Source organism: Silene latifolia, chromosome 11 (genome assembly GCF_048544455.1).
Source record: "Silene latifolia isolate original U9 population chromosome 11, ASM4854445v1, whole genome shotgun sequence".
In the NCBI taxonomy this organism is placed as follows: Eukaryota; Viridiplantae; Streptophyta; class Magnoliopsida; order Caryophyllales; family Caryophyllaceae; genus Silene; species Silene latifolia.
In genome coordinates this window covers 123,866,448-123,938,536 of record NC_133536.1, presented here as the reverse complement: position 1 = coordinate 123,938,536, position 72,089 = coordinate 123,866,448, and the positions used below count along the sequence as shown (strand labels likewise).

The 72,089-nt window shown below is 36.7% G+C and overlaps 1 protein-coding gene and 1 non-coding gene across 2 annotated transcripts; both read right to left on the bottom strand.

Moving 5' to 3' along the window:
* Positions 1 to 28,297: 28,297 nt before the first annotated feature.
* On the bottom strand, positions 28,298 to 28,404 carry LOC141616582 (small nucleolar RNA R71). Its single transcript, XR_012530919.1, has one exon. It is a non-coding gene; the product is annotated as a small nucleolar RNA R71 (small nucleolar RNA).
* A 23,549-nt stretch (positions 28,405 to 51,953) lies between these two features.
* On the bottom strand, positions 51,954 to 52,505 carry LOC141613935 (uncharacterized). Its single transcript, XM_074432677.1, has one exon. The coding sequence runs from the start codon at positions 52,503 to 52,505 to the stop codon at positions 51,954 to 51,956; it is 552 nt and encodes a 183-aa protein (XP_074288778.1).
* Between the last annotated feature and the right edge of the window lie 19,584 nt (positions 52,506 to 72,089).

Here is a 72,089-nt window from a genome sequence, read left to right as displayed (position 1 = left end):
GTGAGTATAATTTACGTATCTTATTGTAAATATGATTAAATAAGACACGGTCTAAGTAATCGAATTATTTTATTACTTGGATGAAATTATTGTTTACAGAAACAATTGAAACGGAATGAATAAATTATTATAAATACAGAATGTTGTAGTTTATAATTCGGAAACATTTTTGGTACAAGTAATTATGATATTACTAAGTCGATTTTTGTATGTGACATATTTTTAATAATACGTTGATTTTTAATATGATAAAAATACATTACATTGTGACATGTCATGTAACATGTTACATGTGACAAATTTGACAAATGACAAAATAAAATGGATTCTCCATTTTATGCCAAAACCGAAAATGTGGGTGTGTGTACATGGTTTATATTGTGTTGTTTATTTTTAAATAGAAACACAATCATAACACTTGATAGTAGGCTTGCATGCCTAGTCTCTTGTGAAGAGCACAAACAAAAGGCATTGGGCATACTACCCAATGCTCCTCTTTTCGGCCACCCTAATAGAAAGAGAGAAGAGCTTCTCCTTTTCTATTGATCATTATTCATTCTTTTCTCTAACATTTTTCCTAGAGTAAGAAAAATTCACATGCTCTCTAAATATTATGAAATCTAGAGAAATAAACTCACAAAGATTACTATCTCTTGACCGAAATTTTCAAGAGAACAAAAATTATTTTTGTGTCATATTTTAATGCAAAACTAATATTATTGCTAGATCTAAATAATATTGGTTATTAAGATGTATTCCTTGGGTATATGCTTTTGGGAGGGATTCTACATTTGAGTCCTTGTTCTTCCATTTGGAGAGCTCAAGAACAAGTGAGTAGGTGAACTCACTTGTGCCCATAAATCCGATTTTATGGTGAGGAAATTATTTTTTCTTCCTTATTTTGTTTATTAGTTTGCATGCATAAAATCCATATTTAATTTTATGACAAATTAAATTAGACATATATGAATATGTTAGTATGTATATGAATCTACATTTCCTTCAATAACCATATGATAAGTAACATAAATTACACAATCATATGAATAGATTATCCTACCTGATAAGCAAATATTCCGTATACAATGCTCCAAGCAAAGCAACGCAATCCAACACGTTGAAACCCAATTAAATCGTCTCAACAACTCCATCACCTAATAAAATAATGATTTATCCAATATTAATTATTTATACTTTATTTATACTTCAATATCAATTATACATTAATTACTTATTATTAATTATAATATTACAATATTCCAAAACCCGATTAAATTACAAAAACCAGAGTCACCCAATCAACTCGTGTTAACCCCCGTCACAACAAACCCACGTCATATATCAAACACACCCCACAACTCAAGCACGGTTTGAAAACCGTGTTCCACCACCCCACTTAACCCGACCATTCCGACACCCCTAGACCACCACTCACACCACCCAACTCCGTCACCACCAGCCTGCAACACCAGGGCCCCCTATAACCTCCAACCACCATCCCAACCATCCCCTACCAGTTGCAAACTCACGCCCTAGCAACAACAACCACAAGCATACCCATTACCGAAAACCCGACATCGTCAACCACCGCGTATAAAGCTCCTCGCCAACACCACCGCTACAACCTCTAGCCACCAACGTTAACTCCAATGTCCCGGGTGACTCCAGGGGTGGTCCCCATTCCCCGGTATAGCCACCAAACATGGCCACGATTCCCATCTTAAAATCGTGTTCGCATCCTTCCCCTGTTTCCCCTGTTTTGCGTAATCTCATCAACAACCACCCATGCCACCACCTTTATCCACCCATGACCACCTAAGGTGGTCGACTCACCACCCTAGGCAACCCAAACCCAGGTCCGTGTCTCAACAGTTACGACAAAGGGTTTAATTACGTGTCCATCGCACAACAACAACCACCATACAACACCCGACAACCCACACGAATTCCGGCCAAACCACCACCGTCGTCGACCCATTACCCACAACCCAGCCAACCCAAGTCGTGGTTTAGTTGAGTCACGGTGGGAGTATAGGATCCTATCAATACACGGTTTAATCAACCCACAACCACCATATAAAACGCCGCTAAACAACCCCTTCCCACCGGTGAACGGTGGTCCAATGTAGGTCTGATCACTCCCTGGTGGTTCAAGGCCATGGTCACGGTCTTGGTTAGTCATACGGTGGTCTAGTATACGAGTTATAATAATTAAAAAATCAATAAATTATATTATAAGACGGTCTTACCTTTTATCGCTAATTGCGCGTACGTCGTCTAAGTCTCCTTCCTCTACTTTTATGAATTACTTTTCAGATTTATTATGTATTTGTAGTATAAGTTTAGGGAGTATATGATGCCAATTAGAAAACTATTGCCTTTTCTAATTATTATAGGATTTACCATTATTATTATCATTAAATCCCGCTTTAAATCCCGACCAATACTCATACTAGGCCTAATAAAATCGGCCCACTTAATATATCACACAGCCCAAGGCCTTGTTACTAGCTAAGTCCAATTCCCGACTTGCTTACTTACTTTATTATTTAATTGTCTTTCTTGCAACTATTTATAAATGTCATTAATTAATTATTTAAATTCCATAAATTATTCTCATAAATTATTATTAAATTATGGGGTATTATAGTCTTCCCCCCTTAAAATGAACTTTGTCCCAAAGTTCGCCCATAACTACTACAATAACATTTATAAACATCCGCACAAGTGAATCTTATCCCAACTTATGATCAATGCAACATAATTAACTTACTTAATCATTATAAAACCATATCATACTTATCAAAATGTATCACAAAACTAATTCAAAACATGAAAATGTATCACAAAATAAACTTAAAACATGAGGTGTCACATTCTACCTCCTAAAAATAAACTTCGTCCCGAAGTTTAGGAACTACTACTACGTTATTAACTACTAAGAACTTAAATACTTATATAAATGATAAGACTCTAATCCTCTCAATAAAACTAGTTACCCTTCTCCCTATTCCCTTGTACTGTACTAGATGTACCAAAAGTTTTTCCACCATTACTCTGATTACCCAAATTGCCTTGCTTATTGTTGTAGCCTCTCTAGGTACTCCATTGCCTGCATTCCTATTGCTCCCTACACACTGTGCTGGAGTTTGGTAGTTCCTTTGGTTTTCATTCCCATAACCTCCATTTCCATTGCCACCTCCTTCCTTGCCCAAATTTACTTTACAATCTATGATCTTATTTCCCAACTTACCACACCTGAAACAACTACCAACAAAATCTCTACTAGCCACCGACCGACCATCACTTCCACGGCTCACTCCTCCCATCGGTGCACTACTAACAAAGTAAGAGCGATACTGGTTAGAATTTTGTTTCTTACTCCCAACATTCTCACTAGAAGGCTCAACCTTTCTATTCTCACTCTTTTCCTTCTTCTAATCCTTCTCCCTCCTCCCTTCCCTTAACATATCATCAATCCTCTCTGCGTGCCCAGCTCGTTGATAAACATCATCCATGGTACTTGGCTGACCAGCTGCAAGTCTCTTCTTAATAGTGGTTGTTACTCCATTTTCAAATTTGAGTGCCAACATCTCATCACTAAAATTTAAATCAGCTACATATTCTGACAATTCCATAAACCTGTTATAATAAATCTCTACTGTCATCTCCTCAGTCATCTTGAAAGAATCAAATTCAGCTCTCATCTTACTCTCAATATGTACTGGTACAAATACAGCTCTCATATTCTCCTTGAAACCCTTCCAAGTGATAAAAGGTTCATCACTCTCCGTCCAAACTTGTCTTATGACCTCCTTACTACGAATCCATCACAAACCCGCATTTTCCCTCAAATAGTAAGCAGCTTGATCTACTTGCAACTCCGAAGGACAACCCAACAACTCAAAAAGGTCATCAAACTCCCTAAGCCAATCCCTAAGTAAATATGGTTCACCTAATCCGTCATATTTCAACGGGTTGTGCCTTGCGATACTAGCGCTCATCTTTGCTGGATCCTAAACTGGCCCTTTAGCCTTCAGTGCCGCAGTCAAAGCCTCATTCATAGATATCAAATGGTCAATCTCCTCTTGGAACATGGTGGAGGGTGTAGGTGTAGATCTCTTTGGAGGCATGGTTCTATAAAAGTAAAACAAAACAACATAAATTTCTACCCGAGGAAAGATGGCTTAACATTTTTAAATATTCTATACTTACAAAAATAAGGTATGGTCAATTTTTTCCTTTCTTACTCCTTCTTAGGTCTCCTATCATCACTCCTACCTCTCAACTATCACGGGTTAAGAATTGATAAAATATTTATATTGAACTTTTGGTAAAACTGGCGTTTTCGGAAATCAAAGTCAAGCTGTAACTTTCAAAAATCACCATTAAATAATCGTTACATTCTACGTTGAGTTTTTATACTTTTCAGAAAATATACAGAGTTTTCAAAACATGAGGAAAATGATTAAGCCCACATCTCGAATAATCATTTTATAAATATTTTTACAATTCAGTGGGTCGAAACAGAAACTGATCAGAAATTTGTCAAAAACTTAGGTCAACTTGTAAAACTCACTATTAATTGTCAAAACTTTATCTTGCAACATGTCTTATCAATTTGAAAACATATTTGAATCTTTTAAACAGGGGAGTTGGAATTAAGCAAAAATATTAAGTACATATTAAATGAGAAATTACTTCAATTGTTTGTCGAAAACATAACTGTACAGGAATATTCCGACCACTGTCCACTAAAATATTTATTTCTCCCAAACCGTAAAACTTTTAAATATGAGACCATCGACATTAGAAAGCTAAGTCATTGGGTTATCACTCATAAAACATTCCATCCATATATAATATACAGGCAATATATGGCAGCAAAAACAAACAGAGCTAAAATTCTGAGAATTCCAGTTTCCAGCACTAGTACACTCCCGACTAAGTCATATGCCCTCATAAGCAATCTACCCATGCTAAACTATCATAACTTGATATTGCACTCCACAAACCTCTATTGCTAAACACAATAATTAACATGGTTTAGGGATCACATAACCGCATATCACTAGACATGAGATTTGATCAAGTAATAGTCAAATAATCTCAAAACATTCTCATCCTTGTCGAATAATATTTAACAATCATGATTTTTCATCAAATACTCCATCTAATCACTCAACTTGGGTCTTAATCTCCCAACACTTTTAGCAATTATATCACATTCTATCCTCCTTAAAAATCAGGGTTACATCCTCGTAACCTGAGGCAATATTTAAAGATAAGAATTATCGCAAGACAACCACTTTTCCCGAAAAAATACACATTCATGTTAAATTACCCCACTCTTCAACATCACTCAAGGTAACCGGTTCAAAACTGAGAGGGCCAAAGAGTACGAATTAAGGCTAGCTTTTTAACCGCACTAAGAGGAGCTCCTAACAGTTTCTACCTTGGGTTAATTTTATTTAGACACCTCATAAGTTCATTATTATTCATTAGTTAGGCTTGAGGATCGTTTTGCTCTGATGCCACTTTGTAACCCCCACCCCCCCCCCCCCCCCCCCCTTTATTTATTTAGAAGTCTTTAGCAAGACATTTCCAATAAATAGGACTGTTACCATCTCGGGTGCCCGAGGTAAATGATACAAATTTAAAAAAAAAACCAAAGTACTTTAATAACTTTAACTGAAATAACGGTCTTATTACATTGCCAACCGATTAAATTTAAACCTTAACATTACAATTTACTTTGCAGCGGAAATTACATAAATAAAGTTGTATAAGTCAACTAAGTGATCTAGACAGCAACTATGGTCCAAGTCGAGCTCACGTCCCAATGCGCCCAAGTCAGCTAATCTTTACTACCTGTCAAATCTGCTCCCCATTTTGGTTCATCACAAGTGTTCACGAATACACTGTCAACCACGAGGTTGAGTAGGATAAAATACTTCACAATAACAAATCAATAATAATTTCACAACTATCAATATGCCATATCCCAATCTCAACTGTCCACGTTATCCACCAGAGACTAAGCCTGGGGCCTTCCAATCAATTACTCACGTGATCCACCAAAGACTAAGCCTGTCCAATTGTTGGAGCTTGTGTCCTCCACAAATTTGTGTGATAACATTTACAGATCTCTTATAGGTTCACAAGGGTATACTTCGTATTTTATCAGTTGATTAACGATTACTTAATAACGGTTGGCTTGCTAGAAAGTTTGACGTTATTATCATACTGATGGCGGTGATCAACTGGTCCCTAAAAGTCACACCTAAAGGATGTGTTTGAGAGATGTGATTATGCAAATGTAATCACATTGATGCCTTATGTGACTAAAAGGTTAGTCTATGTATTTGACTAAACAATTAGTCAATGTGATGATGAGACGATTATTTAATCTAATTAAATAATATTAGCTGAGACGAATTAACTGTCAATTCGTAAATTGAATATAATATGTTATATTTAATTAATGTATATAATGTTAGCTTAAACGAATTAAGATGTTAATTCGTAATTAAACATAATCGGTTATATTTAATTAGCAAATTATAAATATGCGATATTTATTGTTGAAGTATATTTTATACGAGATTGTTATAATAAATGTTGGCTGGCCGGAATTAATAAATCGACTACAAACGGTTATGTATGGACTTATTAAAACGGGACAACGTATACGACAATTAATAAAATGTACACATTATATATATATTGATAACTACCCAAAAATAAGAAGATATTTTTCTCCCTATTTTTGGGAGTTTGACCGAAAAAAAGAAAAAAAAGATCTCACCTCTTTTTCTCTCCTTTTCACGGTTTAAGAGGGGAGATAGAAGATCATTTTTGCGAATTCTTTTTTACCTAATTTTTCCTCTCATCAAAAATCACACAAAACCCTAAATTAATTAGTGAATTTTGGGATCGATTCTAGCAAGAACAAAAGAGCATTTCTCATATCATCTTGGGTGCAACGATGAGGCGAATATCAATTTTGATATTGTTCTTAGGCCATATTTTCAAGGACCGAAGGTTGATTCTTAATCCCTATTCTATTTTGTTTATGCAATTCATTTATGACTAGTTTTCATAGATTATAATTTCGTTATAATCCTTAATTTTAAGGGAAGTATACCGATATTTCCCACAAGTGGTATCAGAGCCAAGGCAACGAAATTATTTTTATATAATTTTCATAGATGATTTAAACAAAAGAATTTCGAGAAAAGAAAAAAAACATTCGGCTGTTAAAAATGTTTTTGTGCCGTAGGGTTTTTATTTTTTTCCCGATTGGTTTTTGTTTTTTTTGATGATTTGTTCCATTTTGATTTATTCATATTATTGTTTTAATAGGTTAAGATGATAATATAATAATTTTGTAGATGTTTTGATTTAATAAGCATTAAATTAAAATGTAAATGGAAATCATCTTGTTTGATGATATTAAATTTGTTTTTGCTATATAGTTTTTGGCATAAATGGTTTTAAATCGTTGTTTAGAATCATGTTTCATTAATTTATATGTTCATGATAATGCCAATCTCGTTCTAATAGCAACTATAAACGAATTTGTTCATCTTATTTTTTTTTATTAGGGCAATATGCCGAAATAAAAAAAACGGTTTTTTTGTGTTTTTGGCAAAAAGCCGTGAGCAAAAAAAAAAAAAAAAGAGGGCTGTTTTTTTATTTTTGAGATACCGAGACTATAAAAAAAAAAGTTTTCTGTTTTTTTTTTTGGAATTGCCGAGAGCAATCCAAAAAAAAAGGGTTTTGTTTTGTTAGTTTTTGGCCAATGATTATTATTATCTATAATGAATAATAATTATGTTGAAAAGGTTCACAAATTTGAGATACTCATATTATTTTAAAGAGGTTTAAAATATTGGTGGATTAATTCATATTATAGGTCAATATGAATTAAGATTTAAATTAATGTCAGTAATTGAGGAATTGTCACTTAATTAGATCATTTAAATAGGTGGTTTGGATAAATTAATCTACATAATTAAGGAATTATTTCTTGAATGTTTAATTTTATAGTTGAATTATTTTATTTTAGTTGAATGAATCGTTGAATGGTTTTATTTACGTATTTTTGCAATCGGTTGTAATTTGTAATACCTAGTGTGGCCTTAGTTAATTATGTTTTCGTAATGAAGGAAACATAATTTTAATGTAATTATGAGATCTCGAATCTCCTTTTATTTTCTTTAAGTATTATGGTTTTGAAATTAGAATGTAAATAGGTTTATTATGTAATTTTAAAGAAGACTAAAGATGGAGATTGGATTGCTCACTCCCGCTACATGGACCAAGATGGAACATCAAGACAAGCTTCTCGGGTCCAAGGATGGATTCCAAAGTTTTATTTATGTTCATTTTGGTAGATAGGCCACACTAGCACTTTATTATTGTTTTTACGTTTTCATTCTTATTGCTTTACATTCACATGATAGTTAGTGCATCATATTCCGCCTAAACCAAACCACCTACTACTAAAATGCATGAAAATTGACTCATATAGATTGAATGTTATTTTTCATAGACATACAGATGTCACACTTTTTAAGCCATCATCTTAATTTATTCATTCACGCATGCTAGATATTAGTTCACTTAAAATGAATTAAAATAAAGTTGATGGGATCTTCCTCTAAAACTGAAATTGAGATTAGTCTTAATAGGCCAAACATCTATGAATCCCTTCTTCGTCGGTAGGCATATAGGACCTTACTCTCCATATGACCCCTTCTACGTTGGGTAAGTAGTTTGTGTTGACTTAGTTTACCTCAACATTATAATCCGAAGAGTTTCTCGTGATTTTGATGGACTAAAGATATAATTTACAGAAATTTATCGCCCAAGAATTCTAACAGTAGAATTAGCCAAAAGGTTGGCTTATCAATTTACAGATAATTGAGTCCTGGGATCATTTATATAATTCTTGAGGGAGGTCAATTGTATAAATGCTTGAGTCTTCGTGTTATAACAGTATTGCATTAGACATAAATCATAAACGATGAGTATGCTTATTATATTTATTCTTCTTCTCGCAGTGTAGAATACGTCTTATTTTTATAATACTGTTACAACAAATGGCTGGAAATAACGAAATCCCTATGCCAAGTGCCACACTTGGACGCGAGTCCTGGCTAAAAGCTTTCATGGACCACATGAATCAGTTCACACGTCTGAAAAATGACGGGTCCAACTTTGCGGACTGGGAGGCATCATTGCGGAATGCTGCCATTGCTAACGGTAAGCTCAAGTACTTAACTGAGACAATACCGGTAAACCCAGGCCCCAATGCAGGAGTTAACGAGTCACTTGCTTATAGTGACTTCGTCATGGAAGCGGGTGCGATAAAGAACGTACTCATCTTTGCAATGGAAATCAATTTGCAGAGACGCTTCATTGCCCAAGGTGCAAACAAGATTTTCACCACACTCACTAACGAGTTCTCAAAAGCACCGAGAATCGTTACTTATGAACATACCTGTCGCTTCTTTGATGCGAAACTCCAGAAGGGCCAACCGGTTAGCCCACACATTCTTAACATGATTGAGAATGTCGAGAAGCTGGAGGCACTTGATTGCAAAATCAGTGAGAGCATAGTCATTGACCGTATGCTTCATTCACTTCATGATGGTTTTGCCCTTTTCAGGGAAAATTACTATATGAATGACATGAAGAAAAGTCCTCATGAGCTACACTCACTTCTCGTACAGACCGAGAAAGATATGAAATTGAGTGGGAGCATGAAGCAAGATGTTCTCATGATTTCCAACAAGAATAAGGGTAAGGGCAAAGCTCCCGGCGACCTAACTGTAGGTAAGCCAAAGTTTAAAAAGCAAGGAAACGGTAAGAGTGGACCTGGTGAGACTAGTGGCTCACTAGGCAAGGCAAAGAGCAATAACGGTAACGTTGAATGCCACCATTGTCACAAGTCTGGACATTGGAGGAGGAACTGTCCCGTTTACTGTGAGGACATAAAAGCATGCTGCGTCACTCCTGTTGGTATGTCATCTTATATTCATATGATTGACATTAACCCTGCAAGTTTCGGAACTTGGGTACTTGATACTGGTTGTGGTTCTCATCTCTATAATCATTTTCAGGGCCTAATGAACATCACACCTCTCGCAAAGGGTGATGTGGACCTGCGAGTCGGGAATGGAGCACGAGTTGCTGCAATCTCAAAAGGAACATACGTAATCCAGCTCCCTAGTGGGTTTGAGTTATATTTATATAACTGTTACTATGTACCTAGTTTATCTAAGAACATTATTTTTGTTTCCGTACTCGATAAAGACGGATTTGCATTTTCAATAAAGGATAATAGCTGTATTTTCTCTTTCAATGAAATGATTTATGGCAAAGCAGTTTCCATGAATGGAATTTACATCTTAGATCAAACCATAGATATATTACACGTGAATAATAAGAAATTAAAGGTTGGTGACAAAGATCAAACCTATCTATGGCATTGTCGAATGGGACACATAAATGAAAAACGTGTAAAGAAACTCGTCGAGAATGGGACTATTCCCGCATTCGATTTTTCTACATTTGGCACGTGTGAATCATGTCTTATCGGCAAGATGACTCGAATTTCCTTCAAAGGTGTTGGAATGCGCGCTAGTGACCTATTAGAACTCATACATACTTATGTTTGTGGACCTATGTCAATTACCGCTATAGATGGCTATAGATATTTTATCACTTTCACGGACGATTTGAGTAGATACGGATATGTCTACTTAAAGAAGCATAAATGTGAGTCCTTTGAGAAATTCAAGGAATACCAGAATAAGGTTGAAAACAAACTGGGTAGAAAGGTTAAAGCACTCCGTTCAGATCGGGGTGGGGAATATCTTTCAAATGAGTTTGATCAACACCTTAAAGACTGTGGAATCGTTTTACAGTTAACTCCACCTGGAACACCTCAATTAAATGGTGTGTCCGAACGGAGAAATCGAACACTACTTGATATGGTTCGATCCATGATGAGTCACACGGTAGTACCTGATTCATTATGGGGCTTTGCTCTTTTGTCAGCTGCTCTTATACTTAACCGAAGTCCGTCTAAAGCTGTCGAGAAGACTCCATATGAAATGTGGAGGGGAACGGTCCCCAACTTGTCCTTTATTCGGGTTTGGGGCTGTGAGGCTTATGTCAAGTGGAGACACGAGGATAAGCTCGGCCCGCGATCGGTCAAGGCATAATTTATTGGTTATCCAAAAGGAATGTTTGGTCATTACTTCTATTTGTCTACCGAACATCGAGTTTTTGTTGCGGCTAGTGCGACGTTCTTAGAGAAAGAATTTCTCGAGAACAAGACAAGTATTAGAACCTTCGAGCTGTCGGAGATTCCAGAACCAACAACCGAGGAACAGATGGAGGAAGCTGTTCCTCCAACTGATGATACGGTTAATATTCCTCAGGAACCTAGGAGGTCGGGTAGAGTCTCTAATCCTCCGGACAGATACATTGGTATGGTCGAGGAGAGTGACGTTTTGCTCCTAGAGAGTAATGAACCCGCTACCTATAAAGGTGCCATGACCTGTTCCGACTCAAAGCTATGGCTTGAAGCCATGCAATCCGAGATGGACTCCATGTATGAGAATGACGTATGGGATCTTGTTGATTTACCTAATAAGGTAAAACCTCTATAGTGCAAATGGCTTTACAAAATAAAGCATTCTGTAGACGCGCAACCAGATACCTATAAGGCACGACTAGTGGCAAAAGGTTTCACTCAAGTGCACGGATTGCATTATGATGAAATTTTTACACCTGTAGTCATGCTACGTTCCATTCGGATAATCTTAGCGATTGCCGCTTTTCATGATTATGAAATTTGGCAAATGGATGTGAAAACCGCCTTCTTAAACGGTTATTTGGAGGAAGAGTTGTACATGGTGCAACCCGAAGGTTTTATAGATCCTGAAAATCCTAAGAAAGTGTGCAAGCTTAAGCGTTCCATTTATGGACTTAAGCAAGCTTCTCGGAGTTGGAATCATCGTTTCGACCAGGTGATAAAAGAGTATGGTTTTACTCGATCGGTTGAGGACCCATGCTTATATATCAAGTCGAGTGGGAGCAAGATTGTTTTCTTGATATTGTATATCGATGACATACTCTTAATTGGGAATGACATTCCTCTCATATCTTCGGTTAAAGGATGGTTGAAGAACCATTTCCAGATGAAAGATCTGGGTGAGGCACAACGCATATTGGGAATCCGTATCTACCGAGATAGATCACGACGAACGTTATCACTGAGTCAAGAGTCTTATTTGGATAAGATTCTTGAAAGGTTCAGCATGACCAACACCAAGAAGGGGAACCTTCCAATGACGTCTGGGATGCAGTTGAGCAAGTCTCAATCACCCACGAAGCCTGAAGGGATTGAGCGCATGAGTCGTGTTCCTTATGCATCTGCAATAGGATCAATCATGTATGCCATAATATGCACACGAGTCGGTACCAAAAGAATCCAGGTAAAACACACTGGATAGCTGTTAAAAACATCCTTAAGTACCAACGGAGGACTAAGGATAGGGTATTAACTTATGGAGGAGATACTAAGCTATGCGCAATCGGTTACGCAGATGCTAGCTTCCAAACAAATCGAGATGACTCAAAAACTCAGTCCGGGTTCGTCTTTACTCTTAATGTAATACCCCGTATTTTATATAATCAATTAAACGGATATTATTATATATTAATTATTATACATTTTATATTACTAATTAAGTCGGGTTAATTGTTGAGTCGATAATTACGTTAAGTTATTTTACTTGACTCGCGTTGTATCGATCTAAGTTAAATGAGACGGGTTTATAAGGAATACGAAATGTGAGCTAACCCATTTAAGTTGGCCCAATAACATGTTCAGCCCAATTAACCCTAAACCCTAACCCTAATTATAACCTAAACACTACGCAAACCCTTCCTTCAACCCGCCTCCCTCACGCCTCCCTCCTTTCAGCAGCTCCAACTTCAACCCTCACACTTAGAGAGAGAGAGAGTGGTCGTGTGTGTTGGCGGCGCAGCAGGGATGAGCTAGGGGCTATTGTCGACGACCGTGGGTGGCCCTGGTGGCTGTTGTGGTGACGGAAAGGTAAGCATTCAACCCCCTCCTCTGTTTTTCGCATTAATGTCGGGTTTTTGGGTGTTGTTTCGTGTCTTAGGGAGGGGATGCTGGTGGTTGTTGACGGGGTATATGAGTAGTGTGGTGTGTGGCGAGTAACGTGGTGGTTGTTGGGGTGGTTGTCGGTGGTTAGGGTGGCAGAGGCAGGCAATATCGATTAAGGGGGCAAAACGGGTTTGGTTACGGGTTTTCAGGTGGGTTTAGAATGCTAGGTTTTGGGTGGCGCCACCGTGGACTCGGGGGAGGTCGAACCGGCGGCGCCACGAACCCCTGGGTACGTTGTTCGACGGCGAGCAAGGTCGTGGTGGTTTGGCGGGGGGGTAAGGTGAGGGCTGCGGTGGTTGTGAGTCGAGGACGGGGGACGTTTGGTGAGGCTTGGCGGTGAACCAGGCCAAATGGCGATCTGGTTCGACTCGCGCGGCGGCGATCGACCAGGTGGTGGTGGTTGTTGTCTTTGGGTCGAAGTGGGGAGCTGGCCTGGTGGTTGTCGGGGTGGTTCAGGCGGCGCGTGAGGGGTGTGGGCGAGAGTGAAGGCGTGGGTTGTAAGAGTCGGGTTATTCGAATTGTTTTAGTTTTGAAACGGGTTCTCATAGTTTAATCGTTATAATTCGTTAATTGGTCGTATTCTTAATTAATTAATTTAATTCCCGAGTTATTTAAATAATTAAAGACGGGTTTTGAGTCGGGTTGTTGAGTTGTTCAAATGTTTGATTCGGGTTTTCTTAATCGTATAATTCGTTAATCCTTTAATTATCATTTTGGTTTTAGTTCTGAGTTATTTAAAATAAAATAATAATTAATTAATTAGAGACGGGTTAAGTAGAAAAGTTACTATATCGGGAAAGTTTCCATTTTTAGGAAGTTTTATCTTTAATAACTCTCTATTTTGGGAACGGGAATAGTTAAGTAATTGTTATCATTTAATTATCTTTCAGAGGGCGAATTGTTGTGGAATATTACTGGACACCCGACCATTTGACTGCAGTACTGAGGTAGGGAAATACACTTGACTTATTATCGTTGTTGTTGAATTGTGTTGACTTGATTTATGGTTGTTGATTTACGTTATGATTCATATACGGGAAGGTGATTGACTGAATTGATCGTATTGAGTATGATGTCAGAACATTTGGTAACCGGCATGAATTTTATGATTTATCAGTTCAAATATATATATATTGTGTTGCATTAATTTCTTTTGAGCATTCATATGCATTGGAGATGGAGGATGTTGTGGTGATGTGGTGTGGTGATGATGATGTTGTGATAAGACCCAGGCGGGTTCTGCAAGACTTGCCCTGGTGTCCTCAGCTGCGAGCTGGCAGATCGGCTACGGTCGATATATATATATAGTCTACCGGGGATCGGTATGGCTGGGCGTTCCGGGTTATGAGTTATGAGAAATGAGATATGAGATATGAGTTGAGGTGGAGATGGAGGTGACGGAGGATCATGCATATCATATTTTGTTGTTTAATTGTTTTCCCTACTCAACCTCGTGGTTGACCCTGTGTATTCGTGAACACCTGTGATGACCCAAATATTGGCGAGCAGACTTGACAGGTTTAAGAGATAGAACGGGAGCTTGGTGGGCGTGAGACACTGGATCAGAAGACTTAGTAGCTAGATCATCATTTAGAAGACTTTCACTTTTATTTATGTTAGTTCTTTGTAATTTGATGTAAAAGAGGTTTTGTAATAATTAAGTTAAAGTAATTATATAATTTTGCCTTGGAGTTTAATTTGTTATTCACTACCTCGGGAAACCGAGATGGTGACAGTCCGGTTTATTAGGGAATGTCTTGCTAAAGGCTCCTTCATAAACCGGGGTGTTACACTTAATGGTGCTGCGGTCAGCTGGAAGAGTTCCAAATAGAGTGTTGTATCAGATTCTACTACTGAATCCGAGTACTATGCCGCTTCGGAAGCAACAAAGGAAGCTATATGGATGCGTCAATTCTTACAAGGACATACGATAGTTCCTAGTTCGAATGACCCGATCACCATCTATTATGACAATAGAGGTGCCATCTTCCAGGCTAAAGAGCCTAAGTCTAGCAACAAGTCTAGACATGTACATCGGAAGGCTCACCTGATCCGTGATTACGTGGAGCAAGAGGAGATAGTGATTGACAAGATAGCTTCGGATGATAACATCGCGGACCCTCTCACTAAACCGTTGAATTATGATAAGCATGAAGGGCACGTTATTTCCATGGGAATTAAACGTGTTCCTGAGTTGTAGTAGTTGATTATGGATTTGATACATTATCTTTTTCATATACTATTTATAACTTCTTCGTTTTATTTCTATTTTGTTTTTCATGTGGATTGTACTGACAACATTGAACGCCACAAAATGAACTGAATTACATTATATTTGTTTTGGTCCGTAATCGCCCACATGAGCTGATAACTCTGGCTATTATATTGTGCAGTCGATTGATGGTGGGTTCAACGAGCCATAAGTCAATCAGTTGGCTGATCGATCACAAATACGGGTTATAACGATACCTCGTAGGACAATTTTTGTGACAACGTAATGGAGTCCTAAATGTTTAAAAACATTCGGTGCGAGGTCGTGGATTGGACGTCCATTGTGTTCCTAGAGTCGATTCTTTTGACTATCGACTGTCTCTTGAGATTAAGGCATTTTTTGGGTGACTTTGGTTTCTTTCTCATGGTCTGCCGTAACAGGAGGCCAAGCAGAGTTTTTTCTGGGTCATTTCATACCGTGCTTAAATCTGCAGGACCACCCAACTCCGTCACCACCAGCCTACAACACCACGACCCCTGACGACCTCCAACCACAAGCCCAACCGTCCCCTACCACTTGAGAACTCACGCCATAACAACAACAACCACAATCATACCAATTACCAAAAACTCGAGATCATCAACCACCGCGTAAAAAGCTCTTCGCCAACACCGCCACAGCCACCACTAACACCTCTGGTGTAATACTCCGTATTTATAAGTCTTGGGGTACTCTATCGAGTAGGCCTTACTCTGTCGAGTAAGGGTAAGTTGCGTTTTAGAAAAGTTTCTGACCTGTAGGGTACTCTATCAAGTAGCCTTAGGTACTCGATAGAGTAAGGGGGTACTCTATCAAGTAGCCTTAGGTACTCGATAGAGTAAGGGGGTACTCGATCGAGTAGCCTTGGGTACTCGATCGAGTAGCCGGTTTTACGGGGAGTTTTCTCGGGTTTTGTTAATTATGCGATTAAGGTATTTAAGCTTTGTCGTCATTATTCTAAATCACTTTTGCAAAACCTAAATTACTGTTTAAGAGAGAAAGCAAGCAAGTTCTTCATCCTAATCGCATTATTAGCAATACCCGGAGTTTGGAAGGTCAGTTTTTAGCGTTGATTATACCGTTGAGTTCCTTGCGTCGAGGGTAAGATCTATGTACCCTTTTTATTGTCTTTCCTTTGATTTGGTTAAACCCTAATTTAGAGAGTTGAGGGTTTTATGTGTAGTATGTGATTTGGTAGCCTTTATGTGTTGTATGATAGGAGGAGGGTTCATAGAGGAAGCTTTTTGATTCAAAGAAGAGAGACCGTCTCGATTGTGTGCTTACCAGGTAGGATTTCCTACTCAGTATTAGTCCCATAATGAGATATTGGTTGATGTATTGTGATTGGTTGTTTGATATAGTAATTGTATTGTGATTGTGGTTGTGATCGTTGTCTGTGGTTCGCGAGGAGTGGCCTCGGCTGAGTGGGGTCACTTGCGGGAGTGGGTTCACGCCCTAGTTTCGCCTTCTGTGGAACCCGCCACAGAAGGGATGTGCACATTAATGGACAGGGTTATCGCTCACTATGTGGAGCGGGGATTTGGTGGGTATGGCTGCGGTCCCCCACTGGTAGGGCTGGTCCAGTGGACAGTCAGTGATTGAGATGATTGGATTTGGCGTGATTGTGTGTGTGACAGTTAAGCTGTCTGTTTATCTTATTGTTGGCATATATTGAATTGTGTGATTAGTACTGACCTCGGTGTTGTTTTGTAAACCTGCGGTGATCCATTCGGGGATGGTGAGCAGATATTGAGCAGGTATTGAGATGAGTACTGGGATAGCTGGGATGGCCACGACATGATGATATGAGTCTTCCGCGTAGCTTATTAGTTATTTACATGTCGATTAGAACGATCGGTTTGAGAACATGTATCGTACTTTTGGTTTGGTTTTGAGAATTGTAACTCTTCGCTAAGCATTTATAATTAAACGTTGTTTCTTCATTGTTATTTGATTATCATTGCCTCGGGTAACCGAGATGGTAATGTCTTCATACCTGAGTGGTCCTGGTAAGGCACTTGGAGTATGGGGGTGTTACAAATGGTATCGAGCGCGATCCCGAAACCTGTAACCAATGAACCTAATGAACATAGGGAGTCAATTAAAATGAACCCGGGGTAAAGGTTGTAGGAGCTAATGCAAAGGCTTGGGAGACGTCCTAAAGTCGCAAACTCGCCCTACAATTTTGAACCGGTCACATGGGGGTAGTATGTCAAGGTCGTATGTGTTGCTTGTTAGCTTGTATGTGAATGTGATGATGTATGTTGTAATTGTTGGATGTTTGGAGTAGAAGATCGAGTTTGTGAATGAAAGGTTGGTGAAGTATATAGAACTGTTGTTGATTGAAAGCATGTTGCATGATAGTTGGTTTACAATGTTGGTTGGAATTATTAGAAAAGTGCATGATGAATGTTGTTGCTTTGTTTTCGAAAATAATAATATGTGATTGGGGCTACTGGTTTCATGAGTATTGGGTTGTTTTCGTTTAACTTGGTTGTTGTTTAAGTTGTTTGGAAGTAAAAATCAAATAGTTATGTCGTCGATTCAAAGACAAAGTTGTCTTTAAACTGTTATAACTTGAGATGCGTAAATGATTTTAATGTGATTCTAATTGGAGGTGATAGCTTGCTCTTTTACGATTCTAACGATAGGTCACACGCCCAAAACGACCAAGAAATGAGTGAGTTATGACTGTTTTACGAAAACTGGACAGTGCTGAGAATGCGTAGGTACTCGATCGAGTATCCTTGGTACTCGATCGAGTAGGGGGTACTCGATCGAGTACGTCATTTACTCGATCGAGTGTCCCTGGTAATTTGTTTTACGTGCTTCTGATCTTCACCTACTCGATCGAGTAAGTCCCTTACTCGATCGAGTGGCCTGAACTCGATCTAGTGACCCCTGTTTTGGGTCATATGCTTATCTTTTGACATTCGTTGCATATTATGTTTAATTCAAAGCTGTTATATTACTTCTTTATGCACTGTTTTACGTTTGTGTTGGTCCTGAAGCGCAAGTTACCTAACCTTATGGTGTAAAGAGTGGCACCTATGATGAGTGTGAGTTCGATGGGGAGGACATGAGTTATACGTGGTTGTGATAGATAGTGGAAAAAAAAAATAAAAAAAAAAAGGAAGATCGTTATGGCTTAATTGAGATATAGAACAGGTTTTGTGAGACGAGATGAGTGATATGATTGTGTGTTGGGTAATGTAAATGCAAGTGAATGTGGGCAAGGCATGATGTAAGTTTAAGGAACGTGAGAATGAAAAGATTGAAAGAAAGGATGTGGATAGTAGCAACCTGAGATGTATAATGAATTATGGAGGGAGATGGTTAGAAATAGTGTTGAGTAAGAATATATGTAATGAAAGGTCGTTTTAGAGGAATTGAGAAGAGTGGTTTATAGCGAACTTAATGGGACATGTCGCGACGTGGATTTGCAGATAGTGACTGAGTTTGGAAATTTGTGTTATCGAGAGACGAAACTAATGTGTGATTTCCTTGGGTAATTAACGGTATAAAAGAATTTTGATTTCTAGAGATGTAAAAAAGGAGATGTAATTGTTTGAACATTAAACGTTGATTTTTATGGATCGAAGGGCAAGGGTGATTAATGGCATAATAAGAGAACATTTTATGGTAAGGAAGAGTGAGATAATATCGATAAGAAATAACGGGATTGGAATTGTGGAGCAATGAGAAAGTGATCGGAGCACTAAAGAGTTAGGAAGAAGTAATAAGGAGTTGAATGGTTAATTGTTTTAGTCGAGTGTAAAAAAAAAAATAAAAAAAATAAAAAAAAAAAAGGGAGTAAAACTAAGAAAATGTTCACCGGAGTTGCGTGATATAAAAGTAAGGAATCGTCAAGATGCATGATACTATCATGAGGAATTGAATTAATGGTTATATAGGAGTTTCGGAATAACATGATTAGTCTTGAGTTTTGAGGAATTAAGGAAAGTAAGAAGTTGGTAGAATATCTGCAGGATATGAGATTTTGGTGGAGAGTTAGATGATGATACAATTAAGAATAGTATTGGGAATTATGTTGAGGTAATTTTGGTTGATGGATTTGATGCTCGTTATTGGGGATGATAACCAAAGATAGGGAAGAAACGAAGATGTTTAGAGATGAGTGTAAGAAGTTGATGTACGAACGGTAGTTGTGTGGAGGAGTTGTCTCTAGTGGTTAAGGTTAATGATAAATAGGAAAGATGGCAATTCTAAAGAGGCTGATTTTGTAGAGATTGAATTGATAGGTATGGTTGTGAGGAAGTATAAGACATAGTCTTAGGAGGCGGTTTCTCCTAGTGAGTGTTAGCTGTATAGTTAAGTGTGGCAGAAGGTGAGGGTTATGCGAATGGAAGAATCTGATGAGGGGCATGCGAGTTAAACTCGGGCGACAGGTAACCTTTGTTGAGTGGTAACTTACGTGATCAGGATTGACTGGTTGGATGTGATTATGGGTCTATGTCATATATAAATGTTTGTGTGAGGTTCTGACCTCACAAAAAAAAAATATGGTATGGTGTGATAATTATAAAGTTGTTATCTGAATTTTTTGTAATACATGTTGGATACGAGAACGTAATGGAATGATGTTTAAAAAGGTAATAATTTGACTGTTTTGGCATGACTAGTTATGCTTGTCTGTATTCATGGTACATGTCAATCTGTGATATGGTAAGGGGATGATATTCACGAGGTAATTATCTATTTAATTCATAAAATATGTTGTGTTATGATTTAGTAAAGCGGATTTGAGTATGTTTTTCTTGTCTGAGAAATTATTCCGAGTCAGTATTTATGGGAGTTGTATGTAGTTGTGATGACTATCGATGTGGTTGTTGTGCCTCGGGTGGTGATCCGGGCACGGTACATAGTGTTGTGATGCGGGTATTTTCGCACTGCAGTGTGGCTGTTGGTGGCGGTGTTGTGATGCCGTCACCGGTTGTGGTGGAGTAGGTGGGATGATTATGATTCGAGTTTCGAAAGTACATACCAGTCATACATAGATTGTTGTTTTGTTTGATGTTGCTTCCTGTGAGTTTCAGTTTGTACAGATAGACAGTTGTTTTGTTATTGATGTTTCTTACCAGGTTAAGTTGGGAATGAGGGTAGAATATGATATGAAATAGAGTGGTATATGTTTTCGCTGTTGTCATGGTATAGTGATATTCTGTTGATGGGACACGGTTGTGAGAGGTTGTTCTGATAATTTTGATCTTGTTCTAGATAAGGCTTTAGTGGACATGGTAATGGCAAGTGATTCGTAAAACATGTGTGGTAATGATCTGATATATGCAGGTGGTTCATAATCCTTTGTTGAGACAGTGAGTGTAGGGCGTTGAGTAATTAATGTCGTGTTAAGTTATGTATGAGGCTTGCGGTAATAAAAGAAAGGAACTTGAGGATCTAGTGTGAGTGTACGTAACAAGTGTGGATCGTGAGTTATGCTTTTGGCGGTAAGAGTTTTATGTAGTTTATATAGAGAGGTGTGTCATGTTGCGGTAATAGGGAACAAGTGAAGTTTTGGGTTAAATTAAGGATTTTGTGGTATAGGTTAGGTGGTGTGACGAGAGAAGTGAAGTATGAGAGTTGTTTAAGTAAGTGAGCCTTGGGTAGGTGCATGGCGAGTGTTTAGATTATAGGTGGTTATCTTTGACATGCGATGGTGATGAGGATTATGAAAAGATATATCTAGGATTTAGTATTAGTGAGTTACGAGGACGTAACATTTATCTTAAGAGGAGTAGGAGGCGATAAAAGAGAGTTTCATGGTGGTGCATGTTGTAATATAATTGAAAGTAGAGTGTTAGCGTAGCGTAAAGGAGGGATTTGTTTTGTGGATAATACTTATAAAAGGCCATGGCCGTGCTTATAGTAGTGTGATGCTTCGGAGTATGAGAATATTTTATATAATGTTGACAGTTGGAGGATGATGTTATGAGTCTGAGTAAACTTCGAGGACGAAGTTCCTTTTAAGGGTGGTAGAATGTAACATTCCGTTTGATGTCTATGATTGTCTTGATTTTGGATTTGATAGTGGATGATATTATGGAGCTAGCAGTGTTAGTGGATGGTGGTTGGTTATGTATGAAGTTGGTGTCGTGAGAGATATATATGTGGTGGATACGATATCGTGAGTCATGTTAAGGAAGTAAACATAGTTGGTGGAGTGGGTGTTAAGAGTTCATGTTTTATGTTTGGTCGAGTTTTTGAGTTCTTAGTTATGTTGTTGTGTCTTGGTCGAGTTAGTATGGTTGTTTTTAGAGTATGGGTTGAACTTCGGGGACGAAGTTCTTTTTAAGGAGGGAAGACCGTAATACTCCGTATTTATAAGTCTTGGGGTACTCTATCGAGTAGGCCTTACTCACGAGTAAGGGTAAGTTGCGTTTTAGAAAAGTTTCGACTGAGGGTACTCTATCAAGTAGCCTTAGGTACTCGATAGAGTAAAGGGGTACTCTATCAAGTAGCCTTAGGTACTCGATAGAGTAAGGGGGTACTCGATCGAGTAGCCTTGGGTACTCGATCGAGTAGCGGTTTCTGAGGGAGTTTTCTCGGGTTTTGTTAATTATGCGATTAAGGTATTTAAGCTTTGTCGTCATTATTCTAAATCACTTTTGCAAAACCTAAATTACTGTTTAAGAGAGAAAGCAAGCAAGTTCTTCATCCTAATCGCATTATTAGCAATACCCGGAGTTTGGAAGGTCAGTTCTTAGCGTTGATTATACCGTTGAGTTCCTTGCGTCGAGGGTAAGATCTATGTACCCTTTTTATTGTCTTTCCTTTGATTTGGTTAAACCCTAATTTAGAGAGTTGGGGTTTTATGTGTAGTATGTGATTTGGTAGCCTTTATGTGTTGTATGATAGGAGGAGGGTTCATAGAGGAAGCTTTTTGATTCAAAGAAGAGAGACCGTCGATTGTGTACTTACCAGGTAGGATTTCCTACTCAGTATTAGTCCCATAATGGGATATTGGTTGATGTATTGTGATTGGTTGTTTGATATAGTAATTGTATTGTGATTGTGGTTGTGATCGTTGTACGGGTTCGCGAGGCGTGGCCTCGGCCGAGTGGGGTCACTTGCGGGAGTGGCTTCACGCCCTAGTTTCGCCTAATGTGGAACCCGCCACCGAAGGGATGTGCACATTAATGGACAGGGTTATCGCTCACTATGTGGAGCGGGGATTTGGTGGGTGCGGCTGCGGTCCCCCACTCGGCGGGGCTGGTCCAAAGGACGATCGGTGATTGAGATGATTGGATTTGGCGTGATTGTGTGTGTGTGATTAAAGTCGTCTGTTTATCTTATTGTTGGCATATATTGAATTGTGTGATTAGTACTCGACCCGGTGTTGTTTTGTAAACTGCGGTGATCCATTCGGGGATGGTGAGCGATATTTGAGCGAGTATTGAGATGAGTTCTGGGATAGCTGGGATGGCCACGGCATGATGATAGGAGTGTTCAACAGTAGCTTATTAGTTATTTACATGTCGATTAGAACGATCGGTTTGAGAACATGTATCGTACTTTTGGTTTGGTTTTGAGAATTGTAACTCTTCGCTAAGCATTTATAATTAAACGTTGTTTCTTCATTGTTATTTGATTATCATTGCCTCGGGTAACCGAGATGGTAATGTCTTCATACCTGAGTGGTCCTGGTAAGGCACTTGGAGTATGGGGGTGTTACATCTGGCCACCACCGTTTACTCCATGTCCCATGGTGACTCCAGGGGTGGTCCCCTTTCCCCAGTATAGCCACCAACATGGCCACGGTTCCAGTCTTAAAACCGTGTTCACATCCTTACCCTGTTGCCCCTGTTTCGCAAAATCCCGTCAATAACCACCCAGGCCATCAACTTTATCCACCCATGACCACCTAAGGTGGTCGACTCACCACCCTAAGCAACCCCAACCCAGCTCTGGGTCTCAACAGTTACGACAAAGGGTTTAATTCCTTGTTCATCGCACAACAACCACCACCATACAACACCCGAAAACCCACACGAATTCCGGCCAAACCACCACCATAACCACCCAAGTACCATCACCGTCGTCGACCTATCACCCACAACCCAGCCAACCCAATTTGGGGTCTAGTCGAGTCACGGTGGGAGTATAGTATGCGAGCAATACACAGTTTAATCAACCCACAATCACCACGTAAGACACAACTAAACAACCCCCTTCTCGCCGGTCAATGGTGGTCCAAGGTGGGTCCGATCACGCCCTCGTGGTTCACGGCCATGGTCAAGGTCTTAGTTAGGGATACGGTGGTCTAGTTTACGAGTTATAATAATTACAAAATCAATACATTATATTATAAGACGATCTTACCTTTTCTCGCTAATTGCTCTTTCGTCTTCTAAATCTCCTTCCTCTACTTTTATGAATTACTTTTCTGATGTATTATGTATTTATAGTCTAGGTTTAGGAAATATATGATGCCAATTAGGAAACTATTGTCTTTTGTTATTATTAGTATTAGTATTGTTCTTAGTATTGTTCTTATTGTTGTTCTTATTATTATTATTATTTTTTTATCGAAGGATGCGCGCAGCTTTCATTAAAAGAAAAATAGAAGTTTACATGAAATTGGTGGGGAGCCGAGACACAATCTGGGCTCCCACACCCTTAGCAATAGCAAAGCTAAGTCTAGTAAAAATGTAAGCGGCCACCCGAGCCCCCGCATCCTGAGATACCGAGAATTTATGGATCCGCTTGAGCAAGGCAACAGCATCCGAACCCAGCTCCTCAAGTGAAGAGAAAGAGAAAGGAAGGAAACCGTAACCCGCCACCGCGCACAAATCCCCATACTTAGCACACTTTTGCTGAGCAGCATCAGCGACAACCCAGCCAGGCACAAAAGCCGCCATCCCAGTCTGAGTCAAAGGAGAAGAACCTGTCAAGTCAACACACACATCACGCCCCCTGTCCCAAGAATAAAGCAACAAATCCGCAGGACGAAGAGAGCCACCATGTCCATCAACCAAACCGATATCAACCTCCTTTCCCGCAGTAATACCAGATCTATAGCAGATGTCGAAAAGAGTGACCCGGACAAGGTTATGTCGATGTTTAACGCCCACAGTACCAGTACGAGAAACAGCGTGGTCCCCAAAAACATCCTCAGCAAAAACCTGAGAGCAAGCCGGACAGGGCCTAGATACCGCGAATAACGGAACACCCAGACGATACCCCAACACACAACGTTAGGTCCTCCCGTTCATATTCTGACCCAACCCCGAGATAGGAACCGCACGCAACCAATCAGAGGAGTGAGAACCCTGCTGAGACTGCCATAAAGCAATCTGGTGTGGCGTCAAAGAGAAAACAGACTCTGAGGTAGGAGATTATTATTATTATTATTATTATTATTATTATTATTATTATTATTATTATTATTATTATTATTATTATTATTATTATTATTATTATTATTATTATTATTATTATTATTATTATTATTATTATTATTATTATTATTATTATTATTATTATTATTATTATTATTATTATTATTATTATTATTATTATTATTATTATTATTATTACTATTATTATTACAGTTATTATTATTACTACTACTATTACTGCTACTATTATTGCTACTATTACTGCTACTATTATTATTACTATTATTATTACTATTGTTATTACTATTATTTTTTTATTATTATGCGCGCAGCTTTCATTATAATAAAAATAAAAGGTTTACATGAAATTGGTGGGGAGCCGAGAGACAATCTGGGCTCCCACACCCTTAGCAATAGTAAAGCTAATACGAGTAAAAATGTAAGCGGCTACCCGAGCCCCAAAGATCCCGAGATACCGAGAATTTCGGATCCGCTTGAGCAAGGCAACAAAGATCCGAACTCAACTCCCCGAGTGAAGAGAAAGAGAAAGGTAGGAAACCATAACCCGCTACCGCGCACAAATCCCCATACTTAGCACACTTTCGCCGAGCAAAGATCGGCGACAACCCGGCCCGCACAAAATCACAACCCGATCGAGTCAAAGGTGAAGAACCTGTCAGGTCGACGCACACATCACGCCCCCTGTCCCAAGAATAAAGCAATAAATCCGCAGGACGAAGAGAGCCACCATGCCCATCAACCAAACCGATATCAACCTCCTTCCCCGCAGAAATACCAGATCTATAGCAGATGTCGAAGAGAGTGTCCCGGACAAGGTTATGCCGATGTTTAACGCCCACAACCGATCTGACAAGAAACAGCGTGGTCCCCAAAAACATCCCCAGCAAAAACCCGAGAGCAAGCAGGACAGGGCCTAGATACCGAGAATAACGGAACACCCAGACGATACCCCAGCACACTACGGTAAGTTCTCCCGTTCATAGTTGATGTGACCATAATTGGCGCATATTTAGCCCCCGAATTACCATCGTTTCCATGCTTTTTAGTGCCTATTTGGGTCATTTCTTATCTTTAGTTCTTTGTTTTGCATATTCTTTAAGATTTTGATCCCTTGGTAGGAAAGGAGTAAGAATCTTGCATTTTCATGGCAAAACGAGGCTAAATTGATTGTATTCAATGACCAAGCATCAAGGAGAGACAAGACTAGAAGGCCTTTGTACATATCATAGTAGAAGAGCAATGTTGAGAAAAGGATCCTTGAGTCCCCGAGGAAATCCCCAAGGAATTTATGAAGAAAAGGGAAGAAAAGAAGAAGAATTGACGCTGACCAACAATCCGAACGGATTGTACCAAATCCGCCCGTCCGTCCAGCCCAATCCGAGCGTCCCACATTGGAATCCGCTCGGATTCCCCCTCACAAATCCGAGCGTCTTGCCCAAGGATCCGCTCGGATTCCTCAGTCCAGATCTGGGCGTCCCGACTCCAATCCGCACGGATTTCAGTACAGCACGATTTTCATTCTTCAAGCTACGAAAAGAGAAGCCCTTCTCTCAGAAAATACCGGATTCTCCTTGCTCAACTTAAAAAGTGTAATTACTAGTTTAGCCCTTAGTTAACCCTAATGCATCCTCCCTAATTTTCACTATAAATACCCCATTAGTCTAATTAGAGGAGCATGTTCTTCTTATCAATAATTAGTGTAGTTAATATCAATCAAATCTCTCTTCAATATTGTAATCAAGTATTAATCAAGTTTTAATCCAAGTTTTAGTTCTTTAATCTCTCTCTTGTTCTTCCTTTATTTTGGGTAATTGAAGATTATTTGGGTTATTATTGGGAGATTGACAACCTCTCAATCTAGGATTCAAGTACTTCTATTATTCTTGCTTTATTATTGGAATCATTAGTAGGTATAATCTCTTAATCCCTTTTTAATTATTTTTAATTACTTTCATTTATTCATCATGTTTCATTATGTTAGTATAATTGACAACCTTTCTAGCATGATCAACATGATAATGAGTGAGTAGTCTCTTAACTAGGGTTTAATGGGTGATTAGGGGAAACCAACATGGGGGATGATTCATGCTTAAATCAATATGCTTTCATATCTTATTTGCTTGGTTGTTTTGAGCTTAATACATGCACATGTTATATTTGATGAAATGCTAAGTCTATGAATCCTTGCATTTACTATCATCTTCTATCCTTTCAACTTGACTTGTAAGACATAACCCAACTCGAGTCTTGTTAGACCATGCATGTGTTGAGTAGGAAAGATTAAGTCGACTTGTAGGTGTTGTACAATCTAATCGATTCGGCTCCGGGACCCAAACTTTCCTAGGATTGTAAGATATAACCCAACTCAATCCATCACAACAATAATTGCTTGCTTATAATTTGAGAACATGTTTGTATGATCATATCCCATGATTCCCCTATCAACCCATAACACCCTAGTGCCTTTAATCAATTGTTTACACCCCTTATTTTATTCATCTTGCTAGTTCATTTTCATTGCTATTTTAGTTTAGTAACCTTCTATATCAACCCAATTTGTGACACCCCCTAGACACTACTAGTTACAATAGAATTCTCATTTCAATACCCGTCCCTTGGGATCCGACCTTTACTTGCCTCTTTACTAATTGTAGAGTTGTTTGTGAAGTATAAATTGTGTTTTGTATCGACCATTGACCAACGACCACATATGCTTAATTGTGAACACGAAATGGCCTCGATCAAAAATGGCGCCGTTGCCGGGGACGGTGTTTAGTTGATTTAAGATTTCTTTTATTGTTATTAGTTGTGTCTTTTTCACCTTGGGGAAGTAAAACTCCTCAAGGTTTGTTCTAATTGTTTTCGAGTTGTTTGATATTTTGCATGTCTAGAAGGTTACAAAGAGATTTGTTACCTTTTGACCGTGAAATCGAAAGAACCTTGACGAATAATAGGAGACTTGTTAGGAGGAATTTGGGAGGTGTTGGTGAAGTTGTTCAACCCACTAGTGAGTTTGTCAATCCTTTCGCAATAGAAGGAGAAGAGAACCCATTAAACAATACCACACAAAATCCACCTACAATGCCTAAATTCTCGTCACACTCTATACCCACCGAGGAGAATCTACCAAATGGTACTCCTACACCGCAACATCTCACCGGTAATTTTATTGCCAAGTCCGCCTTCATCCAACTAGTTGAGAGGAGCCAATTCGGGGGAATGCCTAGTGAGGACCCTCATTCTCATATGGAAACCTTTTGCGATTATTGTGATGCTATCTCTCAAACGGGCGTGACTCAAGACCAAATAAGATGGGTCTTATTTCCTTTTTCGTTAATCGGCACCGCAAAGCAATGGTTGAAGGGCCTTGATAAGGCCACCCTTGGAATAGATTCTTGGAAGAAGTTAGCTCTAGCTTTCTACAAAAAATTCTACCCACCGGAAAAGACTAACATGCTAAGGGCTCAAATTACGGGTTTTAAGCAAAGGGATGAAGAATCTTTGTATGAAGCTTGGGAGCGGTTCAAAGGTATTTGTCGCTCATGTCCTCACCATGGACTTAGCGAATGGTTTTTAGTGCAACAATTTTGGAATGGTTTATATGAAGATTCAAGGAACATTCTCAATATGGGATCAAATGGAATGTTCACCGAAGTTGATGACAATCAAACATGGAACAAAATTGAGGAAATGGCGGTCCATAATTCACAATATAGTAGGCCTCGCAAGGCTACTAGAGGAGGAAAGCATGAAGTGGACTCCGTTACTCAATTGGGTGCTCAACTTAGTGCTCACATTGACACAATCAACTTGAAGTTTGAACAAGCTATGGCTAGACTTGAGGAAAACTCAAAAACATCAAAGCATCATGTCAATGCCATGACGGCATCCTCATCAATCCCAAGTGGGATATGTGAGAATTGTGGAACTTTGGGTCATGACCCAAGTGAATGTAGGGGAACAAATGAACAAGTTAATGCTTTCCAAGCTTACAAAAGTGGTACCCCTTATTCAAATTTTTACAATGAAAACACCAAGTTCCATCCAAATCTCTCATACAAAAGCCAAAATGTTAAAAACCCTTAAACAACATACACTCCACCACCCATGAGAAATCAAAATCAAAGACCCTTTTACAATCAAAACCAAGGTTACCAAAATCAAAATCCATACAATCACCAAAATGACCAAGGTTTTGATGTCCAAAAAGCGGTCCTCCAAATGCAAAAGAATCAACAAGAATTTTTCACTCAAATGCAAAAAGATAGCCAAGCAAAGGACACCACCATCAACAACATTCTAGCTCACACCAAGATGTTGGAAACACAATTGACTCAACTAGCATCTTCAAGCTCACAAAGACAAAAGGGGCAATTACCACCTCAAAGTAATCCCCCTAGACATGAAACGGTTAGTGCCATTCACTTGAGAAGTGGTACAAGATATGAGGCACCGAAGAAGCAAGTTGAGGATGAAGTTGTGAAAGCTAGTGAAAATGAAGTTGTTGTGCAAAGCCCCAAAGAAGGGGAATCATCAAAAGAAGAAAGTTCAAAGAAAAATGAAGACAAAGCCAAAGAGAAGGAGCCCATTGTGATTAGACTTCCTTTTCCAAGTCGTCAAGCCAAGCCCAAATTTGATGATCAACTTGGAAAGTTCATGGAGATTGTGAAGAACTTAGAAGTCTCAATTCCTTTTACGGAATTAATCAATCACGTACCGGCCTATGCAAAGTACATGAAAGATATCCTCACAAAGAAGAAGTCAATCCGAAACTTGAGACTATCGCCTTCACTAAGGTGAGTAGTGCAATACTTCAAGGGAGTTCACCTCCAAAGTTAAAGGATCCCGGAAGCTTCTCAATACCGTGTACCATTGGCGACACAACGATCAACAAAGCCTTATGTGATCTAGGGGCTAGTGTGAGTGTCATGCCGTACTCGGTGAGTAAAAGGTTGGGAATGGGAGAGCTTAAATGCACCAATATCACACTTCAAATGGCCGATAGATCAACGAAGACACCATTAGGGATATGGGAAGATGTCCCCGTCATTTAATTGGGAAGTTTTTCATCCCGGTAGACTTTGTCATTGTTGATATGGAGGAAGATTCCAACATTCCAATCATCTTAGGAAGACCTTTCCTACACACCGCGGGTGCGGTGATTGATGTGAAACATGGAGAGCTCACTCTAGAAGTGGGAGATGAAAGCATAACTTTTAATCTTGACAAGACCATGAGAGCTCCTCGTTTGCATGGGCCATGTTTCATGATTGATCATTATAGCCGGAAAGATGAAAGGAAGAAATCGGAACTCCAATGGAGGAAGAAAGTTGAAGATGCTCCATTCAAAGAGCAAGTGAATTGTGACAAGGAGAGCTTGCAAAGCTCATCAAAATCAACCAAGGAAGAAGAGGATGGCCTCATTGGCCACGAGAAGAAATTGGGAGAGTTGTCTCCATCTAAGCAAGAGATTTTCAATGATCAACTCAATGAAGTTTGTGGTCTTTGGGACGACGAATTTGAAGGGATCTTTAATCCCTACATTGGGCATGCCATCGATCATGATCAACAACAAGGGGCACGGTCTATTGAGGACCTCTACCATAACAATGAACAAGCTTTTGATTACTTCTTCAAGGTGTTGAGCAACATCAACAACACCTTGAACATGCCCCCTTGACATCTCATCAAGAATGAGAGTTTGGTGGAGTCCTCCCTAAACCACCACTTGTAAATATTTCTAACTCCCTAACTTACTTTTCAATTTTTGTATTGCATTTTTTGTCATTTTTGGATTTTATTTACTTTGATCAAAATAATTGTCATGAAAAGAGAGAAGTGAGGGAGGGATTAACAATTTTAATTGATGTGTAGTGCTTTACCTTAGTGTGGGGATGGGAATTGCCTAGGCTATCCATGCCTTGGTAAGTGCCCCCACAATGAAGAACACAAGATTTGAAAGAAAGAAAGAAAGAATGATAAGAGATTGCGTTTGTGCACGGATGGAGCTGAACACGTGTACAACATAGAAGAATCCGAGCGGATTCACGAGAATCCGCCCGTCTGCAGCAAAATCCGAGCGTCCTGTGAGAAGACGCCCGTCCTCTGGCCGAGCCGAAATTGCAAATTTCTTGATCGTTAAAGAATCCGAGCGGATTTCTGGAAAGACGCCCGTCTCACATAATCCGTCCGTCTTTTATACAAGACGCCCGTCTTGAAGTCAAGAAAACAAAGAAAAATCTCTGGACTGAAATCCGTCCGTCTGCACAAAAAATCCGCCTGTCCCTCAAAAGAATCCGAGCGGATTCCCCCGAATCCGCCCGTCTCTAGGCGGGATTTTGAAAATTTTGAAGTCTGCGAGAATCCGCACGGATTGCGCCCAATCCGCACGGATTGTCCCTGCGTTTTGAAATTGTCGACTTCTTTATAACCCACCCCACCTTCATTCATTCATTCATTCACTCACAAACACTACCCTAAACATCAAAACCCTCATCCTCTCCATCACAAAAACAAAAACCCTCAACAAAATCCACCAAAATCAAATCAAACCATCCTTCAAATAACAAATCAATCACTCCATCTTCAATAACAATCAAAACCAAGAACAAATTCTTCAACCTTTGAGTCGATTTTTGATTTCATAAAGGCAAAGCCTTTCACCTTCAAATCGATTTGGGCATTCTACAAATTGAAGATTTTTGATTCTTTTCTTGGTTAGTTCATCAAATGGCAAGGACAAAGGGTGCAACAAAGGCAACAAAGGCACCAAAAGCAAAGGCTCTCTCTCAAAGGCAAAAAGCTCTCCAAACAAAGAAAGCTTTGGCAATGGTGGTATCAATACCAAACTTGGAAGTGCAACAACAACAACAACAAACTTCTATGGGAGCATCACCTTCTACTCCGGTAATCGATCAACTCTTGCATTATCCGGAGGTAACTTTTATTTCCGATACCCATAGAAAGACATTTGCCAAGTTTGCTATGAAATCAATTCAATCCACCAAATTCATATGTAAAGATGCTTTGGAGAAATTGGGTGTTCTTGAACAAACAAAAGCCTTTTTCAATGCCATGGGTTTGAAGAAATTGTTTGAAACAAAGGAAGTAACATACCCCTCCCTTGTCTTGGAATTCTTAAGTTCTTTAAAAGTGACAAAAGTTGAAAATAGGGAAAATCTTGAGTTTCGTCTAGCTAACACTAGTAGACGCATTACCTTTTCGGAATTGGGTGAAATTTTGGGTCTTAGCGATGAAAAGAAATATCATAAGCAATATGGGAAGTATGACCCCGAGCCTCTTTGGGAGGCAATCTCCGGGAAGAAATTTGATGATTTGCATGCTTGTCGTGCTCTTTTGGTCCATCATCCGGGCATAAGAGTATGGCACAAAGTTGTGGGAAATACCATAATTGCTAGGAAAGACACCAATCATTTCACAAGACTTGATTTTATTCTCCTTGAATCGGCTTTGAATATTGGAAGAATTCATACCAAGCCTTACAATTCTTTGAGGCTATTGGTTGATAGATGGCTCCATGTAGATAGTGGGAAGAAGGGTACAACCGTTATTGTTAATGGTGGCCTAGTCACGGTCCTAGCCAAGCACTTTGATCCTAATTTCAATAAGGATAGCAAGTACAAGGCTAAGGAAGGTGGCCATCTTATTGATATGTCTATCATGATTAACAAGTTCAAGTGGGTTGCTCACAATCCCCTTGACACCAAGTATGGGTGGCTTACTAGTGAGGCTCGATCATTCACTTTACCCGCGAAGATTTGTCGTCTAAGTGTCCACCGGACCAACTATTTACTTCCCTTATCTGAAGAAGCCGAGTACATCATTCAACAACAAAAGGGTGATCATGAAACCCCCTCCTCTTCCATTGTTATACCGCCTTACCCCTTTGTGTATGAAGAGTTCAAACCGCAAGGAGCAAGCTTATGAAGATCGGAAGAATGCATATTTGGCTCAATATCCTCCCCTCTTACATTTAGCTAGGCAAGGACTCCTTGATCCATCTTGTCCTTTGCCTAGTTGGGCGGATAAAGAAGCCTTGTTTCCGGGTGCATCTAGGGACGTGGTGGAAGACAATGAGGTTGTTGGAAATGGTGAAGAAATTGATGATAATATTTAGGAAGAAGCAAGTGGAGATGGAGAAAGAGATGGTGAAGATGATGATGAGCAAGATAATGAAGAAAGTGATAAAGAAAGTGCCAAGGAAAGTGGCAATGTGACCACTTCTCATGAGGGAAGTGATGATGATGATAGCATGATGGAAGACTAGCCTTGGAGACTCCTACACTCCCATGGTTTGTCTATATCTCTTTGTATTTTATTTCATTTTGATCATTGTTGGTTTAGTCCTAGCAACATCAAAGGACTCACACCTCGGTACCATTGAGGTGTTCTTACTTTATTGTTCCCATTTTTGAAAATCCAAAATGACAATCTAGTTTCATGCATAGCATAGTGTGTGCATGAACTACCCCAATGCTTTGACATTAGCAATAGTGTCTTATTTGGTTTGGGGAAGTTGATGCATACACAACGGGAGGTAATCTAAATTATCCTCTCCGTCATAACAAAAACCATGCATCATGTAGTATAGCTTAGTGTAGAATTGCATTTAGTATAGAAATCATGCATCATTTTTGCATAATTTCCATCATTTTGGCCATTGAGGACAATGCCCATATTAGTGTGGGGATGGGAATTCTAACACTTAACTTTTATTCAAAAACCAAAAAAATTGAAAAAATTGAAAAACCAAAAACAAGTTCATTTCCTTTGTAGTGTAGACTTGTATATATTGTTTTGTATATATTGTGTTTGTTTTATCCTTGTTCACTTTGATTTACTACGCCACATCCGAGACATGAGGATATTGAAGACCGCATGGTATGATCTTTCAAATCTCCTTTTTCCTCTTTATGTTAATGACTATGTGGCTTTATTTTGATTGATGCGATATAACAATGTGAACTTAGGACTTGCATTTAGATTGTTTGTCATATTAGTTGGTAGAATCATTTGCATTAGGATGTGTATATGCTAGTTGCATCATGGCATGTAGTTTGCATGTTAGAAAAATTTTGCGAAACCGTCTACTTGGGAAGCTTGACAAGTGTATATAGGCCCTAGTAGATGCTTTTTATTCTTAAGACTTTGCTTGTTAGAATACTTGTAAAACACCCTAGGATGTGTCATGCTAGTATCCTTTGACCCATGGTTTAAGGCCTAGTCAAGAGTACCTTGTGGTGTGATAACTCCTTGGCTACCGTTTATTCCAAGGTGACCCTTGAAACCATGCAACCATCATTCATCCATGTTCTACCACATTTTTGTCATCAAAGGGAATGGGCACAAAAAGAAATCAATTTGAGTTCAAAGAAATGAAAAGTGAAAGAAAGTTTGCAAAAATGCATCAAATGAAAAGAGGAGCAAAAATAGACTCCTAAAGCTTCAAATACAAGGCACCCTCGTTACTAATTGGGGTGACTTTGAAAATGTTCAAAAAGAAATGCAAAAAGTTGTCAAGTGTTGAAATGCCAAAAATCAAAAAGAAATGGCAAAGAAAGTGTTCTCAAATGTCAAATGCCACAAGAAATTGGGGGGAAAAACAACAATGAAAGCAAACTCCCAAAATGAAACTCAAATACTATCGATCCCTTTTCCATCTTATCCATTTTTGTGCATGGTAGAGAGGGACGACCCTTCTTCTTGTCTAGGCAAGAGGGGGAATTCCGCGATCCTCCGGTGTTTCTAACACCATAGGGAGTCTACTCTTGACAAAAGCATTTAACGATTGAGGACAAAGGTACCCTAGCTTGACACCTTTTGGAGGTGATTTATTGGTATCCTTCTAGGCCTAGTAGTTTGAACAAATTGCATCTATGAAGGATTGTGTACCCTTGAATTGCTTCCCTTGTAGATAATTTCCGCCACTTAGATGAGGAAAGTGGCTATTCTTTTTGTAGATGCATCCATTATGTGATTTTATGTGCTTTAATGTTTGGATGTGTCGCCATTTTGGCAAAACCCACCTTGCCTTGCAAGAAGGCATCCTACCTCATGGTTGTCTTGTTGTGAGTTGAAGGGGCGGAGTGAGACCCGCTAATTGTCTCATATCGGCTATTATTATTAGGTTAGGTTAGTATTGGTCCTAGTCTTTGTCACCTCTTTACTCGGGACGAGCAAAGGTTCGGTTTGGGGATATTTGATGTGACCATAATTGGCGCATATTTAGCCCCCGAATTACCATCGTTTCCATGCTTTTTAGTGCCTATTTGGGTCATTTCTTATCTTTAGTTCTTTGTTTTGCATATTCTTTGAGATTTTGATCCCTTGGTAGGAAAGGAGTAAGAATCTTGCATTTTCATGGCAAAACGAGGCTAAATTGATTGTATTCAATGACCAAGCATCAAGGAGAGACAAGACTAGAAGGCCTTTGTACATATCATAGTAGAAGAGCAATGTTGAGAAAAGGATCCTTGAGTCCCCGAGGAAATCCCCAAGGAATTTATGAAGAAAAGGGAAGAAAAGAAGAAGAATTGACGCTGACCAACAATCCGAACGGATTGTACCAAATCCGCCCGTCCGTCCAGCCCAATCCGAGCGTCCCACATTGGAATCCGCTCGGATTCCCCCTCACAAATCCGAGCGTCTTGCCCAAGGATCCGCTCGGATTTCTCGATCCCAGATCCGGCCGTCCCGACTCCAATCCGCACGGATTTCAGTACAGCACGATTTTCATTCTTCAAGCTACGAAAAGAGAAGCCCTTCTCTCAGAAAATACCGGATTCTCCTTGCTCAACTTAAAAAGTGTAATTACTAGTTTAGCCCTTAGTTAACCCTAATGCATCCTCCCTAATTTTCACTATAAATACCCCATTAGTCTAATTAGAGGAGCATGTTCTTCTTATCAATAATTAGTGTAGTTAATATCAATCAAATCTCTCTTCAATATTGTAATCAAGTATTAATCAAGTTTTAATCCAAGTTTTAGTTCTTTAATCTCTCTCTTGTTCTTCCTTTATTTTGGGTAATTGAAGATTATTTGGGTTATTATTGGGAGATTGACAACCTCTCAATCTAGGATTCAAGTACTTCTATTATTCTTGCTTTATTATTGGAATCATTAGTAGGTATAATCTCTTAATCCCTTTTTAATTATTGTTAATTACTTTCATTTATTCATCATGTTTCATTATGTTAGTATGATTGACAACCTTTCTAGCATGATCAACATGATAATGAGTGAGTAGTCTCTTAACTAGGGTTTAATGGGTGATTAGGGGAAACCAACATGGGGGATGATTCATGCTTAAATCAATATGCTTTCATATCTTATTTGCTTGCTTGTTTTGAGCTTAATACATGCACATGTTATATTTGATGAAATGCTAAGCCTATGAATCCTTGCATTTACTATCATCTTCTATCCTTTCAACTTGACTTGTAAGACATAACCCAACTCGAGTCTTGTTAGACCATGCATGTGTTGAGTAGGAAAGATTAAGTCGACTTGTAGGTGTTGTACAATCTAATCGATTCGGCTCCGGGACCCAAACTTTCCTAGGATTGTAAGATATAACCCAACTCAATCCATCACAACAATAATTGCTTGCTTATAATTTGAGAACATGTTTGTATGATCATATCCCATGATTCCCCTATCAACCCATAACACCCTAGTGCCTTTAATCAATTGTTTACACCCCTTATTTTATTCATCTTGCTAGTTCATTTTCATTGCTATTTTAGTTTAGTAACCTTCTACATCAACCCAATTTGTGACACCCCCTAGACACTACTAGTTACAATAGAATTCTCATTTCAATACCCGTCCCTTGGGATCCGACCTTTACTTGCCTCTTTACTAATTGTAGAGTTGTTTGTGAAGTATAAATTGTGTTTTGTATCGACCATTGACCAACGACCACATATGCTTAATTGTGAACACGAAATGGCCTCGATCAATAGTCTGCCCCAACCCTGAGATAGGAACCGCACGCAACCAATCAGAGGAGTGAGAACCCTGCTGAGACTGCCATAGAGCGATCTGGCGAGGTGTCAAAGAAAAACAGATGACTCGAGGCGTGTAGAGCAACCGTCGTGAAATAAATATCTGCCAATTTCTTCATAAGTTTGGGGGCAGCAATTTCACTAGGGCGACCTAATATATCAGAACCTGTAGTCGCAGTAAACACCTGTGCGGCATCATCAAAAGCAGGGCCAGCAGCTACAACACGAGAATGGCACATATTATTATTATTATTATTATTATTATTATTATTATTATTATTATTATTATTATTATTATTATTATTATTATTATTATTATTATTATTATTATTATTATTATTATTATTATTATTATTATTATTATTATTATTATTATTATTATTATTATTATTATTACTATTAGATTTTGGATCATATGAGAATGGCACATGCGTGAGAACGGTGAGAACACGCGTCAGTAGTTGGATCTTGTCTGACGCGGCTAATCTAAGGGCCTATAACACGCACTCCTTTACTAAAACTTGAGGGCTTTGTCTTTCTTTTTTCCTGAAATTTACCTCGCGCTTCTTCGTTAAGCTTTCAACCATGGATTCCGACCTTCTTCGTTAAGCTTTCAACTATTTATCTCTCCTTATTCTCTGTAGAGTTGCATTTTCATCTTTCTGTTGGATTTTCTCTTACCTATTTCATCATGAAGGTATATACTGTTTAGCTTCAAGCTTTTTTCGATATCGTCCTTAATTTATTTAGTCCGTTTTATGTAACTCTACTGTAACCGAAATTAATGTTTCTTATATTCATTTTGCCGGATTATTCATTTATTGATGAATTTTGAGTTCAGTATTGTTGTTAAAATCGAAATTTGTATTTTCATTTGCATGCTATCGGAATTTGTATTTGTCGCATTGTTTGTTGATTTCGTAACTTGCTTATACATTTCGATTTGTTTGTTGTTTTTTAGTTTGATCTAATTTGTGCTTTTTTAAATTTTTGTTGAACTTTAAGTACTTTTAACCTAAGTAGCATCAATTTAAGACCACATGCAAAACGTCATAATTGCGTGCACATTATTGTTGTAGATAATGCACATTTCAATAAAACTGATAGGACATTTCTTCGTGAAACGTGTACAACACAACACAACTCATTAATATTACATGCAATACTACTTTCAGTTATTGAAGCGCAAAGGCGATCCTGGAACTGTTACACGCCGTATTTCTCCGAGGTTGAACAATGTGGACACGGGGGGCCCACGGGGGCGCTTGGGAACAAGCGTTTGCATTTGTGGAGCGCCACCAATTTTAATGGGAAATTGGAACCGTTCGAATACTTCGCGTCATGTCAAGATACAAAGTAGTGACATAGACACTAAGAACTCGTTACCCTTAACATTCTATGTCTAGATGACTCTCGTGAATGCCAATGAACACGGATGTTCACAGAGATCTGGAGTAAGGGGTGAGGGTACGTATTAGGAAGTCCTTTTAATGAACACCTAATCTCGCCCGCCTCGATAGCGGCCTCTACTAATGATTAGGGAAATTGTCTATACTTGATATGTTGAAGGTTATATGCATACAATTCAACATCCAATAAATTAATCCTAAATGTGAGAATTAACTAAGTCGGTGAACAAGTAATTTAACATGCATTTGGATCAAAGTAGAAATTTAATGTTAATTACATGTGAGAGACATACAAGCAATAAAAAACAATAAAGAAATACAATAAAGAAAATTACAATAATTACAATAGGTTAATCAATTTACGTCGAAAGTACATTTGAAACGGACGATTTGAGAAAAGAAAGAATAAACAAATTAACGAACAGATTATTAGTGATAATACGAATAATAGTTAATTAATACGTAATTAATAAACTAGGTCAAGGCAGAAACGGGAGTTCAGGGACAGAACTCAACCCGGAACAGGCGCCGCAGAGCTGCGTCCTTTGGAAGAGGTGCAGCAGTTGCTGCGTCTGTTCCTGAGGTGAACTCTGGCTGTAAAGCCAGAATTGCATATCGTTAATGTTCATTGGTGATTTAAACGATCGATTATTGATATTTGACTCGGATAGAAGTGGTTTAACATATTATTTACATGTGAATCAGTCATAAAAACATTAAAACATGAGATAAAACGAATTAGGACAAATTAATTGCAAGATTAATTATAAGATTAATTATAAGATTAATAATGAATTAAACTAAATAAAACAAATTAATTAGGGTAATCAGGTTATTAATGACGAACTAATGATGATAATGATAAATAACAGATGCAAATATTCCAAAGATGGATCTCAGCGGCTTGATATTGATGAATCGAACCTCTAAAAACCCGAATTGATTTTAATGACGAAAACCCGCAAATATGAATTATAAGGGATTTAAGTCGGGAATTCTAATGATGATAAATTATTAATGATTTACGTGTCAAGATTAATATACGAATGAAATAAGAAGAAACAAAGACGAAACAAGAAATAACACACGAAAATAACAGAGGACGGAGGAAGAAGAAGGAGAGCAGGAACTGCGGCAGCCTCAAGAAGAGGCGCAGCAGGTGCTGCGTCCCTTCGAAGAGGCGCAGCAGTTGCTGCGCTCCTTCTCGACGTCTGTCTCCCGTTAATCCGTAAAAAAGGTTTGAAACAAGGTTTTATAAATCGGTTTTGAACGTGTTTTCGACGTAAACCTTACAATAATGATTACAAAAATAAAGTACAATAATAAAATATGGGATTTACACTCTTAGACTTACATGTTTGACGAAACGAGATTAACTAAGTTAACGTTTAGTGATGCTCGACTCGAATGTACGATGAAAGTGCCCTCTAAGAGGAATTTAAACAAGATTGATTAAGTTGATTGATGTTGAGTTGGTCAAATTGGTCGGTCATGCAAAACGAGGCTGATACTCAGAAAGATCCGAGCTTACGTGGTCAAAAGTTCAAGCACGTAGACGCCAAAAAGCAAGAGCGTGGTCTTACAATGCAAAGGGAGAAGAGAAGGGCGGACACTCGCATGAGAAATATTTGGAACGAATATCCCTATTTATACTAATCACACGAAGGAATTAGGGTTTAGGAAAGGAGAGAAAGATCCGGAAATAACCGACTTAGGTTAAACACGGAAACTTAGACGAAAAGAAAGCCTGGAGAAAAGGCGCAGCAGTGCTGCGTCCCTGGAAGAGGCGCAGCACTTGCTACGTCCTTTCCCCAACGGTGTCCTCCTGCGTAAGAAAGCGCGTTTGACAGCCTGTCGTATTTTAGGCATAACTTTCTCTACAAGACTCGGAATAAGGTGATTTCGGTGGCAATGGAAAGATAAAAGAAATATCTAGAACTTTCTAGGAAATAGGCCTGACCCAAAAAAAGTTGTTATCACCTCGTAAAATGGGCCTAAAGGTCGGGTTATCATTTTAGCTAAATGAAATGCACATTTTGTAATGCAAACTTTAAGATAAGCCCAAAGAAGTGATATTGGATTCAAAATGAGAGATAATCTCAACATTTTATGACATCCTAACCTTAGGTAGACAAGCCCATTGCTTTGACTCGGGATTTGACGGTTTTAGGAAATGAAGACGGTTTTTGACACGGACTCCAAATGAATCTAATTACTGCCAAAACGACCGTAATGACACCTAGATGACAACCATGGGGTAGACACAAGTATTTGAGCTATCACTTGACGATAAACTTACGAAATGTCATAAATCGTTCTGTGTACCAAACATGCGGCCCAATCATCACCGGGTGGTTTGCGGGAGGTGCAGAAATGAGGTATCTACAAACAACCTCAGTCCTACTGTTGATGATCCTACTCCAACGTTCCCCCGTATTACCACCCGAATGTCACCTAAAAGTTTTGTTGATGTCCTTCGACACCTTGATTACAATCAATGGTGTGCTCTGGAAGAGATTGGTTTTTCTTCGTTGTTCTGGCTAAGGGTTACAAGGCTTCCTTTACGCCTTGGTTATTGGTTAATTGAGAACTACAACCCGTATTCGGATTTCATCATTCTACCTGATAAACAGCGCTTTCGTTTGTCTGATTCTTGTATCCATGATGCTGTTGGCCTCCCAATTGGAGGAAAACTTGTTTTACTTTCATGCTGTAGTGACGAAGATGCAGAATGTGACGCATTTTATGCACAATTGAAAGCTCAATTTCATGTTGATGGTCAAGTGGATATCAAGACCCTTGCAGAGCACATTATTTGTCATGATGATTACAGTGATCAATTTAAGATTAATTTTGTGGTGCTTGCTGTCTCTTTGTTAATGTGAAACAATCAGAAGCCGCTCGTCAATCACCATGTACTAAAATCGCTGAGGAATGTGTCTGCCATTGGTCAGCTCGATTGGTGTCAATTTTGTCATGGAGAGTTTACGGTTTAACACAAAGGATTGGGTGAAAAGGGGAAGAAGAATAACTTTGGTGGACCTCTCCTGTTTCTAATGGTACATATCTTCTGGGTTACATCTATTGTTAGTTATTATGGTTTTAAAACCTGCCATTTCCCAGTCATAATCCTGTTTTTACTTGCAGCTTGTTTATGTTGACCGTGTTGTCCATGAAAAACGATTCGTAGAAAGAGATTACTATACTCTTTTGAATTGGACATCTGCTGCACTTTTCTCAAGGGATTATTATTGTTATTATTATTTTTTTTTATTATTATTATTTTTATTATTATTATTATTATTATTATTATTATTATTATTATTATTATTATTATTATTATTATTATTATTATTATTATTATTATTATTGTTGTTATTATTATTGTTGTTATTATTGTTGTTATTATTGTTGTTATTATTGTTGTTATTATTATTATTATTATTATTATTATTATTGTTGTTATTATTATTATTGTTATTATTATTATTGTTATTATTATTATTATTATTATTATTATTATTATTATTATTATTATTATTATTGTTATTTTTTTGACATTATTATTATTATTATTATTATTATTATTATAAAGGATGCGCGCAGCTTTCATTAAAAGAAAAACAAAGGTTTACATGAAATTGGTGGGGAGCCGAGAAACAAGCTGGGCTCCCACACCCTTAGCAACAGCAAAGCTAAGTCCTGCTTTAAATCCCGACCAATACTCATACTAGGCCTAATAAAATCGGCCCACTTAATATATCACACGTCCCAAGGCCTTTTTACTTGCTAAGTCCAATTCCCGACTTGCTTACTTACTTTATTATTTTATTAACGTCTTTCTTGCAACTATTTATAAATGTCATTAATTAATTATTTAAATTACATAAATTATTCCCATAATTTTTTAGTAAATTACGGGGTATTACATTAATAGTATCATTAAGGAGATAAGTATGTTGGTTGGATTTCATTATAACATGATATTTGTTAAGATGACTTGATAACTCGGTAATTGGCATATTGTGTGGTATCTTGCATTATTATATTTGTCATGTATATTGGAGAATATGACGGTTGTGATTGTTTGGTGGTATTACTTGGTTATTGAGGAGATGTACGACAGTTGGGAGTCTGTCTTACGTTTAAATCGCCTCTTGGAGCTTCTTACTCTAAGAGAGATGTGCACATTAATGGCTTGAGTTACGGGGGGACTCGTGTGGTTGAAACACGAAGTCTGATAGGGGATCCGGTTGACTTCTGGACCCGGTACGTCTAGGCGTGTCCCGCTACGTATTTGTGGTTGTTGGTATGTTCGGGCATGTCCCGGTACCAGTGTGGTTGTCGGTATGTCTGGGCATGTCCCGGCATCTCGGTAGTGGTTGTTTGATAGCATGACATTCCTATCATAGTCATGTTGCATATTCACACACTCGTGTCGTGTCACACTTTATTTATTGAAAGTGACGTTTGTGTGTCTGTGTAATTGTCACCTATTTCCGGGGTGGACTGTGTCGATACATATGATATTTACGATCATATGGGGAGCAGGTTGAGTACAGGGTATCTTGATAGCACGTGGGAGACGGGACGAGCTTTGATGACATCTGAGTCATGTATAGTTGGCTAGAAGAGTATAGTTGTCATGAGTTGTATTTTCTTTTATTTATTCATTCATGGTTATGTAATTAACTAAACTTGTTATTATAATTTTTTTTCTTGATTGTATCTCCGATATAGCGCCTCGTGAAACCGAGATGGTAACATATCTCAATTACCTTGGCCGGGTAAGAAGGGGGTGTTACAAAGTGGTATCAGAGCGACGATTTTGAAACCTAAACCAATGAACCAAAATGAATCTAGGAGTATAATAAAATTAACCCGACATGGGTGGTCCGTTTTGGGTGAGAAGAATACCTCATTTCAAAACTAGATCCTATTGTTTTAGTTGGTCACTACGTGGGTGGTTATGAGTCGGGAAAACGTGAAATGCAATGTTGTGTGATTTCATGTGTGCAATGTTAAGTTGGCAAGTCATTGCGTGATGTGGTTTTGTTTGTGTTGATACGAGTATATAGATTTTTTTCTTGCTTGACATAACCCTTCGTTTGGCGTGTGATAACATGTGATAGTGAAATGGTGGAATTGAATGAAATGTCTACTCTAGTGAGATATAAGTGATACGAGTAAAAGATTGTTTCATATGAAATGCATTTATTTGTATGAGTGTTGTATGCTTGAATATGATGAGTTTTGGACCCGTAATTGCATAGTTGATAGGATTCTTTCATGATGTAGTTATCCATTTTGTACATGTTAATATACGAAAATTGCATGAAAAGAGTAATGTGTGTAACATGTTTTGAAAGTGGTTATTACGTGTTGGTGTGTGAGGGGCACTAGCCCCGTCCTTTGGCATGTTAATAATACATATAAGTTTGGATTTCACTAATGCTATAGTTAGAGTGTGCTTAGTAATAATGGTTAGTGAAATAGTCGCTTGTATAAGAAAAGTATTCCTTATTCGGAAATTGCAAACCATAGAGAGGCGCCCAACAGAGTGTGAGCTGGTACTCGACCGAGTACTAGTCACTCGACCGAGTGGCCCAATTTCCAGAAACTTGAAAATTTCTAGAAGTGAGTCACTCGACCGAGTGGAGAAGGCACTCGACCAAGTGGACTCAGCATTTGACCGAGTGCAAATTTCCAGGCTGTGAATTTCGCAAAAATTGTGTTGTTACCTTATTTATTTTACCTCTTTATTCTTTCGTCATTTAAAATTATTTCTAAAATTTCTTTGTTAATGTTTATTGATCGGATTCGAGTTTTCTACTTCCTTTAATCCTTAACTTGGCTAATTTCATCATATAAGTGATGTCTTCTTTTCTGATTTGGATTTTATTTAAACCTACACTAATTCTTTCAAATTTTGTGAATTAATGGTGTGTTTAGTTTGATTCATAATGTTAATCGCTTTTTTATAACATTTAAGATGTCAAGTATAAAATCTTTATGTTGGATTTTGCTCAAAAAAATTTCTTTTATGAACTCGAAAATGTGTGTTTTGAGTCAATGATTTGATTTTGTTTATATATGTTGCATGCTTAATTATTTAACAAAGACTAAAGCTTTGGTTGTTATTGCTAACTCTTATCATATATTTAAAAATTTTATTTTGGAAATTTTGTCGCAAAAGTTTTGAAGCTTGGATGTTCATGTTTGAGTTTCGATTTATTCTAGTGCTTAAAACTTAGTTTAGTTGATTAATGAGGCCCAAAATCTTGTAATGCTTAAGTTTTGACTTTCCTTTGTCAATAATGACATGTATTATTTTGAATCGGAATTTAATCTTAAAATGTTGTCCAAAATCAACTAATGCATGGAAGTGCTACCATCTCGTTTACCAAGGCAATATATATCAAATAGACCATAAGAGAACGTACTCTAATAGATAAGTTTAAGTGATTACATAACAAAACCAACTGTAAAGTAAAGTACAACTGTTCTAAAAGCAAACTACAACTAATGTAACAAAAGTATTATGACAACACAGCGCAAGACTACTATCAGACTCGTGGCAACTCCATCCGCAGCTAATCCCGCGCGCATCCATTGTATACCTGCTAGACAACTGCTCACCACCCCGAATGGATCACCACAGTTTTTAAAACATTTAAACGGGGTCAGTTACTGATTACACAAAATAAGATACACAATATATAAGATACAACACACACATTACCCAGACTCCGTCACAACTCCACACACTTGACTACACACTAAAGTTTATAGTCTTGCCAGAATACCCATCGCAACAGATATTCCACGCCGCCAGTAGGGGACCGCAGCCGTACCCACCTAATCCCCGCTCATCTATTCCGAGCGATAACCCGTGTTCATTAATATGCACATCCCCTCTGTGGCGGATTCCACAGAGGGCGAATCAAGAGCGTGAAGCCAGTCCCGCAAGTGGTTCTACTCAGCCGTCGGCGCACTTCGCGAACCATAGACAATTACACAACCAACCACATTATACAACAACAATTACCAATTACCAATTCCAATACGATATAGATCAACAACATTAAACAACCATCAATAACAACTATGTAATCAATAACCGAGTAGGGAAACCCTACCTGGAAAAGCAATCACCAAGATCGTCACAATCAGCTAATCAAAATCGTTCTTCAACAAAATCACCTCCTATCAAACGTACAATCATAGAATCACCATCTAATAAACACAATACTCCCAAAACCCCCAATTAGCGTTTCAACCAAAATCAATGAAACAACATAAAAACTATACTAGGATCTTACCCACAATAAGACGGTCTTAATGGCGTAAAGAACCCGATGATCCGACGACTCTAGCCCTTAGTATTTGATAGAAATGAGAAAGAGAGAGAAGCAACGTAACTTTGTTTCATCTTTGTGAAGTTTAGAAAAGTGTAAAAATGAAAAGAACCTAACGGATTAAGTTTATATATTTCTCACGTTGCTATCAAAACCCGTCAAAAACAACCCGTAAAACCAACTTACTCGATCGAGTAAGTAACTTACTCGATCGAGTGACCCTTACTCGATCGAGTGCCACACTTACTCGATCGAGTACCCATCAGCAGAACACTGTTTCGTAATCCAAACATACTTACTCGATAGAGTACCCAAAGACATAGAAAACCGTAGTATTACAGTCTTCCCTCCTTAAAACGAACTTCGTCCCCGAAGTTCAAACCCAACCTATAAAACATGAACTCTTAACACTAACTCCACCAACTATGCCTACCTCCACAACATGGCTCACGATATAGTATCCACCACATTATAATCTGTCGACACTAACTCCATACAATTCCAAATACCATCCACCAACGCCGCTAGCTTTGTCTCACTAACATATTATCCACTAGAAAAATCCAATATCAAAACACACATAAACATCAAACGAAATGTTACATTCTACCACGGTACCACCCTTAAAAAGATCTTCGTCCTCGAAGTTTACTCACACTCATAAACATTATCATCCAACTGTCAACACTATCAAACTCATAAACATCATCATCCAACTGTCAACACTTTCGAAGTATTCCCTCATTCCTAAACATCGCACTACTACAACCACGGACATGACCTTTAATAAAATCAACCACAACAAAGATCCATCCTTTATGCTGCACCAACACTCTACTTCCAATTATACTACAACATGTACAACCATCAAACTCTCTTTGTCGCATCCTACTCCTCTTAAGATAAATGTTACGTCCTCGTAACTCACTAATACTAGATCCTTAGTTGTATCTTCTCATTATCCTCATCACCACCGCATGTCAAGGGTAACCGCTTATAACCTAAACACCCACCATTCTTATATCCAAGGCTCTCTTACTTAAACAGTTCTCATACCTTAATTCATTCGGCACACCACCTAACATATACCACATAGTCCTTAGCATTAGCAATACTCCAATTCTTCCACATTACCGTAAGACGACATACTCCTCTATACAAAGTACCTATCTCCAAAAGCATAACTCACGATCCACACTTTTTACACACACTCACACTAGATCCTCAAGTTCTTTTCTTTTATTACCGCAAAGCTCATCCATAACTTAACATGATACTAATTCCCAACATCCTATACTCATTGTCTCAATAAAAGACTATAAACAACATGCATCTTCCAGATCAGTACAACACATGTTCCACAAATCACTTGCCATTACTATGTCAACCAATGCCTCCTCTAAAAAAACATCACAAGTACTCCAACAACCTCTCGCAATTGTGTCCCATCAACAGAATATTACTAAATCATAACAATAACGGAAACATACCCAACTCTCTTTCATATCATACTCTACCCTCACTCCCAAGCTGAAACTGGTAAGAAACATCAATAAACAAAACAACCGTCTATATGTACAAACCCAAACTCACAGGAAGCAGCAGCAAACAAAACAACGATCTATATGTATAACTTGTATGTACTTTTGAAACTCGTATCTTAATCATCCCGCCAACTCCACCACAACCGGTGACGGCATCGCAACACCGCCACCAACAGCCGCACCGTAGGGCGAAAATACCCGCATCACAGCACGAAAATGCCCGGATCACCACCCGAGGCACAACAACCATATCGATAGTCATCGCAACTTATAAAATCCTATAAACACTAACTCAGTATAACTTCCCGGACAAGAAAACTTACTCAAAACCGCTTTACTAGATCATAATACAACAAATTACACGGAAAAAACAGATAAGAACCTCATGAATATCATCCCTACATTTTCACGTAATAAACATATATCATGAATACACATACAAGTATAACTAGTCATGCCAGATCACCCAAACTATCATTTTTGAATATCATTCCATTAGGTTACCATGCCCAACATATATTACAGAACGTAACATTCAGACAACAACTTTATAACTATCACACCATACCATTTCTCGTGAGGTCAGAACCTCATACAAACATTTATACACATCATAAACCGTAATCACATCCAACTAGTCAGTCCTGATCACGTAAGTTACCACTTGATAAGGTTATCTCTCGCCTGAGCTTAAACTCGCATGCCTTTCATAAGTCATTCTCCCATTCGCACCATAACTATCATCTCCTGACAGATGTAACCATACCATTAATACTCAACTACTAGCAAACGCCTCCAATAACCACATCTTATACTTCCTCACAATCATACATATCAATCTGGTCTCTACAAAATCAACCTCTTTAGAATGGCTAACTTTCCTGCTTATCATCACCCTTCACTACTAGTGACAACACCTTAACACTGTCACCGTTCGTACATCAAACCTCTTACACTCATCTCTAAATATCACGCTTTCCTTCCCATCTTCGGTTAACATCCCAAATGAGGAACATCAAACCCATCAACAAAATTTACCTGAACATTCATCCCAATTCTGTCTTTAATTGTTTTGCCACCTAACTCACCGCCAAAATCTCATATCGTGCAAATATTCTACCAACTTTTACTTCCCTTAATTCCTCAAAACTTATGGCTAACATGTTGTCTTGAACTCCTATATAATACCATTAACTCACACCGGCCCTCTCATGATGCTATCACGCATTTCCATGATTTCTTACTTTAATGTTCCTTAACTTTGATCGACGTTTTCTCAGCTTACTTTCATCCTTCTCTTCCCTTTACACTCAACAATACCAATTATTAGTTCATCTCCTTACTTCCTGTACCTAACTCTCTGGTAATCCGTGTTAGGTTCATTTACCTAATATTAGACTTTTCTAATGGTGAACTAATTAACATATTAATATAAGTTCATTAAGATCTAGTGCATTCATAACTAAATAAGAGATAAAAGAAGAAAACAATGTTCTTTACATAATATATGGTTCGAAATAAGGACACAAATAAGGACACCTTCCTTATTTGTTCTTGAGCTTAAAATATGGATGATCCTCCAACCTCAAGTATAGAGATACTCCTTAACAATTGCACCCAAGACTTTCCCTTAAAACTAATATATAAATTAACTAGATAGATATATTAGTAACCCTTAAATGATTCTAATAATATGTATTACTACACTAGTAATAATGTTTATATTAATATTAGAATATACGATGAACAATTTTAGAGATTCTAAAACTCTTTTAGAGAGATGATGGAGAAGAGAATAATCATTATATAAAAATTGCATGAATGAAAAATAGAGAACTACTTCTCTATGTACAAAGGGGGAGCCGGTTTTGGGGGTGGTGGAAGGCCAATGCATGGCCTTCACCCTTTTGCTTTTTTCTCTTTTCCAAATAGTAGATGTGTAAGGCTATTATTTAGGTTATGATGGTGTTTTATTTATCAATTAAATAAAACATCCACTATCATATAAACCCCTCCATTTTTCGATCCACTTATAAAATGGACTTCCATTTTATTTTGTCAATTTGTCATTTGTCACACAATTTGTCACATGTAGTATGTAACATATTCTTAATTAATTTAATGCATATTTATCAAATAAATATCATTATATATATTAATTAAATTACATATAACAAATTGTCTAGTAATTCACAATTACATGGTATAAAATGGGACATGTTAATATAATTCACAATATTTTGTAATTATAATTAACCATTCATTTATATCTCAATTGTTTCATAAACAATAATGAATTTTAGTAACAAAATATTTTAATTACTAAAATAAATCTTATTTAATCAAATTACAATAAGATATAAATATTCTCACTCACAAGTGAATTGTTCAAATTTAAGAAATTGATTAACTTGTATCGATATACAATTAACCAACTTATCTATTAAGGGAATTGTCCTATAGGTGTGACCTTAAGGGATCAACTGATCACCACCGTCAAACGACAGTAATGTCAAAATCTAGTTAGCCAATCATTACTGATTAATGTTGATCAGTTGACTATATAAATGAATCATCCCTTACGTATTCTTATTTTGAGATTTAAACATGTGATCGCACTATTGTTGAGGACACACACTCCAACAATCTCCCACTTGTTCGAGACAAGTGTGCGTCACCAATTCTCTTGTCCTATTACAATCTCCTACTCAATGCAAGGTGTCTTGCGGGTCGTACTTGCATTTAATCATATCTTGAGTGGTTTCCTCGATCTGGAGAGTAACTGTATGACCGGACTTATCTATCGTAGATACCTTCCGAGCGTGGCCACACATTTTCAGTTCACTACTCCTCGAGTGGCCCTGAGATTTCAAACAACCCTGACAAGGGGGTGGACAATTCCTATCGCACGATTCCCTTCGTATAGCCATAGTTCATCCTGGCCGAAAATATACTCATTTGACTTCAGTTACGACAGTCGTAGAGTATAAATCAAAGCCATTCATAAACTTATGCCAAATTGGGCGAATAGTCTCCAGTCAAAAGAATTCACTCATAAGAATACTAAAGTAGCTCTTGCCACGACCAGGCTTTATGAATTTCCAGAACTCTATAAGCGGTCACTGCCCGACAGAGTGTCTCATACAGTCTGTCTATGTGATCGACTAGTCATCCCATATGACTCTATGGCACTTGAACTTGCCATCAGTCGCATCACACTCCAGTTACTTCGAGACGTCACCTCTTATAAGTAACCAGGGGCACATACTATGTCAATCCAGTTCACTTCAATGGGGTTCAATATTGTCTCAACAACCCATTTGGATATAACAAAGTAATGAATGAGTTTAAAGAAACTCAAACGATAAATGCGATTATCATATATAAATAGTCAATACCTTATTACTACTTCATATCTTATAATCTATAGTGTACATTTTACACTAGTTAAACTGCAATAAAAGCTTGGTAAGTGGATATACCATGTATCCATACATTCCCACTTTATGAAATGATATTTCCTTCTATTCAATGTTATTTCTAATGACATGAATTTATCTAAATAGATGTCTAGTATTCTTACTAGACTTGGGCTCTTATTCTTGGAAGATGCTCCCACTGTTATCATATAACTTGTGATAAAGTCTTTGGTAGAGGGATCTACTCTCACTCCCTATGTTGACCATCTTATCACAATGTACATAGATTCTGTTTGTAGAACCTACAATGGTTGAAACTAAAAAATTTTCTAGTCACTTACTCCTAAGTCAATAAAATCACCCTAGGATTTCGATAAATCCTTATAGGTTTGGAAACTAAAGTTTGTGTAACCCTTCAACACACAACTTAGTATATGTTCCAAACTTAAGAACAATTCCTCAATTGTCCTTAAGGATTTTAATGGATGTTCTTAAAGGCTTTCAAATGACCTTCACTCGAATTAACTTGTTATTGACTTATCATGCTCCAAGCATGTGATTCATTAGGGCATGTGCATATAATGGCATACATAATCGTTAATGGCGGAAACATTAGAAATCGATTTTATGTGATCAACAACTTATTAGGTTCAGTGAATGACTATGACTCTATCATATTAATTCCACTTTCATCAATATGAATAACCTACTCAATCTTGTTGATGTTAAACAGATAGAGAACCTTATCAATATAGGATACTTATCTAATTGCCAATCTAAAATTCCCTATGTCATAATAGATTTGGAATTTTGGAATGCAATATGTCATCTTTCATTGAGAATTGAAAAACAAAACACTCCCTCATAGATGGTAGTGTTTCCGAGTCATCCTCAATGAGTGATATGACATCAATATGGAAGACAATCTCTCCCACTGAATTTCATGTCTAAACATGGCAATTTTGACTCCCACTCAATCCATGCATACACATGGTTTCTCGATAACTCGAGTGAAACCATTTTCTTTTCATATGATTAAAACAATGATTCCAACTTCTTGATGCTTTCTTAAGACCGTAGAGGATCTCTTAAGTTTGCATATCACGTTAGGATTCTTAGGATCTACAAAACCTTCGGATTGTGTCATGAACACATTCTCCACTAAATACCCTTTAGGAAGGTGGGTTTGATATCCATTTGCCATATTTCATAATCATGAAATGCGTCTGTCGCTAACATGATCCGAATTAATCTAAGCAATGGCTATAGGGGCAAAGGTTTCATCATAGTGTAAACCATGAACTTGAGTGAAACCTTTTGCAACTAACCTTGCTTTATAGACATCATCATGTCTATCTATACCATTCTTTACCTTTAAAGATATATTTGCAATGAAGAAGTCTCACATCATTAGGCAAATCAACCAAGTCCCACACTTGGTTCTCATGGATAGAATTTATTTCGGATTGCATGGCCTCTTGCCATAAAGTTGAATTCGGAATAGAAATTGCAGTTTTGTAGGTTGCGGAATCGTCACTTTCCAAAAGTAAGACGTCTAATTCGTCGTCCAGCTCGATGATACCCACATATCGATCGGGTTGGCGACTAACTCTACCTGACCTCCTAGGTTCGGAAGGAACAATAACTCGATTAGACGATGAAGAAACATCTTCTGCAACTCTTCTCCAGTTTGTGGATTTTCTCCCACTCTGTCTTCTAGAAATGTAATCCAATTCTAGAAAGACGGCCACATAAGCCACAAACACTTTGTTTTCATGACGGTTGTAGAAGTAAGATCTACGAGTGTTCTTTGGATAACCTATAAAGTAACACTTGTCAGATTTAGGTGCTAGCTTATCGGTAGATTTATTCTTGACATAAGCATCACAACCCCAAATTTTCATATATGACAAGTTTGGGACTTTTCCCTTCCATATCTCATATGGAGTCTTATCTGCAGATTTGGTTGGACATTGGTTTAAAGATTTTATGGCCGTTAGAATTGCAAAACCCTAAAATGAATCCGGTAGATCCGTTTGACTCATCATAGATCGAACCATATCATGTAGAGTTCGATTCCTCCTTTCGGCAACACCATTTAGTTGAGGTGTGCCAGGTGGAGTGAGTTGTGATACAATACCACAATCTTTTAAGTGAGAATTAAATTCATTGCAAAGATATTCTCTACCACGATCGGATAGTGGTGCTTTAATCTTCTTGTTCAATTGGTTCTGTACTTCCTTTTGAAATTCTTTAAATTTCTCAAATGCTTCACTTTTATATTTTATTAAGTAAACATACCCATATCTATTTAAATCATCGGTAAATGTGACGAAATAGTCATAATTTTCCCTAGCGGTGATACTCATTGGACCACATACATCGGTATGTATTAGTCCTAACAAATCACTTGCTCGTGTCCCTTTACCACTAAAGAGAGCACGAATCATTTTGCCAAGGAGACAAGATTCGCATATTCCATATGATTGAAAATCAAATGGTCCAATAAATCCAATCGACACTAGCCTTTTAATGTGTTTCTCATTTATGTGACCTAATCGAAAAAGCCAAATGTACGATTCATTTGGGTCACTTATTATGAGTCTTTTGGATTGTATGTTATAGATATCTTTAGTTGAGTTGGAAGTGTCTAAAACATAAATACCATATATAGAAGTGGCTTGGCTCACGGCCAAGTCATTTTAAACAAAATACTACGATTGTTTTTGATGGCGAAAGAAAAATCCTTCCATGTCTAACATAAAAATGGAAATAATGTTTTTAGACAAAGTGGGTACATAATAACAATTATGTAGATGCAACTTAAAATCACTTAGCTAAGGCAATCACATATGTTCCCTTTGAAATGGCGGCTATTCTAGATCCATTTGCTAATCGGAGATCTACGTCACCCTTGCTAAGTGCTTCCACATTACTTAACCCCGATTGGAGTGACAAGTCCAACTTTGATATCTCCCAAATACTTAGGGCAATTTCGCTTCCAATGGCCCATGACATTACAATAATGACATTCATCGTAGGATTGGGCACCCTTCTTGGTTTTGGTTGTGGTAGTCTCACTATCCACTTCCAATCCATAATCGGGTTTGAGTTTCTTACCCTTCTTTGCCATTCCTTTAACAATACCATTACTCCTTTCAGTTGCAAGGACATTCTTGCTAGAACTTCCACTCAATATAATATTTCTCCTTGCTTCTACAAACAAGGATGCCTTGGAATTAGTAAGATTTTCTTCACAAGATTCTCTTACCAAAGAGGTAGGCATGAATATGAGAGTGGGATGTGTGGAAGTGGTAAGGTAACAAAGATTTCCATCCTCACCAATTCCAAAGCGTAATTCTCTAGTCGTGTCATTGTCATACAAGGAGCATTTTTCATTGAATGATTGGAGCCATGAATTAATGGTGATCAGTGTAATAGAATTAGATGAATCCATTGCGGAAAAATAACTACAAAAACGGATATGAAGGAAATTAATTAACATTTATCGTTTTAATAAAACTTGTAAATATTTAAAAAAAAAAACAAGTTTTAGCATTTTTATAGTGACCTTTACCCAACTATGATAAATGATTCCGAGACCCAAAATTCATATTAACTTGGATGTGAGCCAACGAGCCCTCTACACCTTTACTAATATAACTTGGTGCGTTAACCCTCTTAACAGATTCTACAATTAGAATTCTCGGTCGATGAATTTACGTTAAGTTCATCTTTAGCCCGAACCTATTACGGCTACGGTCGCAAAATACCTTCGTTGAGATCAACCAAATTTTCGAAGTGTAATAACTTGTTTATTACCCCACTTACCCAACGTCAATAGAAGTACCCCGAAAAATCGTATTGTACCCCTTATGAAATTGAGATTCATGGCCTCCTACTATTTGGTAAGGCTAAGTCTCAATCTTTTAAAAAGTAAAGGTCTTGTCAATTTATTATCTATCAATTTTAAGTGAGCAAAAAGTCGAATTATCGATAATTATAACTGACACGGTCGAAGACTCGATATGATATGCATGTCTTATTATGGCGATTTGGCAATGCATGCAACATATTAAAAGAAATGCAAAGCAAATTAATAAATTCCTAGTATAGTCTTCCTAAAATATAAAATCAAATAATCAATTATAAATTCGGAAACCAACTCCTTTGGTCCCTTGAATCTTCAAGCGGCATGTCTCCCAAGAACACCGTCTTTGTCGGAACGCCTTTCCGAATGGCACCATCTTGAAGGAACTTCGGAATTACAAATAATAATAATAATAAAAAAAATACATAGCTATTCCTATTATACATTTGTAATATGAAAAACTAGTAAAAATAAAAGTGATATGAGATCACATTAAATTACAACCGAATCAATATCCCCTTACATTTCGGGTAATATCGATTAAAAACTAAGGTCATACTAAGATAAATTACATAATTCAAAATTACATAAATAAAATATGACATTCAACAATGAAATATGCAGCATTATAATATGTATCTATCATGCCAAATTATGTGTCAAATCGCCCTATTTAACTTATATCGATCATATAACCCGGTTTTATGGAAATTCACGAATTTTAACTTATTAAAATCGCAAAGTAATACTAAAATCTAATTTTAGTCCAAGTTAATTATCCTAACTCTCTTAGGACTCAAAATTAGTCATTACTCAATTTTTGATAATAATTCAACTTGATATAATATTTATGCTCATTTTGACCCTAAAATCATAACTTTTATGAAATAAATCCAAATTAATTTACAATAATTTCAAAATTTTAATTTTAATTTTCTAAACATTCTGGAATATATCCATGACACTCATAATGTCAAAAATCATGGTTTAAAATTTTTGAATTTATTTCGAGAAAATGTAGTTGCGATTTATCGGTTTTATCAAATAAAACATCAAAAGCATACAAAAATTAATCTAATCAATTTTACAACTTTATATCTGATAAGTGGGATATAAATGCTCCCTAAAATAATTTTTTCATGCCATGTAATTTGTTTTAGCTATTTATGCTAAAATAGTCACTATTTATGTCATTTTTACACTAAAAATTCATAAATCATGCAAAATAAATCAAGTTCATCTTAAATTTTACACACAGTGAGTAAAATGTGCATATGATAACATATTAAAATTTTATGGCCTGTTTTAAAATTAAACCATTTTTAACCATTTTACCTCCTTTTAATCCATTTTTATTTCATAAAAATCATAAATCTTGCATTATAAATCAAATTTATACGAAATTTTACATACAAAGCGTAAAATATGTCTGTGAGGTTCTATAAAAATTTCAAGGTCATAAACTATGTCTAACTATTTTAGCATTTTAAATACCATTTTAGTCATTAAAATGTAATAAAATAACTAAAAATCATTAATATGAGCAATAAAATACCATAAATCATCAAAATGACCTAAATACATTTTAGGACCAGAATATACAACATGCATCATGATTTTGTGGTTTTTTCTAATAAATCACAAATTTTTAGTTTTAATTAAGTTACTAATAACTCGAAATAACTATAAATCGATTATGCATGCAATATCCTATGCTCTGATACAAATTGTTAGGTTCATATACCTAATATTAGACTTTTCAAATGGTTAACTAATTAACATATTAATATAAGTTCATTAAGATCTAGTGCATGCATAACCAAATAAGAGATAAAAGAAGAAAACAATGTTCCTTACAAAATATTTTGTTCGAAATAAGGGCACAAATAAGGACACCTTCCTTATTGGTTCTTAAGCTTAAAATATGGATGATCCTCCAACCTCAAGTATAGAGATACTCCTTAACAATTGCACCCAAGACTTTCCCTTAAAACTAATATATAAATTAACTAGATAGATATATTAGTAATCCTTAAATGATTCTAATAATATGTATTACTACACTAGTAATAATGTTTATATTAATATTAGAATATATGATGAACAATTTTAGAGATTCTAAAACTCTTTTAGAGAGATGATGGAGAAGAGAATAATCATTATATAAAAATTGCATGAATGAAAAAAAGAGAACTACTTCTCTATGTACAAAGGGGGAGCCGGTTTTGGGGGTGGTGGAAGGCCAATGCATGGCCTTCACCCGAATATTAGGTGTGTAAGGCTATTATTTAGGTTATGATGGTGTTTTATTTATCAATTAAATAAAACATCCACTATCCTATAAACCCCACAATTTTTCGATCCACTCATAAAATGGACTTCCATTTTATTTTGTCAATTTGTCATTTGTCACACAATATGTCACATGTAGTATGTAACATGTTATTAATTAATTTAATGCATATTTATCAAATAAATATCAATATATATATTAATTAATTTACATATAACAAATTGTCTAGTAATTCACAATTACATGGTATAAAATGGGACATGTTAATATAATTCACAACATTTTGTAATTATAATTAACCATTCATTCGTATCTCAATTGTTTCATAAACAATAATGAATTTTAGTAATAAAATCTTTTAATTACTAAAATAAATCTTATTTAATCAAATTACGATAAGATATAAATATTCTCACTCACAAGTGAATTGTTCAAATTTAAGGAATTGATTAACTTGTATCGATATACAATTAATCAACTTATCTATTAAGGGAATTGTCCTATAGGTGTGACCTTAAGGGATCAACTGATCACCACCGTCAAACGACAGTAGTGTTAAACTCTAGTTGTAATTAGGCCCCTTAACTCTGATCAATTGTGAAATTAGGCCCCATAACTTTTATTTGGAGCAATCAAGCCCCTTAAGTTTCATCAAAAGTGAAATTCAACCCCATTTTTTAAATTTACACAAGAATTTTAATTAAAAACAATTTATATTGGTATTAAATAATTTATTAAATAACTAAAAATTACTAATTGCAACTTTACGAATTTTTACATAATTTATTAATCATTGAAGAACACTTTTGCATACATATTTAGTAAATTATTTATAATTTATATAACATTCATACATATATAATAAATTGTCTATATATTATAAAATTCAAAATAAAATAATTCTCAATATTTAATATAAATATAAAAGTTCTAAAATTATAAAAAATATATTTTATATTTGATAAATTGTATTAAAAGTGATATTAATATAAGAATTTGGTGAAAATTATGAAAATGGGGTTGAATTTCACTTTTGGTGAAACTTAAGGGGTATGATTGCTCCAAATAAAACTTATGGGGCCTAATTTCACAATTGAACAGAGTTAAGGGGCCTAATTACCACTTTCGCGCAATCCTTACTAATTAATGTTGATCAGTTGACTATATAAATGAATCATCCCTTACGTATTCTTATTTTGAGATTTAAACATGTGATCGCGCTATTGTTGAGGACACATACTCCAACAATCTGGTTACCTTTTCGTTGCTCCAAAACTCATATTCCATTACTTCATATCGGTACCTTCTCACTCTTTCTTACCATGGGTCCTCTCTCATAATTCTACTCACTCACACTTACCACTAATCAATCCACAAAAGCAAAGTTTACTCTTCAACCTTTGCCTCTAGAAACCAAAACTCATTTTATACCGTTAGTTGCGCAAGGAAATTACACACTAGGCTCACCTCTTGATAATCCAAATTCCCAAACTAAATCTCTATCTACAAATCCACATCAATACATAACTCAATCTAAGCTCTTTATACACCATTTTTTTCCATCTATCTACAACGATATTTCCATTACATATATCCTTAACGAACCCAGTTATAACTATCTCCCTTCATAATCCTTAAACATCCCAAGTTACCACCATTTGCATCCCTCATTTCAATCTTTTCATTCTCACGTTCCATAAACTTACATCACCCACTTACTCATATTCACTTACTTTTAAATTACTCAACACGCAATCATATTACTCATCGCATCTCACAAAACATGCTTCATGCCTCAATAAGCTCATTAACCTCCCTTTTCTTTTTCCACTATCCATCGCAACCACATATAACTCATGTCCTCCTCACCAAACTCACGCCCATCACAAGGTGTTACTCATTACATCATAAGATCTGGTAACTTACGCATCAGATTCAACTCATACATAAAACAATGCATAAAGAAGCAAAAGAACACCTTTGAATTAAACATGATATGCGACGAGGTAAAAAGATAAGCATATGACCCAAATCAGGGGTCACTAGATCGAGTGCAGCCTACTCGATCGAGTAGGTGAAGGTCAGAAGCACGTATAAGAAATTACCGGGGCTACTTGATTGAGTAAGGGTTACTCGATCGAGTAACAAGAGGTTCACTCGATCGAGTAAGAGCCACTCGATCGAGTACCCTAAGCAGTTTTCAACACTGTCCAATTTTCGTAAAACGGTCATATCTCACTCGTTTCTTGGTCATTTTGGGCGTGTGACCTATGTTTAGAATCATAAAAGAACAAGCTATCACCTCCAATTGTAATCACATCAAAGTCATATATATATCTCAAGTTATAACAGTTTAAAGACAACCTCTCTATAATCGGACAACGTAACTACTTGATTTTCCTTTCAAACAACTTAAACATCAACAAAGTGAACAAAAGCGACTCGATACTTGTAAAACCAGTATCCCTAACCACATGTTACTATCTACCAAAAGCCAAACAATAACATCTATCATGCTCATATAATATTCAACTTATCAATCATGTACTACACGCATGCTTTAACTTTACAACTTTTCGTAAAACAAAACATACTTATACATTACAACACCTATTCCCATGTTACTAATACAACAATATTACAACCCCACTTCGTCACCAAAACATATTTTTAATCACGAAATTCATATTCTCATGCAATTGTCACTCCATCTTTTCCAATCAATTCATCTATTTCAACCACAACCTTCATCCAACATGTGCATATGACACAACAGTAAACAAGTATATAACTTTATTATATAACCTTACGCAAACAAAATCATGTATAATCATATCACATCTCCTAATCACATGTTACTAGTAGCCACATTATAAATTCTCCTTTTCATCATATAACATGCTCTTAATCATAAATCATATTCTTATACATCCATCCATTCAATTACATCTCATCCATCCATCATATTCAAATAAACATTAGTAAACACATAGCGATCCCATGACACCCCATAGTGACCAGTTTAAAGTTGTAGGGCGAGTTCGCGACTATTAGACGTCTCCCAAGTCTTTACATTAGCTCCTGACAACTCCTACCCGGGTTCATTTTAATTTGACTCTCTATATTCATTTGGCTCATTAGTTACAGGTTCCAAAATCGTCGCTCTGATACCACTTTGTAACACCCCCATAGACCAAGGTGCCTTACCAAGACCACCTAATGCATGGATGTGCTACCATCTCGGTTACCCGAGGCAATGTATATCAAATAGACCATAAAAGAGCGTACTTTAATAGATAAGTTTAAGTGATTGCATAACAAAACCAACTGTAAAGTAAAGTACAACTGTTCTAAACCCAAACTACAACTCAATTAACAAAAGTATTATGACAACACAGCGGAAGACTACTATCAGACTCGTGGAAACTCCATCCCCAGCTAATCCCGCGCGTATCCATAGGATACCTGCTAGGCAACTGCTCACCACCCCCGAATGGATCACCACAGTTTTTAAAACATTTAAACGGGGTTAGTTACTGATTACACAAAACAAGATACACAATATATAAGATACAACACACACATTACCCAGACTCCGTCACAACTCCACACACCTGACTACACACTAAAGTGTGTAGTTCTGCCAGAATACCCATCGCAACAGATATTCCATGCCACCAGTGGGGGATCGCAGCCTTACCCACCTAATCCCCGCTCATCTATTTTGAGCGATAACCCATGTTTATTAATGTGCACATCCCCTGGCGGGTTCCACAGAGGGCAAATCAAGGGCGTGAAGCCACTCCCGCAAGTGACTCCACTCAGCCGAGGGCGCACCTCGTGAACCATAAACAATTACACAACCAACCATATTATACAACAACAATTACCAAATACCAATTCCAATACGATATATATCAACAATATTAAACAACCATCAACAACAAGTATGTAATCAATAACTGAGTAGGGAAACTCTACCTGGAAAAGCAATCACCAAGATCGTCACAATCAGCTAATCAAAATCGTTTTCAACGAAATCACCTCCTATCAAACATACAATCATACAATCACCATCTAATAAACACAATACTCCCAAAACCCCCAATTTACCCAATTAGGGTTTCAACCAAAATCAATGAAACAACATAAAAACTATACTAGGATCTTACCCACAATACGACGGTCTCAACGGCATAAAGAACCCAACGATCCGATAACTCTAGCCCTTAGGATTTGATAGCAATGAGAGAGAGAGAGAGAGAGAGAGAGAGAAAGGCAACATAACTTTTTTTCATCTTTGTGAAGTTTAGAAAAGTGTAAAAATGAAAAGAACCTAACGGATTAAGTTTATATATCTTTCTCACGTTGCTATCAAAACCTATCAAAAACAACCCGTAAAACCAACTTACTCGATCGAGTAAGTAACTTACTCGATCAAGTGACCCTTACTCGATCAAGTGCCACACTTACTCGATCGAGTACCCATCAGCAGAACACTGTTTCGTAAACCAAACATACTTACTCGACCGAGTAAGCCCCACTCGATAGAGTACCCAAAGACATAGAAAACCGTAGTATTACAATAATAATGTCATGTGTAGTTTTAAATCGAAAATCTTGCCTTAGAATTTGTATCGTGGTATACATGATTAACTTTTAAATTTTGTACTTAAAGTATGGTTTCCTTGTTTTGTGGTGTTATGATCCTTGTTAATAATGTGCTATTTTGCTTGAACCTTGGGGATTGTATACTTAAAGTATGGTTTCCTAGACTTGCGTGATCTCCTTATGTCCAGCCAAGCCGTGTGTCGATTAGTGCTTCGATAATTATGATCGTCTTCGTTGCTCGTCATATCCATCGATCGTCCCTTGCAAACAACATCCCATAATGTTTTATTTAATTCTGGCATATTAAACTACTTTATTTAGTATAACTCAATTTTAATTATATGATGTGTAGCTGTTTTATCGACCGTCTTGCTATCCGCATCACCATATACAAATGTTTCTCAACCCATACAACAAATTGTCGAATTGGTATCTCCAATTCTATTCACCTACATACAACCAAGTACTAAACAAGAGCTTAAAAATGACATTCAGCAAGTTACTGGATTTGTTGAGGGGAGTATGCCCTTTAGGTACCTTGGAGTGCCCATACAAGCTGGAAATCTCACCAAGAAAGAGTGCAATATTCTGACTGAAAAGATGGTCAATAGGATTCGAAGCTTGGGAGCAAAAAAGATATCCTATGCAGGGAGAATTGTTCTTATAAACTCAGTACTGAATACATTGTATTCTTATTGGGCTGGTATATTCCTCATCCCGAAAGCTGTGATCAAACAAATTGAAGCTATATGTAGAAACTTCCTCTGGGATGGGAGCTCTGACTACCACAGGGTGCATGTGGTTGCTTGGGACACAGTTACTCTACCAAAGGAGGAAGGTGAAGGAAATGTAGATCTATATACATACTAACATACTCATATATGTCGAAATTAATTTGTCATAAAATTAAATGTGGATTTTATGCATGCAAACATTAAAAAACAATTAGAGAAGAAATCATATTCTTACATTTGATGTATCGGTTTTATGGGCACAAAAGAAATCTCCTTTTCTTTTGTTCTTGAGCTTTCCATTAATGGATGAACATACATGACCTCAAAATAGAAGCCCTCCAATTAGTTGCACCCAAAACTATCCCTTAATCCCACAAACTAACATGTACTAGATGTTTATATTGTGGTTTACCTTAAATTCTATTACTAATACTCATATACTACTTCTAGTAATCTTAGTAATTCATATGAACAATTTGAATCAAATACTCATCTTTTTGATGAAGATTGAGGAGAGAGAAGAGAGAATATTCATGAACATTTTGCATGGTTTTTGAATGGTAGTGTGTAGGAAAAATAAAGCAACCAACACTCCTCAATTAAGAGTGTGTGTGCCGCCCAACTCTAGCCCAAAGGAGCATCATTGCTTTTCTTTTTCTCTTATCAAAAATATAGGTGTGTAAGAAAGTGGAGTAGGTTGTAAGGCTAGTCAAGAGTAGTCATCATGATGTTTATTTTATCAAATAAAATAAAACAACCAAAACCCACTAACACACCCTCCATTTTCGGTCCATTCACTTAAAATGGACTACCATTTTATTTTGTCAATTTGTCATTTGTCATACAATATGTCACATGTAGTATGCTACATGTTATTAATTAATTTTAATGCATATTTATCACATAAATATCATTTCATGAATTAATTAAATTACATACAACAAATTGACAAGTGATACTTGATCACATAAATAAAATGGGTCATATAGTTATAATTCACAACTTCTTGTAATTATAATTAACCATTCATTCTTATCTTTATTGTTTCTCAAACAATAAATAATTTTAGCTACAAAGCATTTTATTACTAAAATAAATCTTATTTAATCCCATTACAAAAAGATATCAATATTCTCTCTCACAAATCGAATTGTTCAATTTTTAAGGAATTAATTAATCTGTATCGGTATACAACTAATTAACCTTTTCAATTAAGGGAATCGTCCTTTAGGTGTGACCTCAAGGATCAATCGATCACCACCGTCGCACGACAGTAATGTCAAACTCTAGCCAGCCAATCATTACCGATATGTGTGGACCAGTTGACTATATATGTAATGTATCATCCCTTCCGTATTCTTGAAATGAGATTTAATAATGATATTTAAATCATATGATCGCACTATTGTTGAGGACACATTTCCCAACAATCTCCCACTTGTCCTCGACAAGTGTGCGTCACCAATTCTCTTGTCCTATTACTATCTCCCACTCAATGCAAGGTGTCTTTCGGGTCGTACTTGCAAGTGATCATATCGAAAGTGGTTTCCTTGATCTGGAGAATAACTGATTGACCGGATTTATCCACTCTGGATACCTTCCGAGCGTGGCCACGCATTTCCAGTTCATTACTCCTCGAGTGGCCCTGAGATATTGTTTTAACCCTGACAAGGGGGTGGACAATTCCTATTGCACTTATTCCCTTCGACTAGCCACAGCCATCATAACCCAAAATATGCCCATTTGACCCCATTTACGAAGGTCGTAGTAACACAAATCAAAGTTAATCTGAAACTGTGCCATCTTAGGTGAACAGTCTTTAGTCAAAAGAATCGACTCATTAGAATACTATAGTAGCTCTCGCCACGACCAGGCTTTATAAATTTGCCAGAACTCTATAAGCGGTCACTGCCCGACAAAGTGTTCCTAACAGTCTGCCTATGTGATCGACTAGTCATCTCACATGACTCTATGGCACTTGAACTTGCCATCAATCGCATCACACTCTAGTCACTTCGAGACGTCACCTCATACAAGTGACTATGGGCGAATACAATGCTAATCCGTGTTCACTTTAACGGGGTTCAATTGTCTTTACAACCCGTTGGATGTAACAAAGTATAATAAAAGAGTTTTAAAGTAAAACTAGAACGACAAATGCGATTATCACATGTGAATAGTCAATGCCTGATTACTATTTCATGTTCTATAATCTAATTTGTTCTTGTACGTAGTTGTTCATTTCAATTCAATTGAAATGACATGACTCATCATGTTTAGCCTTTGAGAAGGCTTTGGTTAGTAGGTTTTATCAATTTCTTGTACCTTACTCAATCCTACTACATACTCGTTTTCCTTTGTAATGTATACATTTGCATCACAAAACTTTCTGAGTACGTGTCAAGATCCAATCAAGACATAGGCCCTCTAGCCTAAGAATAGCTCCCACTGTTTTCACAGTGTGCATGACTCATCTTTCTTGCACATCTCATGATCGCAAGTGTACTCAATTTCCGTTATAAATATCTCTCATTGTTCTTTATTACCTAGAACGATTCTAGAAAATCTACTTCTTAATTAACATTGCCACAATGGTATCTTAACCATCCTAATGTGTTTTGATTATGGTTTTGTCGGAAACCATGCGCAACCTCAATTGTCAATTGTCACTTGTGTAACACCCTTACACAAAATTGCATCATAAACACTTTGCTTTACTTCCTTAATGCTTCTGCATGCACTTAAGGGTAATCTTTATATACTAGGTAAAGATTACTTAAATTCGATTTTTGAAAACAATTCATCATACTCAAAGTATATGAAGTGTTATACATCATTACTCATTTAATTGATCCGGCAGCGGAAGCAAATGGAATCAATCAAATATGTTCAATTTAATTGAACTAGTCATGAATCTTATCAACATAAGACTTCTTACTGACGCTAATATCATGTGGATTTATCTTCATAAATCCGGATATTCAAGATGTATTATAATACTCCAAAAGTCTTAAATCATTCTCAATGATCAATATGTCATCCACATATTGGACTAATTAAAACTTCCGTAACTCCCACTAAACTTCATGTATAAACACAACTTCTCGACTTATCGAGAAAAGTTTTATCACATGATCAAAACAATGATTCCAACTCATTGATGTCCTACTTAATATTCTCTCTTAAGTTTCACATAATCTTAGGATTGCAAGAATCTACAAAACTCAAGACATGTATTGAATACATTCCTTCTTTTGAAGAAGCGGGTTTTAGATTCACTTGCTACGTATTTCATAACCTCATAATGAAACACAATCCTTAAGAAGATCCAAATTAGACTTAAGCATTTTAATTAGTGCAAAACTCTTTGCAACCAATCTTGCATTGAAATATCTCTTTATTAGTGCAAAACCCTTTGTCACTAATCAAGCCTTTTGTTTCGGATTTTCATGGCTCTAAGCCTTGTATTGAGTTGTGACTTAAACATTCTTATGTAAGTCATATGTTCATTACTTTCCAGAAGTAATCAACTTGAATCAAACAATTTCTTTGTAAGTTATAAGCTCTTTACTTTCTTAAAAGTAGCATGAATTCATCATTTTTTAGCAAGTGACGAATTTAACCTCCTAGGTTTTTGAAGAAACAATGTCTTACACAAAACGTCTCATGTAGCCAAGAAAGACTAGTTTCTTGCGACATAACATTCTCTGTGGCATTCTTTGTGGCTCTTGAATAATTTCTCCCACTCTGTCTTCTAAAAATAAACTTGTATTTTAGAAAGACAGCTTCACGAGCCACAAACCCGTCGTACTCGTGATAATTGAAAAGGGAAAAATTAGCATTTGTTTCTTGTGAAAACTTACAAACATGGTACATTACCATTTCATATCTCATATGATTTGGTGGAAAATAAATTAGACAAAAATGATAAATTCCCCAAAAGGATCAAGTAACTCAAAGTAACTTGATTGAAATCCAAACCATATCGAATAGCGTTTGATTTCTTATCCAATCACACATTATTTCATAATGCGTGCTAAGAGAGATTAACTTGTGATATTAGATCACATTTCCGTTGGCTTATATCAAAGTCTTCACTTTGATAATCCCATCACGACTAAATCGTGATTTCTTTAACTCTTTAAACTTCTTTAAAGATTTTTCTATTTACCTTATTAAGTGAACACATTAGCGTCAACTTAAATCGTTGGTAAAAGAGAATGATCAACCTATTATGGATCAATGATTTATAACCTCGATCTCCTTTTCAACCAAAAAGGCACGAGACATCTTGCTTTGAATACAAGATACGCATATACCATTAACAATCTAATGGTTTCAAGAGTACTCGATAACTCTTTGCGTTCATCATTCCGGAATTTAAGGTTTAATCTTGGGTTACCAATTTGAGTCTTGCATCATCTTCATGATATATCATTCTAGTTTGGTTTAGAATATAATCACCTTGATATTGGGCTAGCCATACATCAAATCGTGGTGTATAGGGTCACAAAAGTGAAACCTCTTTTGTATCTTTAACAAATTGTATTCTTATTTAGAGTTTATGTACTTAATAGTCACAATTAAGTACAACTCCAAACCCGAAAACTAGATTTAGTACACAATGACTCTATCTCTTGACTTCATTGTTGCTAGTCGTCATATTCTAATCATCCTATGTATCAAACATAATGATGAAAACCACCACCGGTTTCTAATATTGACGAAGTAATACTAGCAAAATTTATGTTTAATCAAATAAACATTTAACGAAGAAGGTCCCATTAGATGTCCCACAACTAACTTGTTGATTCTTCAATAATTTGGGGTAGTTTCCTTTCTCGTGTCCAACATTTAAGACAATGGAAACTTTATCGGTCGGGATTGATAGGTTTAGTATCGTCATTCTCAACAACTTTACCTTTAACATTACCTTGTATCAATTCCATCATAATCCTTACTTCTTGAACCTCGTCCTCATCTTAACGATTTAAGAGAATGTTCCCACTTAATTCAATGAGTCTTTGCTTTGAGAAGCAAAATTGAATTCATGAAGATTCACTCTTCATTTGTTCGTTTTAGTCTTAAAACTTTCATTGAAGTGGTTGCGTTATTTTGGTCAATTACGAATTCTTGACAAAACTAATTACCAAAACAGTTTATCGCTTCAAGGTACTTAATTCATTTAAGTATATGAAAAACAATCCATTGTAAGTAGATGTGTTAGTCTAGAATCAAAAACCTGTTTGATAATGAATAACATTAATCTATACTCCTTGCAAGAGATCCTTAGCAATGGTTCATGTGAGGTTTTAGAAGCAAATTCATATTTGTCTTTAGTTACGGTATTTTAATGGAGATTTGAATCAAAAAACTAAATGATATCGTATATGAATTGTGGTAAAGAAATAGAACAATATAAAAACGGAATAGTGGAAAACTTAACATTCATCGTTTTATTAATACTTGTAAATAACAAGTAAAGCATTTACATAGTGACCTCTACCCAACTATGATAAATGATTCCAAGATCCAAATTCATATTAACTTGGGGCACGGTGTGCCGAAATACCCCTCATCAATATAACTCGGTGGATTAACGCTTTAATCGATTCTACTTTTAGAACTCTTGGTCGATAAAATTACATTAATACTTATCTTTAGCCCGAAACACATCCGGAAATACGTCGTGAATACTTTCGTTGAGTTCAACCCAAATTTCGAATAAATGTGTCCATGATCCAAACTCATATCAACTTAGGGCACGGTGTGCCGAAATACCCTTCATTAACATAAATTCGGTGGATAGACATTCATCACCCACTTCCCCTACGTAACAAGGTTTGTACCCCGGTGTGGCCGAGTGCACTCCCTCACGAAATAGGTTTTCATGGTTTCTACTATTTGGTAAGGCTATGTCTCAATTAATTGTTTTAGCGAGAGGTCATGTCAATTTATTATCTATCACGTTTTAAGTGAACCAAAGCGGTGAACTACGATAATTCTAATTGACACGGTCGATGAACTCGATAAAATAACAATGCATGTTTAGTTATGGCGATTTAGCGATGCATGTGACATAAAATAAAATGCAAGCATAAAAATAAATAAATCCTAGTATGCCCTTTCCTAAAATAGAAAAACTCTTTAACTATTACATATTCGGAAACCAACTCCATTGGTCCCTTGAACTTCGGTTGTGACACGCATCTCGAGATAACACCGTCTTTATGTATCGCCATTCTTGAAGAAATCCGTCTTTAGGAACTCCGGAATAAATAAAATTACATAATAAATTACATAATTTCCTATTATACATTTGTAACTAAAATAAAATAAATCTATTAAATTACAAAACGGTGATACGAGATCACAATAAAAATTACAACCGAATCGATATTCCCATACATTTCGGGAAATACCAATTAAAATCTAAGGCCATACTAAGAAAAATTACATAATTCAAAAATTACATAAATTAAAATTATGACAATCATAAAGAAAAATGCAGCATTATAATATGTAAGAACATGCTCAATTTTATGCTAAATCGCCTTTAATTAGCCAATATCGTATATTACTCGGTTTTTACGGATTTGCGTGATTTCAACATTTTATAATCACAAAAATACATAAACTCATATTTATGTATAAGTTAATTACCCTAACCTCTTAGGACTCAAAATATAGTCTTCACTAATAATTTGACCATAATTAACCTTTATTTACAAATTTGTTCATAAATGGACCAAAATTACAAAAATAAGCTATTAAACTTCAAATAAATCACAAAATTTCAAATAAATTCAAAATTTGAAATTTAAACTCATGAACATTCTGGAAAAATTCCATGACACTCATAATGTTCAAAATCTTAGGTTAAAAATTTCGAAATTTTTCCGGAAAAACAATGTTGCGGTTTATCGATTTTTAATAAAATAATAATAAAAAACATGGAAAAATTATTTTCACTAACTTTTCAATTTTAGATCTGAAAAAAGATAATAAAATGCAACATTAGACGTTTTTCCTAAGTCATAGATTATGTTTTATTAATTTTCCACTAATAATGTCACTATTTATGCTATTTTTCTTCAAAAATCCATAAATCATGCAAAAAGACTTCTTTATAGCCAATTATTTTACACACATCTTGTAAAATTGCATGTGACAACATATTAATTTTCTATGACCAGATTCGAAATTTAACTCATATTAACCTATTTTTCACCTAAATCCGAATTTAATAATGAAAAATTCATTTTTCGAGCATAACAAGTCCAAAAATTATGAAACTTTACAGGTTATCTCAAAATAATATATGTGACAACATATCAAAAAACCAAGTGAAAATTCGAAGTATAGCTAATTTTAGACCAAAAATGACATTTTTTACTCATAAAATCACATTTAAATGCCATTATTGTAAATTATGAACAATAAAAATCCGAAAAATTAACCAAAATATCCTAAAACATTTTAGGACCAGAAATATTAACATGCATGTAATAATTTCGTGATATATCATAATAACACAAATTTTACAAGTTTTATTTGTTATTCTTATAATTCGGAAAAACTTTTAACCAATTTGCATGCAAACAACCGTGGCTCTTGATACCGATTGAAGGAAATGTAGATCTATATACATACTAACATACTCATATATGTCGAAATTAATTTGTCATAAAATTAAATGTGGATTTTATGCATGCAAACATTAAAAAACAATTATAGAAGAAATCATATTCTTACATTTGATGTATCGGTTTTATGGGCACAAAAGAAATCTCCTTTTCTTTTGTTCTTGAGCTTTCCATTAATGGATGAACATACATGACCTCAAAATAGAAGCCCTCCAATTAGTTGCATCCAAAACTATCCCTTAATCCCACAAACTAACATGTACTAGATGTTTATATTGTGGTTTACCTTAAATTCTATTACTAATACTCATATACTACTTCTAGTAATCTTAGTAATTCATATGAACAATTTGAATCAAATACTCATCTTTTTGATGAAGATTGAGGAGAGAGAAGAGAGAATATTCATGAACATTTTGCATGGTTTTTGAATGGTAGTGTGTAGGAAAAATAAAGCAACCAACACTCCTCAATTAAGAGTGTTTGTGCCGCCCAACTCTAGCCCAAAGGAGCATCATTGCTTTTCTTTTTCTCTTATCAAAAATATAGGTGTGTAAGAAAGTGGAGTAGGTTGTAAGGCTAGTCAAGAGTAGTCATCATGATGTTTATTTTATCAAATAAAATAAAACAACCAAAACCCACTAACACACCCTCCATTTTCGGTCCATTCACTTAAAATGGACTACCATTTTATTTTGTCAATTTGTCATTTGTCATACAATATGTCACATGTAGTATGCTACATGTTATTAATTAATTTTAATGCATATTTATCACATAAATATCATTTCATGAATTAATTAAATTACATACAACAAATTGACAAGTGATACTTGATCACATAAATAAAATGGGTCATATAGTTATAATTCACAACTTATTGTAATTATAATTAACCATTCATTCTTATCTTTATTGTTTCTCAAACAATAAATAATTTTAGCAACAAAGCATTTTATTACTAAAATAAATCTTATTTAATCCCATTACAATAAGATATCAATATTCTCTCTCACAAATCGAATTGTTCAATTTTTAAGGAATTAATTAATCTGTATCGGTATACAACTAATTAACCTTTTCAATTAAGGGAATCGTCCTTTAGGTGTGACCTCAAGGGATCAACTGATCACCACCGTCGCACGACAGTAATGTCAAACTTTAGCCAGCCAATCATTACCGATATGTGTGGACCAGTTGACTATATATGTAATGTATCATCCCTTCCGTATTCTTGAAATGAGATTTAATAATGATATTTAAATCATATGATCGCACTATTGTTGAGGACACATTTCCCAACAGAAGGAGGTCTAGGGATCAAGAAGGCAGAAACATGGAATGTTGCCATTGTAGCTAAATTGGTGGACTGGATTTATGGTAAGGCTGACAGGCTCTGGATCAGATGGATCAATCAAATTTACCTGAAGAATGGAGACTGGCATACCTACAAGCCACCTGCTGATGCTGATTGGGCATGGAAACAAGTCTGCAAAGTTAAAGAACTGATGAAGCAAGCCTATATGGATAATCAATGGACACCTGATATAACAGGTTACTCTGTTAGGCATGGGTATGAGTGGCTAAGACACAAACAGCCTAAGAAGGACTGGTACAGTGTTGTTTCGAACAAATGGAACATAGCAAAGCATGTTATTATCACCTGGCTCTACATGAATAAAGGACTTAATGTTAGAGATAAACTGTTTAGAATTGGCTACTGTCTGGAGAGGGCTTGTTGCATATGTGAAGGTGCAGATGAAACTTTGGAGAATCTCTTCTTTAGCTGTGATTACAGTAGGCAGCTGCTGCAATGTATAGAAAACTGGTGTGGGTTCAGAATAGATGTAAACATGACTGTGACAGGGAGAATGGGAGTGAAATCTCAGGCTCATGCTATGTTTTGGTCAGCTTGTTGCTATTATCTTTGGCAACAAAGGAACCATGCACGGCTGAATGATGTTCTGGAGAGACCAGCTAGGCTTGCTGAGTGTATGATAAAGAAAGCTAAGAGTAGGATTAATTTCATGGTTGGCTGGACCTTGCATAGAGGAGAACGAGAATGGCTTAACAAATGGGGCTGCACGACTTCCATTGCTGGCCAACATATTAGCTAGTATGGTCTTGTTTTTCTTGCTTATGTTCTGAGTTATATGACTATTAGCTTTTCATGTTAGTACTTGATATAACTATGTCTGGTTGTAAAATTTGACTTTTTGACCATTTGATATATATATTTTCTCACATTTTACCCAAAAAAAAATCTAATACTCTCATGTACATGTCCTTACACTTAAGCTATCTTTGTAAGGCGAAGTGACTTTGATCAACAC

What these genes read in the sequence shown, in the direction of transcription:
- LOC141613935 (XM_074432677.1), bottom strand. Translation starts at nt 52,505, where the DNA reads ATGAAAATTTGGGGTTGTGATGCTTATGTCAAGAATAAATCTACCGAT.